This window comes from Dermacentor albipictus, chromosome 1, assembly GCF_038994185.2.
Source record: "Dermacentor albipictus isolate Rhodes 1998 colony chromosome 1, USDA_Dalb.pri_finalv2, whole genome shotgun sequence".
Lineage (NCBI taxonomy): Eukaryota > Metazoa > Arthropoda > Arachnida > Ixodida > Ixodidae > Dermacentor > Dermacentor albipictus.
Genome location: NC_091821.1, coordinates 105,038,459 through 105,110,547, shown reverse-complemented (window position 1 = coordinate 105,110,547; position 72,089 = coordinate 105,038,459). Strand labels below are relative to the sequence as shown.

At 46.5% G+C, this 72,089-nt stretch overlaps 2 protein-coding genes across 2 annotated transcripts; one reads left to right on the top strand and one right to left on the bottom strand.

Annotated features, from left to right (window-relative positions):
• Positions 1–20,315: 20,315 nt before the first annotated feature.
• LOC135914183 (uncharacterized) lies at positions 20,316–30,985 on the bottom strand. Its single transcript, XM_065446926.2, has 7 exons — positions 30,866–30,985; positions 24,898–25,116; positions 23,728–23,792; positions 22,678–22,794; positions 21,113–21,139; positions 20,920–21,013; positions 20,316–20,671 (listed from the first exon to the last, which is right to left on the bottom strand). The coding sequence occupies exons 2-6, from the start codon at positions 24,962–24,964 to the stop codon at positions 20,945–20,947; spliced, it is 345 nt and encodes a 114-aa protein (XP_065302998.2). The 5' UTR covers positions 24,965–25,116; positions 30,866–30,985; the 3' UTR covers positions 20,316–20,671; positions 20,920–20,944.
• A 248-nt stretch (positions 30,986–31,233) lies between these two features.
• LOC135914196 (uncharacterized) lies at positions 31,234–47,080 on the top strand. Its single transcript, XM_065446940.2, has 2 exons — positions 31,234–31,520; positions 45,069–47,080. Exons 1-2 carry the CDS (start codon positions 31,395–31,397, stop codon positions 46,014–46,016), a joined length of 1,074 nt encoding a protein of 357 aa, XP_065303012.1. The 5' UTR covers positions 31,234–31,394; the 3' UTR covers positions 46,017–47,080.
• Positions 47,081–72,089: the final 25,009 nt, after the last annotated feature.

Here is a 72,089-nt window from a genome sequence, read left to right as displayed (position 1 = left end):
GTTCAATAATTAAATAAGTAATTGGACAGCGGCCACATTTAGATTGGGGGCGAAATACGAAAACACCCGTGCACTTAGGTTTACGTACACCTTAAAGAACTCCAGGTTCCAAATTAATCCGGAGTCCCTCACTGCGGCGTGCCTCAAGTTCATGTAGTGGTTTTAGCGCGTAAAAACCGATAGTTTTTTAAAGTAATTGATTGGACGCAATCATGTTTTTATATTGCGGTGACAAACAGTGTGTATAATTCAAGCTGGAATACCTAAGGGAGAACAGGCCTTTATTTTAAACATCGCGTCGTTTGACATGCATAAACTACAAAAAGAGAAGTGACAGCACAGAGCTTTTGACGTACAACCAGCACAGCTGACAACAGCAGGAATGAGCGGCGAATGTAGGCGGCTGCGCTGCTGTCGCGTGGTCTGGCGTCTGATTGTCGGGCCTTTCCACACTTGCTGCTTCACGGCAATGCATTGTGCGTGCCACCCCTGAACACACTGCCCCCTTCTAGTACACTTCAGTGATGGTAGTATATCCTTCTGGCTTGAAACAGCGTCTTGCATTCGTAAATTCATCCTTTTCAAGAAACTGCTGCCTAATAAATAACGAAGTAAACATTATTAAAATTGTCAGATGGCGGGATTCGAACACAGGCCCTCACGCACGGAAACCTAATGTGGTAACCGTTACGCAACGGACGCATGCGTCTAGAACGGGCATAGAACGCGCTTATTAATTTCTCGCAAGCAAGCCAGCGCGTTGATAGGCTTGGCGCGTTTCGATTTGGCCGCCTCGACAGGCTGAACCGCTGCATCTAGTAGCGATTGTGCGTGTTCACAAAGCCTTCTGAACTTATAAAATTATAGATTGCTCTGAAATTTCAACCAATGAGGAAACACAAAGCGCAATGAACAAAGCCATAAGAACATGTGAAACCACAAGCCCGAAAGTCAGACAAATCCATGTACTCCCCATCATTCTCTTGGCGGCTGAACACATATCATTTCATGCAATAATCACTATGGGGAACTCTGGCGCTGCGATCGTTCAGCCACCATGGGAATGATGGGAAGTACATGGATTTGTCTGATCTTCATGCCTGTGGATTAAGACGTTCTTGTGGCTCCATTTATTACGCTTTATGCGTCTTCATTGGCCTAAGCTTCAAAGCAATCCATTGTGTTTCGTTAAGTGCAGAAGGCAATAAAACTATGCGAGCACGCATAATCGCTGCTAATTGCAGCGGTTCCGTTGGCCCATACATCCGTGCCTCAATGGTTTCAATATCGAGTATTCTGTGCCGTCGGACAATTTTATTAATGCTTCTGTAATGAATTAAAACGCTGTACTTTCTTGAAAATGATTTTGCAAAATCGCGAAGCCGTTTACAGCCAGAGCGACGAAGTTTAGGCAAATCCACGCACGCCCCCTCATTCCCATACTAGCTGTACCACCCTGCTTGTAGCTACAGCATAGACACTGGCGCCACAGTTCCCCAGTAATTATTACAGGAAACTCTATGACCGCGGGAAACAGCTATATTCCGTCGCCTTGTCACTTTTTCGCGGTCACCAAGTCAACCATTGAGTAGCGTTCATTTCCTTAAACCCCGTTTGAGAACGCTGCTATCACGTGCACGAAACGCGCGGGCCCGCCCTCGCTTTGCATTCTTTTTCCCGTTCTGCGCCACAACTTTGAGACGCGAAAGAAAGAATAATAACTGGGGAAAATGTGAAAAGTTCAATACTGTTGAATATGATGCTTTCAATTGCGATGCACAATTTCACATTCAAGCTTACGAAATAATGGAAGTGATTATAAATTTCGGCAATTAACTTTGACTGATTAGCCAATGAATAATAATGAAAAATTCACCAAGGCGCACAAGGCGATTGCTAACAAAATGCGTTGGTCTTATCGTCGCATCTTGTAGCCTTCTTTTTTTAAGTGCCTAACCTGCAGTAGTTGGGACGCATGGTATACTCGTCGACCTGCTACTGTCGTCACATACGCACGCGCTTGCTTGCTTTAGACAAACATGTTCGTCCATCTAGTAACGCTTTGAATAACCGCAAACGATGCTGGAGAGCCAGCTACTTGCAAAATGCTTCGGGATACATCGATTGCCACTGTGCGTGGGATCTGCATTTTGCTTAATGCGTTGCATTTGTAGTGTCAAAGTGGACAAAAGTGCACCGTGTCCGCGGTCACGCGGCAGAGCTTAGAAGGGCGCATATATATATATATATATATATATATATATATATATATATATATATATATATAGTAAAATTATATTCAGCCAACAAACAATGACACCAAGAACAGCCTAGGGGAAATTACTTGTAGTTCCCAACTGAATTAACGGAATGGTAGAGCAATGGAAATGAGAATGGACGACCAAAACAGCTGGCCGAAAGTGGGATACGCCTCGGAAATGGCTGTGGTTTCTCGAGGTTTGACTTTCTGCACATCCACAGGCGGTTATAACTAATTTCAGCTAGCTAAAAATTTAGATTAGTTCGCGCAAAATATGAGGCTAAAGGAGATATGAGGGCTAAGGGAAATATGAGGCTAAGCGAGTATTTGGACTCTGCTTGCGAAACGGGATAAATTTCTCGATTTGTACATATCTGCTGTGCAACGTGACATCCTGCAAGCCTATGGTAGACGCATTTCGTTCAAGAAAATATTTTCCTTCCACGAACGAAAAGCAATTGGAGGATTGCAGAAACGCTCAAATATTGTTGTAAAGCTCGCTGATAAAGGAGGAGCTATAGTAATAGTGAACATGACTGACTACATCAAGGAGGCTCAGAGGCAATGAATTGATGGCATATTCTACGAGCGGTTTGATGAAAACCCAGCTGACAATTTTCAATGAATTGCCTTTAACACCATCAGAGATTTGATAAGAGATGGTAAACTCGCCGACAAAGCAATGCACTCCTTAGTCCCTCTCAGTCGGGTCACAGGAAGGTTTTATTTACCACCAAAAATACACATGACTAATAACCCCCGTCACCTTATTGTGTCAGGCGTTGGTACGGTCACCAAGCCACTTTCAAGCTATGCCGATAGCCTGATAAAGGGGATTCCTTCTCTTTTCCTTCTTATCGAAAAGAGTCGCCACACTTTTTATCCGATATAATTAACCTTGACATTCCCTATGGCTCATTTCTGGTTATACTGGATGTTGCCTCCATATATATTAACATTATACACGACGACGGCGTCCGATCAGTCATCAACGCTCACAATGACTCAAAATCTGTATATATACCAACGCATTTCTCTCGCATTCACCACTAAATTGCCACTGAATTTGATCTTTTCTTTTGGTCACGTTCATAAATTGTCCTATTCTCAAGAACTTTTGCGCAGTCTGCTCATACCGAGGACCACGAGGGTAGGTGATGCTCGGCGCGGACAACACCAACCATGTACACTGTGACTTCGCTTTGGCTTCATTGTCGTGTTGCCCATCCCTATGGGAATCTGGGGGAGACTTAAGACGGCACCTCCGCACTCTGCATACGCTTACAACAGCTGTCTCGACAGCAAGAGCAGCGGACGACGGTGCGGGAATGAGCCCTTCCAGGAAGAGACCATGCCACGAACCTCTGACATATATGCATAATAGATTGCCCTTCGTCTCCCACGGGTTCAACTCGCGCTAGAGCTTGGGGTCCTCACGGCACAGTCGTAGTTAGCCTCACTTTTACTGGCGTCTGTCCTTCAAATGACAGCTCTACACATATTTGTAGCAGCGCTAGCAGGGTAGCGCTGTTCGTCGCTGTGCGGCGAAGTGACTCAACGCATGCAGAGCTGATGGGCCGAGGGCCGTTCTTGCGACAGTTTCTGCGCGTACATGTAAGGAAGATAACCCAGGGTCCTATCTTCCCTTTCTCACAGTCCCAGAGCGAGAACCTGCTATTCCATCTTTCGCTTCCTTGCAAGTAAGGTGCACGTGCATCGTACTGAAGTTGTCGTGAGTCCGAGCACAAAGGTCCCCCAGGGAGAAAACTTACGACATTTTAGCCACCCGTTTTCTTATTCCGTCTTTGACAGAGCGCAATGTGCATAATCAAATTTTCAGCACGAGTTGCGAGGATGTTTAGGCGCTGTGCCTATGCGATAGACTCACGTAATTAGCTCCGCCAAGTCTGAGTAGTTCGCTGTACACGGGGGAGCCATGTGAGAGCAGTGCATCACATGTACGTCAGTGATGCTAGATAAGATACACATGTCCCCTTCACCATCCTTACCCGCCGTGGTTGCTCAGTGGCTATGGTGTTGGGCTGCTGAGCACGAGGTCGCGGGATCGAATCCCGGCCACGGCGGCCGCATTTCGATGGGGGCGAAATGCGAAAACACCCGTGTGCTTAGATTTAGGTGCACGTTAAAGAACCCCAGGTGGTCAAAATTCCCGGAGTCCTCCACTACGGCGTGCCTCATAATCAGAAAGTGGTTTTGGCACGTAAAACCCCAAATATTATATTATTATTATTATATTCACCATCCTTCTGAGCAGAGTAGCAGGCTAGAGGACTATTATGCGTTTTCTCGATAAATTAGCATCACTCTTTCGTAGGGTAAAAGGTTTTGAAGATTACAGGACCAACAAGCCTTGCTACGTCGAGAAAACAAGAATCGTTATTGTCCTAACTTTCGTGTCTCTGGGCCGTGCGAGCGGACCGGAAAGATATTGAAGGCGCGCCTAGCTATTGTATAAGCAGAGTCCTTATAATGAAGGAGTGTTTACGATTCGCCAGTGTTTTGTGTCGCTATAGCACGTTTGAACTCGCCTGCTGCCCATCAAGGGCGAATTGCTTAGTCGTACACCTTTCCGCGCATCTGTTCTATCTGCTCCTTGCTTTTATGCTCTAATACAGAAGTTAATAAAAAAAAGTTGCACGTATTCTTTTTTTCTTGCGCGCCTATACTAACGGATTCGTAAAGCACTTTTTACTCGCGCATTACAAAAAACTTCTTCGCACGCATGCTCGTATTCATCTCGCCTCAACACGGTTTCCACGACTCCACGCAATTTCCCAAAACTATGTAATACTGGATTTTACTTCATGGATGATGTGCCCTTTAATAATTCCTCAAGTCCTAATTTTACGCGACAGGAGTACAACGACGCCTATGTATGACAGATTCGACTCACGCTTTCTTCCTTCTTTCTTTTCTTTTTACGTCTCCTTTTCTCCTTTTTCCTGTTCAAGTAGCAGCTATTTTTTATTTATTCCTCTCTCTCTCTCTTTCGCGCTATGGCATCCCATCTTATCAATGCCGGCTGTGGCACCTGCCGGCTGTGGCATAGTAGTAGTAATTGGTTGTTTATTTTCACATAAAATGAAGAAAACAAAACTATAGAAAACAATTACTGCACACCGAGCTGAAAGAAGATCCGCTGAGGGCGCAGACTCCTGTTCCGATCCCCCGGAGTCAGCGCTTGGTCTGGTGTTGCGAGGTATTGGTTAAGTATTGGGCTGTTTACTTGTTCTTAGTTTTGTTTAGTAATTTCTTCTTATAATCTGGTTTATCTCATTGTGAGTTTCTATGTCTCTTTATTCTCCCGGCCAGCGGTCTTTTCTATGGACGGCTTCTCTTCCCACTAATGATATCCCTATAGAGGCTTTCTTACGCAGTGGCATTCATAGCGTTCCAGTTGCCCTATATAGAGCCGACCTATGGGGCATTCATCCGCGTGAAACATTCAAAGGAATTCAAGAAGAGCTACGGAAAGCTACCCTGAATTTGCAGAGCATAACCAATGTCCGACGGTTTGGTAAGGGGGCATTCTATAATGTCGCCGGATCAATTCTGTGTCTCCGACCTTCTAAAGTGTGGAATGTTCGCGAATCACCCGTTGAGCCCTTTTATTCCTGCTTGCTCATCTAGCTTGCGTTAAGGGGCTAGTTCGGGGAGCCGACGCGAGTCTGTGTGCTTCCGAGGTGCTGCAGATGTTTTCCACGGCAGGTGCCAGATCCGTCTAGCGATGTTCACGAGTTTCTGAGAATGAAAAAGTTCCCACAGAGTCGGTCATAGTCACTTTTGCAGGCACAACTAGGCCGTCACAAATCAAGGCATGGCTTTTATTACACAGGATTGAAGCACTTTCTCTCCGCCCAATACAATGCATTCAGTGTGGGCAATATGGCCATATATAGCATTAAGCGACGTAGATCAGATCTTCGGTGCCGCATTTGCAGAGAAGGCCACGATGCAAAGACGTGTCCCTCTCAGAGCGAGCGATGCTGTTTGCGCGAAGGTTCCCACCATGCGGACTGTTCAAAATGTCATTCGAGAGACCAAGAGCTTCAAATTATACAAGATATAGAACGGAAGTGATGTTCGCGTTGTGAGGCTCGGGATATTGTATTAGAGAAGTCATGTGGGTACGCTGAAGTTGCTACGCATCACTCTAAAGCTATGGATGCATCTCTTGGTGATGCTGTCGCTGCTGTTGTGGAGAAAGCTATTGCAAAATCCCTTGACAGTCTTTTTTCGAACCTTTCAGAGACCATTGGGCAAGCTTTCACTGCTCAGATGTCCCAACTTTTGCAGGTTGCTGCGCGACCAAATGTTGTTTCTGGTATTACAGTTTCTCATGAGAATAGAGACAAAGGCCTATCGGAAGAAGTCTCGCCCCGCAGTCCTGACGACGCTGAACCTTCCGCATCTCATGTCGAACGCGAGGGTAGCAACAGTTGCGAGCCCAGTTCAGAAAACACTGAGAACATGGATTCAGATGCTCGAACGTGTAAACGTCGTGCTTCTCCGTACTCCCCGAGAACTACTATCTTTCATAAACTAAAGGCTAAAAAAAGTCAAAATGACAAACTATCAAAGGATGATTTCCTAAGAAGATAGTATTCTAGAGACGGCAGTTAATACTGCCGCTATGTAGTCAACATTGGGACCTTAAATGTACTGCTGTGGAACTATCGTTACATTTTTGCTGCAGCCACCACTTTATTATATCTTTGTGAGGAATGTTCTCTTGATTTGATTATTTTGCAACAAACATGGTTATCTACAGAAAAGAGTTGTAATTTAAAGCATTACTGTAGTTTTCGTCTGGATCGCCCTTCTCGTAGAGGGGGTTTAGCATTTTTCATCTCATCGAAAATTAGTCATAGAGCTAAGATTAGTCCCCAGTCATTCTCTCCAGAAAGTGCGGTTCTAGCATTGGACGTAATGCTACCTGGATGTGCCACATTTTCGATAGTCAATGCTTATTTCCCTACAGGAGTTGTGAATACAGGTTCTCTTGATGCCGCGGTTGCAGTATGCAGAAAGGATATAATCATAGCTGCTGATTTCAATTCTCACCATGTATCATGAGGTTATCGGTCCGATTCTTGTGGCAAACGATTGTTAGATTGGACTTCTACAAATGGCCTTAGTTGTGTGAATTCGAGAACCACAACTTATGTATCCGGAAAATCACGTTCAGTGCTAGACCTAATCTTTGCCAGTTCGGGTTGTGTCATTTTGTCCTAGTCTGATATCACCTCGGCCACAATAAACGACCATCTTCGAATAATTTCGGAATTTTGGAAATTAATATGGTCAGCAAGCATGTCCGCATCTGCATTAATTATAACAAATTTCAAGATTCATTGCGATCAGTTTTGAATAAACGGGCAGGACTAAGTAATGAAGTAATGACACTTCTTGAAGCTCTTCTTGAAGCCCGATCGGGCTGCAGTATGTACAAATAAAATAAAATAAAGAAATAAAATTGTCACGTGATAAGTGACACATATAAAAAATCCAGACTCAGTATGCAGTCAACTAAAGGTGGTACTTATTCCTCCTGGTGGAATCCTGACTGTGAACGCGAATATAGAAGAAGAAAAGCAGCGTGGAAAAAGCTTCTGTGTAAGCAATTCCACGTAATTGGAATGACTATAAATTTGTTGCAGCTACATTCAGGCAGACAGTTGACAAAGCGAAAGAAAATTATAACGCCAAACATTACAGTTATCTGTCACAGTCTAGTAATAAAAAAGCCCGATTTAGGTTTCTATGGTCTAAAAAGGTAGTTTCAGCACCTACAAACGTAGAAACTATTAGTTTAACTTCCACAGAATTGATACAGTCACTAAAGCAGATTTCAAAAGGCTTAGAGAGTCGATTTACGTCACTCCTACCTTATCATACGCCGGCACCTGAACAAGCCGATGAATTCACAGCAGTCGCATTAGAAGAAATAATGAAAGTGGTAAAGTTGCTGCCAGCTTCAGCTCCATGTCTTGGTGACAAACTACAGCAATAATAAAAATAATATTCGAATTGTCTCCCCAGGATGTGCTTCAATTTATAAATTTTTTCATTAAGAATGCATGGATTCATCCATATTGTAATGTTGCCAAAGTAATTCCGCTGCTTAAAAAGAATGGTGATGGATATACAATAGATAAAATTAGACCTATTTGTTTGACTTCAAATGTATGGTCAATATATGTTTGACTTCAAATGTATGTATGGTCATATATAAAGGTGGATAGGCGACAACCAAATATTAGGTGACTCTCAAATAGGGTTCAGGCCTGGGTGCCTAATTTGGTGTGCTCGTGCTGACTTGGAGAGTCGAATTGAACTCGCTCGCCACAACAACCAGTACGCGGCTTTAGCGGCATTAAATATTGCGAAGGCGTATGACAGTGTCGAGCACACCGTCTTGATCAACAGACTGGAAAGTGTGAATATCACACAGTATATGGGTTCATAATTTCCTAAGCGGACTTACATTTTATTGCTATGAAAACTGTGTTTCTTCTTAATGTTACGAATAGACAAGGGGTGTTCCTCAAGGCGCAGTACTTTACCCCATTTTATTTAATATTTTACTATTTCATATTTTACTAATATTTTAATATTCCGACACACCACGATGTGCAGGTGTACGTCTACGATGATGATATCGAATTTTTTTTCTGTGTCAGATAGTATACATAGCCTTTATAAAGCATTGCAGTCGTTTTGAGTCAGATTGAAATGCGGCTTAAAGAACACGAATGTTGCTAAATATCAACAAAAGTCCAATCATTGCTTTCCCCTCAGCCTTTCCTATCCGGTAGCACTGACGTATGATCAGGAGGCAATTTCACAGGTACAGTCATTAAAATACCTGGGAATGAGTTATACAGAAAAGCTTGATTGGCGGACCCACACACAATACATCGCATCTAAAGGAGCACGTGCTGTTGGTTTATTGCTAAGAGTCAGCTGCAGTCGTTTTGGAATGTGCACCTGCTGATGATTTATTGTATGTATGTACACCCCATTTTACAGTTTGGTTGCGTATTATATTCTGGAGGTCCTGCTTATATACTACGCCATCTCGTTCTTTTAGAACGCGAATCATTACGTTTATGTCTTGGCCTTCCAAAATTTGTAGCGAATATTATGCTTTATCATGAAACTCACCTGCCTTCTCTTCAGACTTCATTTCGAATACTGACAGTCCAAACATTACTGAATATCTATGCTTCTTCCCAGAGACACTCCTCCTATGTGTTCATTCGAGAGCCAACTGCATTCTTTGCGAATCAACGGTCTCGATTGCATCGTCCCCAGGTAATTTTTGTGCAGAAGCTATTAGAACCGTTACAAGTAACAATCCGTGATGTGGTTTTTCCCAAATTTATCTACTGCGACAGCAAGCGCCTAATTTGATGATATATTTCCTAATTGCGCTAAGCTTCTGCCTATTAGGTACCTAAAAGGTTTGTTAGATGACCACTTTAATAACCTCCATATAGATACAGTAATAGCCACAGATGCTTTTGTCAGTGAAGACAGGAGTGGGCATTTTTTTCGCCATCATTAAATTGGTCATTCTTTCTTCAACTGCCCGACTTTACATTAATATTTCAGACAGAGTTGTTGGCTATCATTCTACCTCTACGAAAACTTCTCTCATCTATTTATTCAGCCGTAATCATAAACGACGTTTGTTCTACTATATCAGCGCCAAATTTATCTATCATTCTGAGGGAATCTTATTCATCTATCCCCAACATTTACGCCTCATCCATTTGGTATGGGTAGCAGGACACATGGGACTCACTTTGAACGAGTCAGCAGACGCACTAGCGGCGGCATCTCTTAAAGGCCCGGTACGGAGGATCCTAAAACCTTCAGCATACACCCCGGTTGCAAGATATAAAAAATACTGTATTCAAGAAGAACATCCCAAATCATATATATTCAATAACACCGATTTTGAGCATCTTAGATTCCCTTGCCACAGCAGGTGGGGTTCAACAAGAAAACTTGAGGTTTCATTCACGAGAATGCGTTGCCGAATGCCATTGCTTAATTTTCATTCCCACAGGTCTGATTTGGCACCTTCGCCTTAATTTTTTTTATTGCAACGAACCTGAAACTGTAGAATATTTTTTTGAAGAGTGTCGTAGGTTCGACGTGCACGGGAAACGACTTCTAGAAGGTTCCTTTGGCCAACTTGGATTGGGGTCATGATGCTTCCTATGATACTGTCTCTTGGGGCGTCGGCACCAGGACGCTGCAATAGGAACGTATGTGATACCACATTTAATTTTGTTAGTGAAGCAAGAATGCTGCCATGTCAATTTTATCGTCTTGCTTTCCTCAATATGAACACAAAGACATTAACTTGAAATTTTAAAATAATATAGCTTGAAAATTGATATTAAATATTAGTATTCATTTAATATCCTACTTAAATTACAAAATCATATTGAAGTATTCTTCCTTTTTTACCTACTGCCACCCGATTCATGGCGGATCTCCCAAAGTGGTTTGAGCCATATCCGTAGGCACCAAGCCAAGCCATACCGCCATGGCGAAGCGCCTACAGGGGCGCCACTGAAAGCCGCGTAGTGGCGGCCGTTGAACTGCAGGTGGGCCTCGTGCAGTAGACGCCTGCTTCCATCGCAGGCATGACTGAAGTGCGTGCGTGCGATTTGCCGCTTGTGCGCGTCCCAGATAGTTACTTTTGCGGTGTCAGTGTGCGCAAGGAAATCGCACTGTACGATACTGGACACGTGTCCGACTTCACGGTTGTGTGGGGCGACATTGTCTCCTTACGCGCCAAGTGTTTGCCGCAGATGAGCGCAAACAAGCTTGCCTACGAAGTGGAGCTCATCGCCAGTAAGCCGCTTTCAATATAACTCCCCGGCCGCTAATGGCTTCATTTGGTGGCCCGACGTTCTTTATGCACACACTTGCTTCGTTTACATGCCGCGTTTTTTTATAGTAGGTTGAGGGAGCGCCGTCACGCCTGCGAATATTTCGCACAGGTGCGGCCATGTGAGAAGCCAGCGGCGGTAAACCTTTCAAACCAGCACGATGACCTTGAGAAAAATAGCACATATAGGACTACGGCAATAATTAAGAGTTGATTGTTTTTACGCTTGCGTCTTAGCACTGCGTGCACAACATGGATTTCCCATGCTCCATCGTTAAACAAGCAGAGCGCAGAGCGTCGTAGGAGAATTCATCGCTGAACGTATCCAGAAATATCGTTCGGGAGGGGGGGGGGGCGTCAGGTTGGAGCTTGGCTTCCTCTCAGAATTTGGCGAGGGATCAAATACATGAATAATAGCTCCATTGCCATTGCCAAAGATGCTGCAAACGAATTCTTGAACACTACGCACTGTCAAAACAAGTAAAATATGTATCTTTTCATAAAAGAATATATTCTTGTACCAAACAGCCAACGCTTGCGTCGCTGCCCTGTCGCTTCTTAAGCGGCAGCGCACCTATGGCTGTTTGTGTGTGGAAAGCTTGGGCGCAGTGCAATCACGACACGCAAGCGGGCATGTCACGTTGAGTTTTTGTATTTCGCGGATATCCGCAGTGAGCTCAAAAACACGAATACTTAATAGATGGAAAGACAGAAAGTGTTTTCTCGGACGTTTCGCAGACCGCTCTGCAACTTTCTGATAGGAATTTAATTAATCGGAAGGTAATTAACCTTGATTAATTATCTAATTAAATAAAATAAAAAATAATGTGACACAAGGCGTACAAAATTGAGCAACATGCATTTGGTCGCGTCGTCTTAGAGTGCATCGACATATTTTTTAACTCTGGCTAAAGTTAGCTAAAACACCCTTTATAATGCGTCAAACAAGGCAAACAAACATGTTGCGTAATCACAGATTCACAGAATCCTGTGCAGGGTGATATGGGCTGGATAAGTTTTGAAGTGAGGGAAGCTCGCAGTAAAATTGATTATGAAGAACGACTGAGGAATATGGAAGAAACTGAATGGGCTGGGAGAGTGTTGTGGTATCTGTACAGGAAAAAAACATTGATTCACAGTGGAGGAAAAGAACTAGGAAGCTCACCAGCAAGTATGCGGCCTGTAGGGTGCGCAACAGAGCAACAAAGAACGTCAAGCGGAAAGTCAGAGAGGCTGAATTAATCTCATGGGTGGCGGCAATGGAAAAGAAACCTGCCATGAGTAACTACCTAAGAGGAAAAAACGAAATAAGGAAAGAAACAATTTATGATAACTCAAAGGGAAGCTCATTACTTTTCGAAGCGAGATCGAGATGCCTTAGAACACACACCTATAAAGCGAGATATAAGACGGAAGAAGAAGCATGTGCTTGCTGCCGTAAAGCTAGGGAAACTATGGAGCATGTTTATTAGAATGTGAAGACGTCTACACAGCGGTAGATTTAGGCACCACTGCCCTCCGTGAAGCCCTTGGGTTCAGCGAGAGCAGTGGAAAAGAAACATGTCCGCAAGAGAGATTAGTAAGAGGCGATTGGAAGATTGGTGGAAGAAAAGTAGGGAGACGACAAAAAACGGAGACGTACGAAACAAAGTTCAGAATAGGGGGTCCGAAAATTTGGTTCTGGAAATTCATCGTTTTTTTGTTTATTTATTTATTTATTTATTTATTTATTTATTTTTTAAACCTAGGTAGGACATTAGGCAGTATAACAGCAAGAGTTTGGTGGCGCAACCCACCGCCCTGTTTCAAAGGGGATGCTCAACATCCATCCATCCATCCATCCATCCATCCATCCATCCATCCATCCATCCATCCATCCATCCATCCATCCATCCATCCATCCATCCATCCATCCATCCATCCATCCATCCATCCATCCATCCATCCATCCATCCATCCATCCATCCATCCATCCAGCCATCCAGCCATCCAGCCATCCAGCCATCCAGCGTGGCGTATAGCTACATGTAGTGACACCTAAACGGTGGTCAGCAGTAGGGGTGACGTTTGGAGCGGGGAAAGGGACACAGAGAAAGGACCGGAAGGGAGGATAAGGTAAGAGAAAGGAACCTATTTACACAGTGTACAATGAAGTCAAAAGTAAATAAATAAATAAATAAATAAATAAAGTTTGTGCATCACACAAAGATAACTGCTAGCTGTTCTCCTACCTCCTTTGTAAGAATGGACGCCCGTAGGGAGTTTCGTAAGCTTGCTTATTCATTATAAGAGAAGTGAAGTCAGCCCTCCCTGAACCAAGCTCTCGCTGTGGCCCTGACTTCTCCCACATTCCTTCAACGCGAGACAAATCACTTGTGTAAGGTACGAGTTACATTCGAAAAGGATACGCTCTTGTCATAATGGCTTATAGTTCTGCGCCCGTTGCCTGCGGTTGCGACCACGCTTTAGGTTAATGTCCATTTCGCGCACAGGTGGTTATAATTGCTGCCCGTAGCGCTATTCCGATTGGACGACTGGCCATTGTCTACAAATATCGGGTGCACGATGTATTTAACACAACGACGACTTTAGGAAAAGCAAGTATATTTCTTACAAAGTTAGATATCTGCGAAAAAGATATAAACTTTGTTTCACAGCTGTTTTCAATTTTCTGTCATTAGCGTGGAGCTTTGTGCAGCGTCTGTGAAGTATGCTTGCTATTTTATATCAATTTCTGTACGATTCTGCCTCATTTTTACTCCGATATCCCTCCTCCCGTGCTTACCGATGATAAGGTGTCGCCCATCGACTAGACAGTAACGGCGCGACCAGCGAAATTATCCTCTTCCTTTCGTTTTTCTAACAACCACAAATATTGTAACACTATTAGCGTACTTTATCGTTGTCATATGTTCATAACCATCATTATCCCTCATATTCTGCTTCTTCAACCCGCCGTGGTTGCTCAGTGGCTATGGTTTTAGGCTGCTGAGCACGAGGTCGCGGGATCGAATCCCGGCCACGGCGGCCGCATTTCGATGGGGGCGAAAACGCCCGTGTACTTAGATTTATGTGCACGTTAAAGAACCCCAGGTGGTCGAAATTTCCGGAGTCCTCCACTACGGCGTGCCTCATAATCAGAAAGTGGTTTTGGCACGTAAAACCCCATAATTTATTTTTTTTCCTGCTTCTTCGCGCAAGAGCCTTGGAATAGGGGATGTTGCCTTTGAAATTAAAGCACTGGGTAGCTCGGTCGACCTCCGTCTTATAGGTGGTGGAGGTGCGTCAAGATTACGATATCCTCCTGTGTTCCCATCCTCCTTGGAGATACCTTCCGGCCGCCGCCTGCACCCGATCACCCCTGCAATGATGTAAACTTTGGACTCCGGCTATTTCGGTGTCTCTATCCCTCCAACACAGACGACTTCGTCTGCATTGTCCTCTTGAATTGTCACGAGCACTCAACACGATCCCTCTGTGTTTACGGCACACCACAGCGACGACGTAGACGACTGGCTCGACAACTACAACCGTGTGAATTCATTCAATCGGTGGACCGACTTCCAGAAATTGTCTGGAACGTTGTGTTCGACTAACCTTGTGTTTAATCTTATCGGCGTTGCGAAAACGTGGTATTTTAAACACGAAACCGACATCGCAGATTGGTCAGCGTTTATCACCAACTTGCGAGAAATTTTCGCTTCTAATCATCTGGCCTTTCAGATGTCGTCATACAGAAGCTGGACACGTGCCTCCAACTTCTGCACGAGTCCTACACCTCAACATCGTGGAGGTTTTGGTTCTATGCCGCCGTGCAAGCACTGGCATGACGGAAGACAAATGCCTTCGACATTCACTAAAAGGATCCATCGTGTTGAACGACTCAGTCACACAAAATCCGGGTACTGTACAAGACATTACATCTATGCGCCATTACCTAGAAGACCTGCAGTCTCTTCATCTTCACGAGGATAGCAGCGATCCTCGCGTTCCCCCTCATTCTGATTTAGGTGCGCTTATCCGCACTGTCATTCCCGAAGAACCTCAAGGGTAATAATTGGGTCGTTCTCCTGCTGCCTGCGTCCCACCGCGAACCTTCGACTTGCGCGACGTCATGAAGCAAGAGTTGGCAGCGAGGACCACACCCACGACGCCTCTTGCTTCGGTAGCGCGCCCGACACCCACGTACTCGGATGTCGTTTCGCTTCCGCCCTCCACCGTCACCTGTGTGGCTGTTGACCTTATACCTGCTACTGGCCATTTAGGCTACCACAAAACCTACGACTGCATCAAGACCCGCTGCTTCTGACCCGGCCTTTTTACAACGGTTGCGAAATGTGTCGCCTGTTGTGCGTCATGTCAGCACCGTAAACGCTCGACATCCGCTCTTGTCGGTTTATTACAACATCACCCTTGCCCGGACACACCTTTTGATTTCGTTGGAATTGATTTATAATATACTTGCCCTCGACGGCCTCCGCTCGCCGTTGGATTGTCATTGGTCGACCACTTAACGAGATACGCTGAGACTGCGCTCTTGGAGTCTGCGTCCATTCTGAAGCTGCTGGCTTTTTCTTGCGCTCCATCGTCTTGCGCCACACAGTTCTTCGCGTTATCTTGAGTGGCCGTGGCAAGGCATTCGTTTCCCAACTTTGCAAGGAAATCCTTCGGGTCACTGATTAAAATTAAATTATGGGGTTTTACGTGCCAAAACCACTTTCTGATTATGAGCCACGCCGTAGTGGAGGACTCCGGAAATTTCGACCACCTGGGGTTCTTTAACGTGCACCTAAATCTAAGTACACCGGTGTTTTCGCATTTCGCCCCCATCGAAATGCGGCCGCCGTGGCCGGGATTCGATCCCGCGACCTCGTGCTCAGCAGCCCAACACCATAGCCACTGAGCAACCACGCCGGGTGGGTCACTGATACCGTGCACAAGAATACTACGTATAATCCACAGACCAACGGCCTTACTGCGTGCTTCCAAAGAACGCTGCCTGACATGACTTCGGTGTGCACACTTAACTAGGATAACATTCTTCCTTTTGGGAAATTCGCATATAATACTGCTATTCAACGAACTAGCGGCTACAGCCCTTTTTCTTCGTGTAGGGAAAATCAGTTTCCTCCATCTTCCATACAGCATGCTATATAGCTCCTGCTTCGCCTGTCGCCTCCCTTCCAGAACAGTTTGAATCACCAGGCGAAACACGGAACCTACCAAAGCTGACAGGAAACGTCGCTGCGACAACAAACACTGCGACATCGTTTTCCACCCTGAAGACCAAGTCCTTCTTTGGACTCAAGCCCGAACCACCGGCCTCTGTGAGAAGTTCCTTCAGCGTTGCAGTGGTCCATATACTATGGTGCAACAAACTTCCGCGGTTAACTATATATCTTTTCCCTAGGGTTCAATCCGTCACTGACAGCCGTAGCCGTAGCACAGAAATTGTTCACGTTGCTCCTATGAAGCCCGTCGCTCCCCGCTCAAAAGTTCTCTAACTTGCGGCCAAGTTGGCCGCTACTACGACGGCGGGAAGTTAGTGTAAGCACTATTAACATACTTAATCGTTTTCATGCGTACATGTTCATCATCATCCCCGGTCTACTTCTTTGCGCAAGGGCTGGCGCACTGTCTTTGTCGCGGTGCCTTTGCAACGTCATAATTCTACCGTTGTCATCAGACTCATGTCATACCGTCGTTGTCGTGCCATCGTCGCCGTATACAATCGCCATGCATTCGTTGTCATAGCGTCATCCTGAGGCCGTTCCGTCGTCGTCACTCTAGCTTTGTTATCCGGCTCTTGTCACACCTTCGAGAGGCGTCACGCCATCGTACAATCCTCGTGATAAAGTCGTATTTGAGCCATCTTCATCATACACTCGTCGTCATCCCATTGTCTTCATAACAGTCGTCGTCGTGCACTTGTTGTCATAGCTTCGTCGTCATGTCGTCCTTGTCACGCCATCGTCGTCACACAGTCGTCATCGTCATATAGTCGTCATGTCGGCATATCGCCTTCGTCGTTCCATCGACGCCATTCATTCATCGCCATTACATCGTAATCACGCTCTCGCCGTTCAATCGTGATTATCTCGCCATTGTTATGCCATGGCCGTTATTGCGTCGTCGTCAGACAGTCGTTGTCAAGCATCCGTTATCATACCGTCATCGTCATTCGAGGTTCGTCATCCGGCGGTCGTTATATCATCGTTGCCATCCCATTGTCCTCATGCCGTCGTCACACAGTCGTCGTTAATCGTCACAACATCGGCTAATTTCAAAATTGTCATCTCATTGTCGTCATGCCGTCGTCATAAGGACTTTGTGGTTCAACTTAAGTAATTTTTTCATCGTCATTCCATTGTTATCATGCCGTCGTTTTCACACCTCATTTGTCGTCCCATCGACGTACTTTCTTCTTCGTCATCTTCATACGGTTGTCGTCATGCCGCAATGCTTATGGGTAACCTTGGCAGAGAAGTGTGATACCAAAGTGAGCTGATACCGGAGACAGTGTATGCCGCATATAGCCGAAGCAACGGAAGACTCAGAATGACCACTGCAAATTTTAAATAAACGTGACAAGCAATACGATGTGTTACTACATTGCTTGAATGCGAATTGCATTACCGTCGTCAGTCGTCGTGCGATGGGCTGTTCTGTAATTTTTTGTGTTTTTCTTTTTTACAGCGAAGCTGTTAGCCTCTAGTTGGTCAGGATTTTTCGTGGGCTCGTGCTCGCCCAAAAACAGTACCGCCAATTAGGGGCCGTGGCCACTCTTACAGACCTGAAACGGCAGCCGGAAAAGGGCTTTGTTTTTGAGTTCCCGCGTAACAGAATTATGTTTTCTCGTATATTCGAATTACAGTGCGAAGCTATAATTTCTGCAGCTTGTGTGTAAGTCGTACCTTGCAAATTTTCTGCCGAAATATACTTTGAAAAATCCAATTAGTTTTCTTTTCTCTCCATATCTATTCTTACCCTTTCCCCTTCCCAAGTGTAGGGTAGCCAACCAGGCACGTCGTTACTTAACCTCCTTGCCTTCACTCTTCTCTCTTTCATTTAGTTCAATAAGGCACTTGCGCTTCGCGCAGGGGCCCAGAAGAATGAGGATGTATGTTGTAATTCCGCACACGGGCGTGCGCGCGTTATGTAGATGTGCACACAATGTATCCGTCCTTGATTGATGCGTGGGCACTCTGCTCGCTGCATCTGTCGCACAGCGTTTGCTGCAACCATAATCGACATTATGGCAAACGTTGTCCAAAAACAGTACCGCCATCTAGCGACTGCGGCCGCTCAGACAGGCCTCAAACGGCATCTGGAAAAGGACTTTGTCTCTGAGTTTTCGCGTAACAGAAATATGTGTTCTCGTTTATTCGAATTACAGTCCGAAGCTATCATGTCTGCAGCTTGTGTGTAAGTCGTACCTCAAGAATGTTCTGACACAATTTACTTTGAAAACTTCAATTAGTTCAATAAGGTCCTTGCGCACGGCGGAGGACCTAGAAGAATGAGGATGTATGCTGCACTTCCACAAACGTGGGTGCGCGCTTGACACGTCGCTTGTGGTGGTGGTGCTGCTTGTCTAACGTCAGCAACAGCTTCGCTGTACATCCGCTTTTACAGGGATGGATGGAGGCGGATTTTTTGTTGAAATTTTCATTATGTTTGAGTATAAGCGGTGAAAACACTTATGGCAGTCTTGAGGGAGAGATGCCTATGCAAGTGAGGACTGTTCCGAATAATTTTGCTGCAGGAGAGCCGCGGTTGCTGTGCAGAAGCACCACGGGGCAGCTAACTTCTGCTGAATAATTTCCAGTCATTCAATAAGAACGTCTCGCTTTTAGGTAGCCTAAAGACGAATTTGCGTTATCCCAATTTAGGAAAAACAATTCATTTTTTACCAATCACACCATATTTGCATTCCTTTAAAACAATATGCGGTGCTGCAGTATCACAATTTTCTCGTTCAGTTTTCGTTTTCAATTGTTTCATTTTCATGGTGCTCCTGACAACTTAAAGCGACCGTTTCTCATTTACACGGTCCTCAGTTGATTGGACTTGCAGTTGCGAACGGCACTGCATGCATGTGTGAAATAACGTAAATAAACCTCATTCTTTAAAATCAGATGAAGCCCACACAAACTTTATATTTCACCTTGTTTAGAAATTAGTATATGTTTGATTTAATAGTTAAAGGTAATTTTTTTGTCGAATATTCGTATTCAATTCTATGCGGAAATTTCGGAATTCTATTCGGATTTTCTTTTTTTTGCCATTCAAGGCGACAGCGAGATGCGCAGAGCTTCGAAGATCACGATTACCAGTCAGTAATTTGCTTTTCGTTTAAAGATAAACTTAGTAGCTAACATCGTAAGTAAGCACGCACATGGGAATTTATTGGCATGGCGTCTGCGGACAATCTGGAGCTTCGAAGAATATTGAAACATCTACATGTCTCATTGTGATCATTACCCCTTGAGTCTCCACTAAGTGTGGTGAGAGAACCCGCCGCAGTAGCCCAGTGGTTATGACATTGCGCTACTGAGGTCGCAGGTTCGATCTCAGCCGCTGCGGAAGCATTCCGATGGTGGCCGAATGCAAGAACGCTCTCATACCGTGCATTGGGTGCACGTTAACGAACCCCAGGAGGTCAAAATTAATCCGTAGGCCCCCACTACGGCATGCCTCATAATCAGATCGTGGTTTTGGCACGATCTGATCATGAGGCAGGGGTGAGAGGTCGGTTGATGACATTGAGGCGTCTGACGTATTGGCACTGAGAACACTTGCACAATGTGTGCTTCTTGTGGCAAGTCTTTTCATAGAGGTACGGGATTTCTTCCTCTTTTTTCGAAAGTTCTGTAAGTTAAAACTGCCAGAAAAAACTCAAAAGGCGGAAAGTACAAATGTATTCATCGTTTTCTAAACTGATAGTTTTCAAGATGCAAGAAAAGTTGTAATGAGCAGCCAAGTGAAATAAGGTGAGTCTCATACAATGACTTTTATTGCTCATAAATAGCCCATGAGCCAAATTTTATTGGAAATCGTAGTGACGCCGCGGTTAGTTTGTCTTCTCTTCGCGTTCTTTCACTTTCAGTCTTCAGCGTGACGTTGACAGCGTGCACGGAAAAGTGCATAACACTTGAGCAATATGACCAAAGTGTGCGAAAATGGTGCCATTCCAGTCATTTACTCGTGAAAAATCTTCATTACTTACAGAAGCCAACAGAGAATGATCTACAAACGTTATCAATACGTATAGCTGATCGCATTCAGTGATGTGCTCTGTGTTGCATCGCCATTCCAGACCTACTCCAGACAGCGATAACCTGTCCGCAATGATGTTTGCAGGTTATGAGCGAAATTTGTGGAATAAATAAAACGGAATGTCTGTGAGGTGCACTGATGATCAGCAATCCTTTCGTCGGCTTCCTTATGGTGATACGTTGTCCTTCCAGCTGGAGACTCTGCAACAAAGAGTTTACTTCAAAAGAGTCTGCCGCTTCACTAGACATCTGGTTCTCGGTAGAGAAGAGGAAAGCAACTGGGCCCTGGCTCACAAGGTCTCTCATTCACCAGAACGGTTCCCACGGCAATGGTCGCCGGCTAATTGTGATAGCGAATGAGAGAACCGAATGCACCACGCAATAATAGAAAGTTCCCACAGAATAAAAGCGTTGTGGATAACGGCCCCTATTCATACAAACCGACGAACCTTTGGTGCTGTTTTCCTCAATCGATCAGACTTGGTAGACAGTTCGCCCGCACGAAGCCAAGTGTTCGTTCACCTTGCCTGCCCTCTGTGCACTCTGCAAGAATTATTTCAAATTCGTGAGATGACATACCTTTCTTCTTTCCTTTTATTGTTCGTCATATAAAGGGGGGAAAATCGATGAAAGAATACTTACCCTAAATTTCTGCACCAGAAAAGCAGCCTAAAAACGAAAGAGAGAGAGAGAGAAAAAAGATAGGCAGAAATGCCATTAGTAAAACGCAGTTTCAGTTAGTGTTGCCTCAATTTTTCGTGCTTTTTATGTCGTAGAACTGAGTGCGGTGCCATGGGGGAGGGGTGTGAAATGGGGGGGGGGGGGTCGCATCAGGATAGTAGAAGGGAAGTGAAGCACTAAGCTGAGGAGGAAAAGGATAAGCGATAGCTCTAAAAGAATTCGGGGGACCAACTGCAATGCATGCTCAATGACCTGGAGAGGCAAAGCAGAAGGGTGGGTCTAAAAATTAATCTGCACAAAACTAAAGTAATGTTTAACATTCTCGGAAGAGAACAGCAGTTTACGATAGGTAGCGAGGCACAGAAGTGATAAGGGAATGCATCTACTTAGGACAGGTAGTGACTGCGGATACGGGTCATGAGACTGAAATAATCAGAAGAATAAGAATGGGCTGGGTTGCGTTTGGCAGGCATTCTCAGATCATGAACAGCAGGTTGCCATTATCCCTCAAGAGAAAAGTGTATAACAGCTGTGTCTTACCAGTACTCACGTACGGGGCAGAAACCTGGAGGCTTACGAAAAGGGTTCTACTTAAACTGAGGACGACGCAACGAGCTATGGAAATAATTATGATGGGTGTAACGTTAAGGGATAAGAAAAGAGCAGATTGGGTGAGGGAACAAACACGAGTTAATGACATCTTAGTTGAAATCAAGAAAAAGAAATGGGCATGGGCAGGACATGTAATGAGGGAAGATAACCGATGGTCATTAAGGGTTACGGACTGGATTCCAAGGGAAGGGAAGTGTAGCAGGGGGTGGAAGAAAGTTAGCTGGGCAGATGAGATTAAGAAGTTTGCAGGGACAACATGGCCACAATTAGTGCATGACCGGGATAGTTGGAGAAGTATGGGAGAGGCCTTTGCCCTGCAGTGGGCGTAACCAGGTGAGCTCCTCCGCACAATCTCCGGAATCGGCCCACATTTTTCTGTGAGCGCTACGCACGCGGACACGAAAAATCCCGACCAACTAGGGGCTAACGACTATACTCTGTAAAAGGAAAGGAGATTGAGGAGCGCGTGCGAGGTGGTCTTGCAGAAACGATGAAAGAAATTGTGAATGCCTGTAGGCTACATGGCCTGGCTATTTGTGGCAGTGCGCGGTGGGGCCTCGCGGATAACAAAGGCCTGAAGCGAACAGCGCAGCAGACATCATTCGAAGTGGAAAATGTCTTGCGCGCTTGCGCATACTGCTGCTAATGTAGCCGCTTCTCGTCGTTATTAGACGCTGACGTGCCGCGCGGTCGATTCCGTTGATGCTCGCGCGATATCATTAAAAAATTGCGATGGTGTACTTGTGAACTCCTCTGTCGCGCTTTCGTACGTCTTTAAAGCTGTTTACTTTCTTGCTACTTTTGGCAAGCCGTCCAAGTTAGAGGCTAATAAATGGCTCAGCCAAAGTTATTCTGCAATGCTGTGTAAACTGATAACATGAAAGCATTCTGCATTGGCATAGCAACCTACTAACCATTTGCTGGCGCCGCCTCGCAGGCATTGACAGCTGGTCGCAGAGCCATTGGTAGTTGAGTTGCTTCTGGGATCTTCGGAAAAAAGCGTTTTTGAGGTCGATCATGACGTTTTGCTCCTGCAAATTAATGAAAATAAACATCCACGCACGACGCTAGCACAGTGTTTCATCTTAGTTTCTGGTCGCATCGAGAAATGACGCAATATGAATTGGTGATACTCAGTGGCGATTGTTGTAACTTCGTGTTTGTACTGCGGCGCTACGCTATCGAAGCATGCGTGGCGACAAAAAAAGAAAGAGCATTTATTTTCCGAATATAGTGACAGATGCCTATATGATATATATATAATACGCAGTTCGATATTTATATATGTATATACGCCTTTACTGCTATGAAGTGTTTTACAGCTAATTTTATTCTGTATTTAAAACTTTAAAATAGAAGCACTTTTCATGTGTACATTAGTTTCCCCGACCTATCCATTTGAGCGAATACATCCTGTTGCGACATAATTCGAGAACAATCACGGCAACGTGGAGGCTCAATTTAAGAAAGATGTTTATCACAGAAGCCAGTACGCAAAGCTAAAACGAGCACTGGGGATTTGAAGTATGTTTCTTTTTTCGAATTTGTTGTAGAACGTTAATTCCGCATTTGTTAATATTCGTAACAAAGAGAACAAGAGAAAAGTGGAAGAAAGGACAACATGGACGCTGCAGTTATTCGAACCCACAACTTTAGCATGCCATGCCGCACCGAACATGCGTAGGTTGTGAGTTCGGATCTCGTTAATGACGTGTCGACTTTTGATGCACTTTTGTACAGCTCTCTTTATTTTGAATATTTGAAAACGCAAAATTAATTCTCCACTTTAAATTAACAAAAGAAAACACTAATTTTTCAGTGTCTCTATACTGACTTCAGTGGTTGTTAAGTATACAGTGACCATGATGACGTCAGGCACCTTAGTAAAAATATGTTAAGAGGCAGCGGATGAGAGGTAGGATTTTTGACGGCAGGACTGAGAACTATAAAGCAACATGCATTACCGTTGCGGTCAGCTTCCTTGCGAAGCAAGACCAAAATCTGGCACGGTCTGGGTCTTCATCATTTCCTGTAAAATGCAGTTTTCAAACACATCATGCGCTGCACAGCATATCACTGCATATCATTGCACGAATTAAAAGCGCGATACTAGTGGTAATTTTCTTCTTCCTGCAGATATTTTATACGTCGTTGAAGGGAACATTGCAAAAGACGGGACACGCGGGTGGCAAGATCATACACACACAGCACTAGCTGTGTGTGTGTGCTTGTTGCCGCGCCAAGTAGCTCGGTTTCAGACCTAAGCGCAGCAAATTTTATACATTCTTGTGGCTGGTCCTATTCCATATGCACAATTTCGCCTCACGGTGGCTATCGGCGCGGCCAATTTCCCCGCATATGCTGTAGGCAAACTCATGTGGATGACTCGCATACATCGCGCATAAAATGTGACTACGCTCTCTCGTGGATGCGACTGGGAGACGTCTCCAAGACAAGGCGTTGAGCGCAGCGACGTTGGCTTTCATTATTGTAATTCTTTAAGGCAGGAAAGTAGTTGACACAAGCTAGCAGGGGGAACAAAAAATAAAAGAAAAGTAGAAGGCAGCGGATTGCAGTTGCCAAGCGAAATGTACGCACTAAACAAGTCTGTGCTATTTTTTTTTTCTTTCTCGTTCACACAGCAGCAGCCCAAAGGGCAGGCGGCAGAGGTATGGGTGAAGGGACAAACCTTTGGCCAGCACTTAAGAGCGTTTCAGCATAATGCTACCGTTCTGACTCAACCGCTGACGCCCCGCATCCAGCTGGGTGCCAGTCAGGGGCGGTAAGTGTAAAACGGTAACACCATATGCTGAAACGCTCTATTTATATTGACTGGTCGGAGCTCGTGACTCCATTGGTCTCAATATGCCATTGTGTGACTCTAATCTGAAGGTACCCTTAGGCAAACTGGACAAAAAACGGCGCCGCAAATGGTAGAGTAAGCGTTAACAACTCGCCCACGGTGCAGTTTTAGTCCGCGTATAACACTTTGCTGGTCAGCGCAGCGTGTGATGGAACGCAACGCGGGGAATTCGCCGAGACTGCCAGTCGTTCAGAGAACGTGCTGACCACAGAGTGTGAATCCTGCGTGTAGTTCGCGTGCCCCGCGAGGTTTGTTCGACGGCAACACTCACCGCAGGGCCCTGCGTTCGTCGCCGCAATGAGTGCCAGGACCACGAGGAGCGCGCCGCACGATGACATGCTGAAAGACTGGCGCGGCGGAAGCCGTTCGGGGCCTTTATATGGGAGGTCCCGAATGGGGTCACATCTCTGCTCGCTCCCATCGCTGGAACGGCTGTCAAAACAAGGCGTCCGCAACTGCTGCCCCCTCCTCCTTGCAGCCTGTTGCTGCGCTGCAGGACAGTGTCCGTGACTATCAGCATGGATGCTTTCGCAAAACCTGTGCATGCGGCCAAAACAGCATTCTTTCTGATGCGAATCATCAATGCTGCCCGAAGTAGGTATTGTGTAAAAGGGGATTGGACGTCCAATTAACTGCTTCACATCTTAGGAGACATACGCGGCTGCGTCTGTTTTCCTTTCTTTCGTGTGCGTATTTAGGGTTTTCAAATTTCTATTTGCTAGAAATGTGCTAGCTGCTGCGACCCAGTACGCCTTCAATTTTCATATTCCTGATGTTTTCTTCGAAGGACCACTAATTTTTAAGAAGGTGACAGACTATAAAACAATTGTGGGCTTTAACCCCTTACCGCATGGCGCATGATATATGCATGCTCAAAATATAGATAATCGATTGTTTAAAACTGAAGACAACTTGGTCCTCGTGGAGTGTGTTCTTAGTATGTCACATTGTCACAATGTAGAGCCCTCGCATGCAAACCTCCACGGTGCAAGGATGAGCTGTCTCATTCTTGCAAATCCAACCTTCGTATGTGGCCACTGCCGGAGGAAGGGGCTTCTTTCTGGTCTCTTCCAGTCCTTCACACTGTCATATGAGATGCTTATGGTACGAGCCTTATCTGCGGAGCAATTGCTGTAATGCGTGTTTTGTGGTGTTGGGGAACCTTTCTTTCTTTTGCGCAGTGAACTGTACTACCATTTTGCTACCACGTCTTGATTGATTGAGATGCCAGTTCACGCGCTTGTGACAGTGAATTGGGCTTCACGAGGTGTCTTTAGCGTATAACATTATCAAGTAAAATTAGTCAAGAAGAAACAGGCCAACCTAGACGTAGTAAGGCTAAAAGCAGACCAATTCAGGCTGGTGCTTGCAAACAAATATGCAGTTTTAGAACAGAGAGCTGAAGATGAGATCCAGATAATAAATGAAAGCGTAGCTAAGCTGGTTTCAGAAGCAGCAATTGAAGTGGGAGGTAAGGCATCAAGGCAACCAGTACAGGTATGCTATCCCAAGTAACAAAGGACCTAACAAAGAAACGACAAAGCATGAAAGTGTTCCACTCAAGAAATCACGAGGGTTGCAATGTGGGCTTGTTGGTAATGCATCTTCAAGGGGAGTACGGTCGCGCGATTAAAAGACGAGACAAAAGAAGACACAGCGCTGTGTGTGTCTCTATGTGTCTTCTTTTGTCCCGTCTTTTAATCGCGCTACCGTACTCCCCTTCAAGAGATCAGATAGAATTCGCTGAACTGTCAAAACTCATCAAGAAGAAGAAAGTACGTAAGTGCTATTCGAAATTATAACGTGAAAAGTTTAAGGAAGCAGTAAAAAATGGCCGCAGGATAAAATTAGTGAGAAGAAAACGGCATGGTACAAGTCAAGATGTATGCGCTAAAAGATAAGAAGGATAACGTAATCACCAATTTTGATAGTGTAGTAAAAGCAGCAGAAGAATTCTATACTAACCTGCACTGACGGCCCATGGCAGCCACACTACCTTCATTCGAAGTAGTGATGAATAGGATACACACTAGGGGGGGGGGGGGTGATGAAGCTATAGAAGGGCCTTGCAATACATGAACCGGGGGAAAGCGGCATGAGAAGATGGAATAACAGTCGATTTAGTCGAAGATGGAGGAGATATTGTGCTTGAAAAGCTTGGTGCCCTCTATACGCGACGCCTCACGACTTCAAGTCAGCTGGAAGAATGCCAACATTATACTAATCCAAAGAAGGGAGGCTTTAAAGAATTGAAGAATTGTAGGCGCATTAGTTTGCTTTCAGTATCGTATAAAATATTCACCAAGATAATATCCTATAGATTCAGGGCAACACATTTCGGCTGGCTTCAGGAAGGTATATTCTACAATAGATCACATTCAGGTCATCTATCAGGTAATCATGAAATTTGCGGAGTACATGCAATCTATGCAATATATGGCTTTCATAGATTATGAAAAAGCATTTGATTCAGTAGAGGTACTAGCTTTCATAGATGCATTACGTAATCAAGCAGTGCAGGAAGCGTCTGCGTAAATATGTACAAAGATTCCACAACTACATTTGTTCACCCTAAGAGAAGTAAAAAAAAATGCCTATAAAGAAAGGGGTCAAGCAAGGCGACACAATTACTGCAATGCTATTCACTGCATGCTTGGAAGTATTCAAACTATTAGACAGGGAAAGCTTAGGAGTGAGAATCAACAGCGAATATCTCAGCAACCTTCGGTTTGCAGATGATATTCTCCTGTTCAGCAACACTGGGAACGATTAATTAAGGAAAAATGAGACATCCACCCAATCGTAGCAATTGCTACAAAGGAAACCCATACGGCTTCTTCGAAAGGAAAGCCTCGCAGTTGAAGAAAAATTGGGAACGAAGAAAATACTGGGAACAAATTACAACATATGATTGAGGACCTTAACCAAGAAAGTGTGAGAATGGAGTTGAAGATTGATATTCAGAAGACAAAGGTATTGTTGAATAGACTGGAAAGGGAACAAGAATTCAGGATCACTAGTCAGCACGTAGAGTATACGCAGGAGTATGTTTATGTAGGTCAATTACTCACACGAGACTCCGATCACGGAAAGGAAATTTACAGAATAGAAATGGGTTGGAGTGCATACGGTAGGCATTACGAAATCCTGAGTGGGAGCTTACCACTGTCATTGAAAACTGTAGAGTCATTGCATTTTGCCGGTGCTAACATATGGGGTAGAATCTTGGAAGTTAACAAAGAAGCTCGAGAACAAGTTAAGGACCGCGCAAAGATCAATGAAACGAAGAATGTTAAACATAACTTTAAGAGACATGAAGAGAGAGGTGTGTGTCATAGAGCAAACAGGGATAGCCGATATTCTAGTTGACATTAAGAGGAAAAATTGCGCTGGGAAGGCCATCTAATGCGTAGGTGGACCATTAGAATTACAGAATGAGTGCCAAGGGAAGGGAAGCGCATTCGAGGATGGCAGAAAACTAGGTGAGGTGATGAAATTAAGAAATTTGCAGGCGCAAGTTGGAATCAGCTAGCGCAAGAGAGGGGTAATCGCAGGTAGAGGCCTTCATCCTGGCAGTGGACATTAAAATAGGCTGATGACGATGATGGTGGTGGTGGTGATTATGATGATCAAGGGGGCAGAGGGGTCTGTACTCGAAGGTTGTTTTCATTTTCTTCTTGCTTCCTCTGGGCTGTGGCGCAGTGCGGGGGATCGCCACGAGCGGCGGGAAGAAGCCAGGTCGTGGACGGTCCCGTGTCGTTTGCGTTAACCTGACCTGATGGAACCCATTTAACCCAACCTCTTACATCCTTTCGGTCTGTGATCATGCAACACCCGTTCTTGAACGCATGCCCCGTGTTTCTCAGCTTGGGAAGAGTGAGAATGGCGCAAAAGGCTGGGAAGTTGTTAGAGTTCATCGTGATCTTCTTGACGTGCTTTTTAACTATTTTGGGGCCTTTGAGGACTCACTCGATAGCGAGGTTGATGGCTCGTAGCACTACTTCGGAATAGAAGGCGTATCCTCCAGATGGTAGGTCTGTTTTCGATGACGGTCATCTTGGGTTTGTGCCATAACGGCGGCAATTTGAGTGCGCGAATCCCAGGACGCAATGCGGTAAACTAGGAATTTCGCAGTGAAGTTGCCGTAAACGCAGCGGCATCTTTTACTTTTTTTTTTTTGCTAGCGGTGAATGAATTTTGAGCGAGCACTCAGTGAATTGTCAATACCAGCGCTCATAAAAGTGAGTCGACTGTCCCCCCTACCCTCCCTTTTGATCTTGTTCATCTACGTCCTTGCTAAAGTAGACACTAATTCAATGCATGGTTACTTACAGCGGTGTCTTAGTGTAGAAGCGATTTGTTCTCTCTCTCGCTATAAAACAAGGTACTGGTGGTCACTTGAGCAGAAATCCACTGTCACGAACCGATTTTTATGAAGCAGCTGTATTGACACTTGGCGATAGTTTTCATGCCGCTTTCGTTTTGTGCGAGCCTGTTCCGAATATAACAGTGTGGTTAACCGGCGCCAAATGGACGAAAAAAAAACAGCAACGAGAACAAACACAAAACAGAAACAAAACAAATATAAATAGCGCTTTGTATGCGCATGAGGGCGTATCATACTCGTGATACACGGAACGTCTACCGTCCAGAAGCACTGAGGTTCTAATCAGATGGAAGCATTAACTGGTCAAAGTCAAAATAAGGAAGAGAAGTTTAGAGTATCGGCGAAAAAAAAGGCAAGAGACTGATAGAGCCGGAATCGTTGCGCGCATAGATAACTGCACAATACAGGGTGTCTCAGCTAACGTTATCGAAGCTCTTGAAAAATAAAATATAGAATATACGAGGACGCAACCAACGGTATTCTGTCAGCAGCGACGTACCGAAGCACCAGGATTTTTTTTCCGTAACTGAAATATCGAGAATTAGATGAGATTGATAAACGAACTTGTTATTAACTGAAATGAGGGCGCCGAATTTTTATAGAAAAGTAATAATTGTGTTTTAAAACAACCGATTCAGTTGTTTTGAGTGTGCTATGTCTCGCGTAATTATTGATCCCGCATTATATAGAAAACGTTTCGAAATATGAAAATAGCCGCATGAATGCGCGCTCGCGCGCCGCAACATCAGCGGTCCCAGGCGTTACTCGGAAGAATGAACTCTATATTGCCTCGCTCGGGGGTGGGGGCACGTGAAAGTGGCGATGAGGCATAGGTATTGGCGTTGGTCACCGCGAACTGCAAGCTGCCTTCTCCGCGTTACGTGCAAAGTCCATGCAGTGCGCAGCGGCATTGAGGAGTGGGACAAGTGCATTGAGGACAGAGTTAATTCTTCCGAGTAGGATCGCTTCATATTTCACGCGTGATCTTTAAAACGCGGACAAATATTTACCCGAGCCAAAGCACACTGACAGCAACTGAATCGGGTGTTTTAAAACACAATTATTACTTTTCTATCAAAATCCGCCTTCTCAACTCAGTAATTAAAATATTCGTTAATTAATCGCATGCAATTACCTATGGTGCAAATATGAAAACAATCCTCCTGGTGGAGTAGGTCACTGGGGACAGGATACCATTGGTTGCATGCTCGTATATTCTATATATTATTTTTAAGAGCTTGGCTAACATTAGCTGGGACACCCTGTATGGAGACATAAGTTTTAATGAGGAGAGAGAAGATCAAGGAGAGATAGGAAATACGCTAGACTACAATGCCTGCATATAATACCCGATTAACTCAAGCAGGCTAGGTGAACACCACCCTGTCACCACCCCGTTTCAGCGCGGATGCCAATAAAACTTATCATCATCATAATCATCATCATGATGAGAATGTCACGATTGAATTGATCGATCTCATTTGGAAAGATTGAAAGAAAATTCCGTGGTCGGCTCACTCAACCTGAGATCGAGTTAATTCCAATTAAAATTACTTGTTGCAGGGCAACTGGTGCGGTTTACGGTGCATTATCTCTAACGGCGCGAAAACAGGTACCATGCAGAGAAAACGACACACACAAGGCGCTTCTGTGTGTCGTGTTCTCTGTGTGGTGCATGTTTTTGTGCCGTTAAATATAATTTACAGCAGTGACAATTAATTCACTGATTCGGCTGCGGCACTATGCAATTCGCAATGCCCGGAAAAGTTCAAAAAGGGATAAAGCTGAATAACCACCGACACTGCCCTTGTGACACTGACATAGTATGGCACATTTGTAGCGCAAGACTGACCAGCAGTCCTCGGACAGGGTCGCCTGTGCACCACGAGAGACGGGTTGGCCCCACGGGGAGTGTCCGAGCTTTCGAGAAAGAGTCCCGCTGTTCTGAACCACAAGTGACGCTCAGGGCACGTGGCACCAAACTGAGATATGGCGCATGCACCATGTGCGCATGTGCGTTTGTCCATAGTGTGTCGTGAACATCAAGAACACTATCAACTTTGAAAGCGAGTGTCACTGTCAACTGGCCTAAAACAAACTTTACTGATAAATAGAAACAGAACTGCTTTCTTTCGCCACGAGTAGAGTGGACGCGTGCAAAAGCCTTTTCTTTCTTGTATGCCCCCTCCACCCTCTCCCTTTTTTTTCTGCGCAGTGAAAAGCGCAGTTGACCTCAGCTTACCAGGAAGGATGTAGAAAGCGTAGAAACGTATTGGGTTTGAGCTAGCGTGTGGTCCAGTCAAAGCTCGGGGGCCGGGATCGGCAATAATGGTCCCGGAGCTGCATAATTGAAGGATTCGGCGGCCTAGAAGGACTCAGCAATGATCAACATTCAGTTAGCGCAGTTCCTTAAAGCCTTCTTGACAGGACGTAAGAAGACTGAGCAAGAATGTATCGAAAGCCCATCGCCGGCACGGTTGGCCATCTTTGACAGGAAAGCAGCAAAGGTAAGTCGGCTGTTATTTATTTATTTGCTGGTAAGACACAGGAGTGGTGCCTCATCTGAATAACTACTGATCATCGTCGGCAATAAAACTTGCATTAACGTGAGTTTGTAACGTGAAAACCGAATTGCCGACTGCTCTGAGAGGAGGCGAAACACTGCAGTACTCAGCTGTGATGGCGGTGGCTTCGGTCGCTAACCTGGTCTGCCTTGGTGGCAAAACAGGAGCAGCAAGCGCTCTTTATTCACGGCCAGTTCGCGCCGGAGAGCCAGTTCGACCTTTGTACTTAAATGTGCTGCATAGTTGCGGCTTTGAGCCCTTGCTAATCGTGCTAGGAAGGCGTTGCGCGCGCTTTGTTTACGCAAAACGTACTGCTGTGAAATTATTTCGCAAGCTTTTAACGGACCTTAACTTGTACGTACGTTTCTTGCAATCCATTTCTTCAAAAAAGAAGTTTGTTCCAATTTTCGTTCTGCTGATTCTCAAGGAAACTAACAACACATCAATAATCTTCAAATTTTAGCAACAAAGTTTACGGTACGAGGTTTAAATCTTTCAAAGTATTTCTAGGAATTGTCTCCGAATGTAGCAATATTGGCTGCAGCCGTTTCTTGTGTGTGTGCGTGCGCGCGCTTTTTTTTTTCAAATATGTTCGGCATGTTAGGAAAAATATGAGCAAAGATTCAAGACTGTGTAAGTGCACTGATCAGTGCGTCCGATTTCCAAGGAGCAGATGATCATTTACGCGATCGTGCTCTCGTGCGTAACAGAGATGAAGCATTAGATAAGACATGTTGCGGACGACTGCGTCCGGCAACCGTGTGCCTAGCGCTTTCGTCGGCGAATTCGAGCTTGCCTGCACACGTTGTTGCTCTCGTGACTGCTTGGTCACTTTCAGAGTATTGACATAGCATGGTTTTGGCCCAGCTTGAGTCGATAAACGAGCGATACGAAACCTCAGTGAAGTCCGCCTGCAGCGATAAATCACCGATAACGTTCAGTGACGTTTGCATTTGCTTTCTGCATAGATAAATCGTATAAAACAATGAGCGATAGGTTCACTCCTGAGAAAAAAAAGAAACCGACAGTCACACACGTTAAGTTCTTAGTGACGTGCAGCTACTAAATGTTAGGGTAATAAAAACCAGGTCAACAAGCTAGTTAGATAAATAACAATGATTATTTCCGAAGCAACTAGCCTGTACTAAGTGCCTTCTTCGGTGGCATCGATTTTAGCAGAGCCCCAACGGCGCTTTTTAAGTCCTCCTTCCACGCCCTTGGCGGCTGCTGAAAGGCGCGTTGAACCAATGAAAGCCTTGCAGGTAAAGGCATATGGGATGATTTGCGCTGATACATACGGCCGGAATCGAGAACCGTTTCGTACGTTATTGCAATACGTCATTACAGCTATAACCGTCAGCGAAATGCCACGTGTTTTTCACCATGGCAGTGTCTATGCTCCCCCTAGCCGCGAAAATTTCTGAAACTAATTTCTCCCGGCACTCGCCTCATATCGGCTCTCGGAAGGTTAGGTTAGGTTAAGGCACACCTGCAGGCTCTCGGGCACACCTGCAGGCACTTTTTCCCGGCAGTTTGTCTGGTGACTTCCGAGCGTCAGTAAGAGGTGAGTGCCCGAAGAAATTCGTTTCAGAAACTCTCCCGGCTGCCGGGAGAATAGACGCTGGCTTTTGCTATAGCCTTCATCATCTCAAATACACTAGTTGAAGCAATGAGCAGTAATACCGGTTTCAAACAAATGCGATGACGTATTTGCCACTCATTGTCTACACTTACTTATTGAAGAAGCCAATGCAACCATCTTGACTATGCATAATGAAAAAGGCGGTATGACATAACCATGATTGCTTACGATTGCCATCAAACTGAACAGACCGAATGCTCGACCGGGTATAGTTGTGCCTAATGAGCATAACGAATCGATTATGGGTCTCACGCGCTTCTAAATACTTAATATACAGTTTATCATAGCTGAATAAACATTTGCTACCCTGTTTAATCTTCAAGTTCATCTTGTAATAATAGGGCACTGCGTCACAAACACGGGCAACAGAAATAAAAGTGGATTGGATGCGCGCAGTCTGCGCGCGTCCTGTCCACTTTTACTTATAATGTCCGTGTGTTTATTAGCGGCGAGAATTAGGAGTGGCGCCCTCTCGCGTGTGACGTCACGGCCAGGACGCCGCTCGCTCCGTCTCGCTCGGCGGCCGCGCGCGCTCGTTCCCTTCGTGTATGCTTGGGGCATGGGTGGCTCGAGCCGCACATATTGAAGGGTATGTCGGCTTCCTTCTGCTGCCATGCCTGTACCACAGTTCCTTCTCCTAAAGCGCGAGAGTCGATAAAATTTGCGGCTTGGATATCGCAAGCTATGTAGCGTTGAACGGGGCTACTGGTTTTACAATGCATATATGCGCCGTGTCTGTCCATAAATTTTGCGTAAGAAGAATGTCTGCGAATTCAATACGCGAAGTTGTGTACGATGCTTGTCTAAACACTTAACATTCCCTTAGAAATTAGCTATGAGAGACATTGCATTTTACATGAAAGAAACATCTTCGTAATTGGCGTCAGCATGTTATCCGTGTTAGAAAGACATTGCCCAGCGAAGCTGTCATCATGATTCTTATTACTCTGGTGAGATGTTCTAGCCAAATATGGCCATTTAATAATGCATAAAAGAAGCAGTTAGGCACCCATTTTTTATGAAAAGGTTTGCTGCTAGTTTCACTCCTCTCTGAAACAGGCCTTCAAAAAACGAAACGCTCATGGCTGCTAACAGGACGGCGCGTCATGTAGAGTATTTGCATAGTTAATTCGCAAATACCATAGTAGCAATCGCCCGAGAGAAAAGTTTCGTTGTTAAGATTGAGAGCCAACCAATTGCTAGCGATGAAATGTTTCATAGTGGCCCTCAGTAGCGTTTATCGACAATATGGCACACCCATCACGCAACGGTAGCACGCAACGGTAGCAACCGACTGTCGGTATGGCGAGGCACGCTTTGTTCGTGAAACCCATTAATTCACTACAATTTCGAATTGAAACCATAAAGCATTTTTTTACAGCTCCAATTGGAATGGCTAAAATATTCTCGAGCTACTACAGCGCAGCTTAGATTGCCTATAGAAAAGAAAAATTCAAGCACTTTTTGTCTCACCATGTCTCGATCCAGCGTTGTTTAATTATGCAAACGGAAAACAATTCGCTTCGTCGGTACATAAAAGAGAACCTCGCCCAACTGCAGGCAAAATAAAGTTTGCTCTAATCCAATCGCAAACATTCGTAAAGAAAACACCGCAAGACTTACGTATATATTCACTTGATTTTTGATCCTCCACAGGGGAATCATATCTTCAATATGTCCTATACTACTAATGACTGACGCTTCGACTTCTTTCTGGCTGCAGCCATATGGCCCAAAAGGCAAATTTCTCTAAAAAATTTGGGCCGAGCAGCCTGTGTCAGTTCGCCAAACAAATTCGTCATGTATATTCCTCAAGCAACAAGCACCAGTAAATTTCTCAATTGAGTTGAACGTGTAGCGCAGAAAAGCGAATATATATTGGTACATTCCATTTGTATTCTGTAAATATACGTAAGCCTTCATTAGCTTTACTTCATATTACCGCCGCTTAAAATAAACACGTGAAGAAGCACCTAATTTTAAGAAGCAGTCAAAGAAGCAAGTTGTGCTTGCAGAACCTAACTGCAGTATTAGTTAAGTCATCGTGTTAATGCCGAGCGTTTCTGTGAAAAAACGCAAAAATTTGATATTACACCATGAACTACTCGTCGTGAGCAAACCAGTTTTAGCGGATTATAACTGTTGTAGAAATCATATATAGCCAGCGTCTGTGACATACTTGCTGCACTGCGGCAGGTATGGTATCATAACTGGATTCTTATTTTCTATATTCTTGCGGTTGTCGATTGAAAAACCCGCAATGGGCTGGTCTGCGCTCCTTCGGCTGGCACGGTAGTGTTGCTTTCGAGAGCTGCATTGTCGTCTAAGAAATAAGCTCTTTGAATAAATTTTCGCAAATGAAGACGTCGTAAAAATATATTTCAGACGACCGCCATAAGTATACAAGCAGAGAGAACGAGGGCGAGTAAAACGAAAACACCGCAGAAAGCGCCCGGACACCGCCCGAACTGTAGCAGACGACAGGCGCGAGTCCTTGCCCTGACGTCGCGCGAGCGGCGCTCGCAGCGCCCCTGTAGTTCGTTCTCGGGGCTAATAGCGCAGTAACCCCAGTATGTCAAGGTGAACTTCCACCAACTAGCCGAACTTTCCGCTCTTGCTAGGACGAGTAGGAAGAACGACACACAGCGAGGTTGGTGTGTGTCGTTCTTCCTATCCGTCCTAGTTTGTGTGTGCTGGTATATATTTAAGTGAACCGCCTTGAATGATGCTATGGATTTGCAGATTAGATGTACGAGGGCTCGAAAAAAAGGAATGCCTTATGGAATTGTTTTTCCCCCTCCGGCATAAGAAGCGAAAAAAAAATCATATCTGTTATAATGGGACGAATTCAGCTAAATTACTTGAAACTGCCATTGGTTTCACTTTCTGAGTGTATAAAAGCTTATGCCAATTCAGATTTCACCTTTTTTTATTCTAACGCATATTCAGTACCTTCGAAGTTCGTTGCCTTGAGCAACAAACTCGACGTAGCTGTCGCCTGTTGTGAGGCACAGGCTGCGATCTTTTAAGGATGCAAAAGATCGCAAAAGATGGCGTAAGAAATATAGAAAGGGTAGTCCTAGTAAAGATGTCAGTCACCGTGATCCAGAAAAAACTGGCATCTAACGAAGTCTGCCACCCTGTCTTGTCTCATGGATGTTCCGGCAACCCTGCAGGAAAGAATACGGCTGCGATTCCACGTAGTGCAAAAAGTGTGTGACAGTGAAAGACTGGCAAATCCATGCAGCGTTCATTAGATATGCATTTAATTGTACGAACCATCAACTGCAGTTCTTTGTTTGGCTATGCTATGTTTTCTTCTTTTTTTTTCACGCCTGCAAAATTCTTGTAAAGTTTCCGTCTATTGCACGTGCCTGTGTAGTGTTATTTTATTACATTTAGTGCGCGCCACGCACACCTCTCTTCGCATCAGCGAATTCTGAACTCCCAATAATTTTCTGTCTAGCGTAAACTACGGCAAACATTTATTCTCTGGCTTTCTTTCTTGTGCCAGGTTGTGGGGCAGCGTTTCGTCCACTTTGCCCAGTTTCACCACCAGGAACTTCCAAATACAACGAAAAAAATCGAAACGTTTGCTCGCAAATGTAAATTAAGTTGCGTGCCAAAACCATGATGCGGTGATCAGGCACACCGTAGTGGGGGACTCCGAAAATTTCGACCACCTGGGTTCTTTAACGTGCACTAAATGTAAATATGCGGGTGTCTTCGCATTTCGCCGTCATCGAAATGCGGCCGCTGAGGCCGGGATTCGATCCCGCGACCTCGTGCTTATTAAATAAGCCCAACAGCATAGCCACAAGTTACAATGGCGCGCTTGTCCGCAAATGTAGAAAGCTGACAAAGTCGCCAATTTTTTGTTGCAACATTCCTAGCAGCAGTGACCGAGCTCACATAGTAACGCGTCGAGTATCATATATACAAACGCGCCGTGGAAACTTGTGGCTATATTGGGCTGCTCAGCACGAGGTCGCGGGATCACATCCCGGCCTCAGCGGCCGCATTTCGATGGCGGCGAAACTCGTCGGGTATCATATATGTATATGTATGTGTATATGTACATATGTATGTGTGTATATAGGTATTTATGTATGTATATTGTCGCGGTGCAATGAAGCTAGGAGACGAGGACACGTATAACAAAAACAGCTTGTTGTTGTTGTTGTCCTGAGTGGCCATGGCACATACCAACCACTGGGGGATTGGCCAAGAATCGGGTGGTCCAATTAGGTGCATAAAAATAATAATAGGGGAGTTAACAATTTGAGCGTTGGAGTTTAAAAGTAAACGTTTTGTGTTTGGAGAAAAAAAAAGAAATAATCAGATGAAAACATGGTATAATAATAATAGTAATAATGATAATGATAATAATAATAGATAAGCAATAAAAGAAAGCTATGGTTGGGAGGGAGAACGATCAGTCTAACATGGAAATCGATTGGTTTCAATGGGGTAATTTTGGATTGCCAAGCAAACATTTCTGTGGCTGAACCCAATAATGGAGGCTCCAAAAGATAGGATCACAGGCACTGATAAAGTTAGACCAATAGAGCGAAGCGGGATTTCGAGTTGTCGTTTTCTTATAATAGAAAAACGTCTGCAAGACAACAAGAAATGGTCTATTGTCTGCGCTTCGCCACAGAATGAGCATAATGGTGAGGGGACCAGACCAGACCTGGGGAGTTAGAAGTTCAATGCAGGTATACGGCAGCGCAGCTTCGTCCTCGTGATGGACACTTCAATTTTCCGTATTCGGCAAAAATCCCTGTGCCAAGGGTATTGGCGGCGAGGAGTTGCGGAGTCGCCATCTATCGGAAGCGCCTCGCTGGCGTAGTATGAGGGATCACGCGGCGCGCTCCTCATAGGTTTTGCTGTCAGCGCTCACTGAAAACACCACGCGCGAGCTCTCCCGGACATTTCTGTAAGTACTTTCGAAACGAGAGAAGTTTTTTACTGTCTAAATAATAATCTTGGGCAAACTGAAAGCACACAATCGTTTACAGACGCTATCTCTTTACCGAATACGTATAGTGAACGCCATGCACTGAGCGCGGTCGCCGCGATAGTCTCCCAAACCGGCTTCTTGCGTGAAAGGTAGGTAAACGCTGAGAGCAAGCTATGTGAAATATGTTCTTATAGTGTTTGTATAACTATAGATGGAGTGTAATAGAACAAAGCCTCAATGCAGCGATCGCACAGGTTCGCAGCGACCAACTGCGCGTCTGCATGCTTGTCCGCGCACTGTTTCGCTTTCGCCGCGCGCGCGTTTTCGCACCCTGCCATGAGCTTTAGGCCGCAGAATATGAGCATTTGACAGTATACAAGCAACCATTGTTGCGTGGGCGCTATCAGAGCTGTTCAAAAATAATTTAAATGTAGAGACTTCGACGCCCACGGGGACTGATGTGTCGTCGCGACGAATCAATCTTTTTTTTTCTTGTAAATTCTTAGACGTTTCAATATTATTTCTCGAGTTGCGTCGCACTGTATGTTTATCGGTGTTCTCAGCGTGCGATTTCCTGCTGCTTCTTTTTTGGTAATCCAGTGCATTAATCCATAACACAAACATGACCATATGTCATGCTTTTTTATTGTGCTTCTTACCACTCCCTTTACACACCAGTGAACTCGCCAGTATCTATAGCATCGACAAGTTCATAGACCAAACCGTCATGACATTAGTCGGGCAGCAGACTCGGGCGAGCGTCTCAGTGCGCGTTTTCCAAACATCGCAGACCCGGCGCCGTAGCAGAAATCTTCCTCGCGTCTGTGCTTGCTGCATACCCGAGTTTTAGCCGATGACTGTTTGTCGATTTTATGTTTCGCGAGCCAAGCTTCACGCAGCTTCTTGTCCTGCAGCTACGTGTGAATAAGGCTGACACCGGCCTCCGTTACGTGCGTTCGGCCCTGCGGCACCGAGCAGTAGCCTACCATGTTGCGCGCCTTCAAAGGCAGCCACTACCTATCGTAGTGCTTTCAAGCGTTGTAAAGGAGACACTCGAAGCGGGAAAATTTCGCCACTAAATGAGGACTGCAGCGTACGAGGGAATTTAAACTCGTTTTCAATTCGCTTCGGCGCTCCCGAAGCAGCCAACGCGGCCGCTAGGTCCACTTGATCCCTCCTAGCACGTCACGCCGACGTTGGCGCCAGCTTTTCCAGTGGTGGAGCTCGAGGCCAATAGATGTCCGTAATCCAAAGAGTTAGTAATTGCGGGGCCTGATACTGTCTGTATAATGACACTCCTATTTTAGTAGTCGAGCCTAGAGAGGACTTCATCGTCTTCTAATTTCCGCTAGGCCGATGCACGAGACGAAGCCTACTAAAGCTCCCATCGTTGTCTTTGTCGTCGACATAAAAGATAGCCGTCTTTCACTTGGAAGATCCGCGTGTGTGTGTGTGTGTGTGTGTGTGTGTGTGTGTGTGTGTGTGTGCGTGTATATATATATATATATATATATATATATATATAAAATCACACACGCGGATCTTCCAAGTGAAAGACGGCTATTTCTTTCGTGGGAAAAGGTTCAGCTCTTCAGCATAATCTGCTCCCTCTTTTCTCCCGTTTATCTTATTTTTTAGCCTGCAGTGCAAGCTTGTTTCTTTTATCACAAGATTTATCATAATCTGTTCTTTCCCATAGATTACAAAAGCCCTAAAATGGTTAAGTACATGGAAGGCTGTCACTACTTTAAAATCTACGTTGACTTTGTGCAGCCGCGCCATAGGACGAGATGCAAGAGAAACATAACAGGGCTAGCGCTGTGCTCTCAGTGTTAGTCCTGCTGAGGTTTCTTTTTGTTTTTGAGATTGTTTTGTCTTTCTTGTCATCATTCCATCGCACTGCTTCAATATTATTTCAAGATGAGCCAACTCGCCCGAATCAAGTTATTGCTACTACATTGACTGATAGTACATTCGTATTCGAAACAGAAAACGCAGAAAGGAAACCAGAGTATATCAAGGGATGAATCCCCAGATTCAGAAATGCATCTTAACTTCAAGCCCACGCTTGACTTGATCTAAATGAAGCCTGTCGTGAATGCACCGACAGAAACGCAAGAAGCGTTCCTGGAACGTTCATGCCAGGTGTCATTTACGTAGCCAAGCGTGGACTTCGCATTAAGATGCATTTCTGATTACGGGGGTAAGTATATCTACAGAAACCGATTCACTCGGCCTCCATATATGATTGCATACACGTGGCGATTTGGCCAGGGCTAGTTATTATTCTGGTACTTGTGCTGCTATACAGTTTCCTTGGCGGACATCTTCATTAAAGGAGCAATGGAATATAGCGTACTTTCCTAGAGCAGGTACCCAGAAAAAGTCAAAGCTGGTAGGTATGGCACAGTTCGAGCTGATGCTCGTAGAGCAACAGACCACCTTTCATGGCGGCCAGGCGGAAGAATGCCGTGTGTAAATTAACAACAAGAGAGAACCAGACAACGCTCGCTCTGACCAAGCTACATTTTATTGCAGCAGGACAGCCAACATGAGCTACTAATGGCTGTCGTCGTGATGTATTGCCTGTCAGCTAGATTCCTCTTGTCCTTCGTTCTTGATTTTTCAACGATGACCCTGCATATAATTATCCCGGGTGTTCATGTTAAGTAGACATTGCGGGACACTAGCTCGCAGAATCAATCATAATCTTTAGCTCGAGGAGAGAAACGGGAAAAGGTAACGGAACAGCTCCAAAACTACAGTATGAACATGTTTCATATATAACCTCAATATAACCTCATCATATATATATATATATATATATATATATATATATATATATATATATATATATATATAATGGTTATGTTTGCGTTCATAGGCGTCAGAATCTTCGACTGTTATACAGGCTGTTTAATTTTATGCACAGTGACATTAAGTAATTTAAAGTGGTCATAAAACAGTGAACGCGGCTGTACAATCATTATAATCGTACTAATTAACCTTAGTATCATGCATCGACTGTTACAGTTAGAAAAACTTCCATCTTAACTACTAATGCCCCCCCCCCTCCCCCTCTGGATCCGCCAGTGCTCTCAACTGTGGGGTCTCACATGTGCCTTTGGAACAAAAGAACGACAACGCAGTAGTGAAAACATCAAAAGGGAATTTATCGCAGCTTTCATACACTAATGCCTGCTAGCCGAATTGTTATCCGGAGAACATGCTGATGGACGCGCGACAAATAGAGGAAGTCCGACTCACCGCGACCGGATAGCCAGCGAATATGTTCGCCCCCAGGCTGGACACCAACGCCGAATCGTTCGCGCAAATGGTGGCGGGTTCGAACGATCGTATTCGTTCATTGCGGTGTCGTGCTCTTAAGCCTTTCTGGCGACGGTCCTGCGAAGCGTGGATAGGCGCATGCGCGAAAGATCCGCGCCGCTCGTCGACCCCAAGCGCAAGAGGAACAGCCTATTACCTTTTTGCGCCCGAGCAACCCCGTCATTAGGTGGCGTTAGCAGCTGTTGCGTACCCCAGGGTAGCGTACCGTACTGCTGCCGAGAAGTAGCGGCGCCTCCCTAACGAAGCTCGACCGACATTACTTATTGGGTAGCGTGGCGTTGTCGGCGGGCTGCAGGCATCCGGTAGACCATGGCGACCAAGCAAGGGCGAGACTATTTGCTAGTGCGAAACTTGCACGGTTTATTCAAAGGTAGATGAAAGAAAATGAGAAGAGCATGAAGTATATAAAGGTACATTTCGGAGCCCCTTAAATAGGCTCTCTACAAGTGTGGGCGGGATCTTGCTTCCGTTGATGACACGTGACAGGCACAGAGAGAGGGCCCCTCCTCCTGCATTACCGAGCAAGGAAAGGAGAAGTCAACCCTCATTTCGACAAATCCTGGTAGAAGGTCCTTTGTGCGCAAGGTGCCTGACGTTAACCATCGCAGGAGAAGTCAACCCTCATTTCGACGAATCCTGGTAGAAGGCCCTTTGTGCGCAAGGTGCCTGACGTTAACCATCGCAGGAGAAGTCAACCCTCGTTTCGACGAATCCTGGTAGAAGGTCCTTTGTGCGCAAGGTGCCTGACGTTAACCATCGCAGGAGAAGTCAACCCTCGTTTCGACGAATCCTGGTAGAAGGCCCTTTGTGCGCAAGGTGCCTGACGTTAACCATCGCAGGAGAAGTCAACCCTCGTTTCGACGAATCCTGGTAGAAGGTCCTTTGTGCGCAAGGTGCCTGACGTTAACCATCGCAGGAGAAGTCAACCCTCGTTTCGACGAATCCTGGTAGAAGGCCCTTTGTGCGCAAGGTGCCTGACGTTAACCATCGCAGGAGAAGTCAACCCTCGTTTCGACGTATCCTGGTAGAAGGTCCTTTGTGCGCAAGGTGCCTGACGTTAACCATCGCAGGAGAAGTCAACCCTCGTTTCGACGAATCCTGGTAGAAGGTCCTTTGTGCGCAAGGTGCCTGACGTTAACCATCGCAGGAGAAGTCAACCCTCGTTTCGACGAATCCTGGTAGAAGGTCCTTTGTGCGCAAGGTGCCTGACGTTAACCATCGCAGGAGAAGTCAACCCTCGTTTCGACGAATCCTGGTAGAAGGTCCTTTGTGCGCAAGGTGCCTGACGTTAACCATCGCAGGAGAAGTCAACCCTCGTTTCGACGAATCCTGGTAGAAGGCCCTTTGTGCGCAAGGTGCCTGACGTTAACCATCGCAGGAGAAGTCAACCCTCGTTTCGACGAATCCTGGTAGAAGGTCCTTTGTGCGCAAGGTGCCTGACGTTAACCATCGCAGGAGAAGTCAACCCTCGTTTCGACGAATCCTGGTAGAAGGTCCTTTGTGCGTAAGGTGCCTGACGTTAACCATCGCAGGAGAAGTCAACCCTCGTTTCGACGAATCCTGGTAGAAGGTCCTTTGTGCGTAAGGTGCCTGACGTTAACCATCGCAGGAGAAGTCAACCCTCGTTTCGACGAATCCTGGTAGAAGGCCCTTTGTGCGCAAGGTGCCTGACGTTAACCATCGCAGGAGAAGTAAACCCTGATTTCGACGAATCCTGGTAGAAGGTCGGGCGAAATTCCTGTCGCCACGTGGTGTCAGACGCCAACCCTAACACAGCGCAACAGTCGCGCCATCTCTCATGATAATCTGCAACCACACCACCCGCCCCGATGCTTTGCTGAGCGGAGAAGCCCGATTACAGGAGACACCAGAGCCATGCGGGAAAAACATCAGGGGACGCGTGAGAGTCGAGCGTCCCCACACAGCCTGTTCAGTGCCAACGCTCACTCATCTCTATTGCGGTAAATGTTTAAGGTGGCCATAAAACCTCATGTCATAGAAGAACACGGATGTTTCAGCGGATGCCACCTCACATTGGTACGTACCTCGGGAAACGAGGCAGTTAATCCTCTTCCGACTTGAGCAGACCACCTTGACTTTTCACTGACGATACCATGCAAATTCGACGGCACCCGGCTGTTTATACGCTGCTCCATTCAGAGATCACACCAGAATGAACGCCTCACCAAGGCAATATAAGCTGCACCAGTCTCTGGCCGTACTTTAACGCGGCGATCAAGTTTGCTTCTGTTCAAGTTACCTATGGGATTACCTACCTAGATTCTCAACTACAGGACTAGACTCTTCTGTAGTGCGTGTGTGCGTGTGCGTGCGTGTGCGTGCGTGTGTGTGTGTCCCTTTTTCTTTATCCTCTTTAGACAGATGGGGGCATGGTGTCTTCTTCAGGAGACGATTGTTAATCTACTTCTTTGTGGTGTTTATATACTTGCATCACTAATAATAATAATCTTGTAAATGAGAAACGATGGAAGTGTGATCGTGTTTATCACTATTGTTGAAAGCTGTGCAAGTTGGTTAGTAGCATTGTGAAACATGGTTGCAGCAAAAAGGAAGACGAAAGGCAAACACTAAATGCACGTGCCAATACTGTGGTTTTCGTGTTTATGTTTCGTATTCCTTAGCCCTGTAACCGTGTTTCATAAAAATAATCTTATGTGGCGCACCAATTACTTTGACGGCAATAAAGAAAAGGAGCAGCATGTCATCAGATGCACATAGTATAGAATGTCGGGCTCGTTGGATGAGCTCGGCATGGCACATCGTTTTAGAAGAATGTGAACATGGTGAGATTTGCCAAATAATAAATTAACAAAAGGCTACCTAAGGCGGGGCATGCTCACTGAGCGGATGCAAACTATGGCGCAGGAATGATCTGAATAAAAGAAAATAACATTCTGTCTGAGAAGATAACTATTTATCTATGCATGACAATCGATATTTTTCGCATGCTGCGCACATACGGAAAGAACATTTTTGCAGATCTTTAAGTCAACGGTATACGATTACATGCATACTTGCTATATACATCGCTAGATAAGAAGACATGGTTCACGATCTAATTGAGGGACGTCGTAAGGGGGGGACTCCGCTTTAATTTAGACTCCTTAAATTTCTGTAACGTGCACCTAGTGCGCGGTATACGCGCGTTTTTGCTTTCCGCCCCCACCGAAATGCGGCAACCGCATTCAAAGCTACCGCGGGGGGGTCGCTTTGAACCTCTGCCCGAAGTTTCATTCGTAGGAAAGCTTTAATACCTTGCGTGCCTTTAGGCACGTTGCAGTCATCCTTCAGCTAATTTCCCTCGGAGATAAAAGCAGGTACGGAAATATTCGCTGATAAAAACCAGGGTACCACTCAAGTACACATACATTGTCTGCATTGGTAATTTATCGTTCTTAATGATATTTTGCCACCAACCGAGTGCAGTGCAGTTAAAAAGGTGACGTGCAATGTGGCTTACGCAACCACTGAGGGCTGACTGTAATGAACATGGCGTGTTTCCCCTTTTGTTTCGCAGGGATACTACAGCTTCGCCTGGCATACCTCATCCGGCGAAAAATGTGTCTCTGGGACTGGAGCGATCGTGCCGCGGCGGATACCAAAGTTTGTAAAGCGCCACCACGTCGGAGTCGGTCTTTCTTGCCTGAGCAAAATTTCGATTTCAAACTCTGCCAGCTGTTCCGAGTGGACGGTGGTGGTATCCGCGGACGTCCGAAAGCTCAGTCGCGTCTGCCCGCGCCTCCGTGAGATTTCCCTGGATGGCTTTAGCTTTGGCGCCGCACATCGGAAGCGACGCGTCAAGCTCCGCGACTTCCCCAAGCGCATGGTCTCCCTCTCTTTGCGCAGCTGTGTTCTCGATATGAAGACGTTCTTCGCGGCGGGACCCATCGAAAACTGCGAGCTGACTGCGCTTGATCTAGGTCGGTGCTTCTTCCTCAACGAGGAGAAGTCTAGCAGCAAGAGGCGAGTGGCTTGGCCATTGTTCCCTTTGCTCGAGAGACTGTGCTTGGAAGGCTGCCCGTTCCTCTTTTCCGAAGCTCTTCTAAGCGATGTCCTGCTTGGATGTCCATCGCTGCAAGTGCTGGACTTAGAAGGCACGTCTCTGCAGAGTACAATCGACGTCGCGCTCATTGGGCGATGCCTACCGAAGCTCAGAGAACTTTTCATTGGTTGGACTGACGTGAACGACTCCTCATTTCTCGCACTGGAGCGAGGATATTTCGAGGAGCTGATTACTTTGTGTCTCGTGGGAACTCACGTCACGAACTTGGGTGTGCTGGCGGTCTGCGGTGTTTGTCCGCGGCTGCGCACAATCCGAGTGAATATAGGGCGCTGGGCTGTCAAGAAGCTTGAGAAAATGGATGCCTGTCGCTTCGTCAGCATTGAGATAGCATGCTTCAGGAGTGACAATGTGCACGCGTTCCTGCGTCACGAAGGGTGCGAACACTTTCGCGAGCACGTGTAAACGGTCGTGCGGGTAACACGGGACGCATGCACTTACTTGACAAACGCAGGAATATACAAACTGCATGCACATATTCTATTGGCGTGCTAACTGCGTCAAAAAAAGCATGGATAACTTGCGTCTTTTGTTGTCGTTAACGCATACTTACTTCAGATATAGTGCAACTGCGCTCAACAGACACGCGTGTTGTAGACTTGACACAGAATTTGAGCTGTCTGTGCTTATTTTACGCAGTGACAGTTATCTAAATACCAATAAATTAGCTTAGCTCATACGCGCTACACTAATGTGCAGGAATTCTGAATTTATATATTCTCCAAAACGATAATTTGGGCTTCGAGATGGGGGGGGGGGCACAATGCTTTGCCATGTTATTTCAACGAGTATTTTACGTTAGAACAAACGGGTTTTCACTTTCGTTGTTGCTGAACTCAGTTCATTCAATCGAAGAAAAAAAATTGTGGCTAGGTTTATGATATACGGTGCTAACAGCGACGGCAGAATAAACTGATGTGCTTTTGACTCTTTCCCCCTCTTTTTCGCCTGTCGCTTGGAGACATTGTAACGTATAAAGAGTGATCGCCTGTGGATTTCCCCCTGACGTGGCCGATTCGGGGCGAGTGGGAAAATGCGGGCAGGCCTGCATATTTACAAGCAACCGATGGTCGCCACATTGGAACTACTGTGACAAATACGAACTTCCGCGCTGGACAATGCCTCTGCAACGGAAGACCAATTCTCATTTCCGCCGAAGCAGCTGCGGTGACTGAATAAACCATTCTAGGCCTCTCATTCAAGCCGCAACCGCATAATACGTGCGATTCACGGTGTGAACGACACGCCAACACGCGAGGTCGGCGAGCGAGGTGCGATGAAAAGAAAAAAAAAGAGATATCACGTTGCTCTTCTGTCCTAGAACAGCAATTCGCAGCTGCTAAATGTAAACCATTGCGGTAAATATCTGAAATAACATTGTTGGATTGTCCCGTGATCAATGTTTTTTTTTTACCAAATGAGAAACATGATTTGCGTACAAGCAGCTGATTAAAGTTCGTCCTCTTCGAGTTTTTCGTTCTCAACCTGCATTTGTTTTCTTACAGCGAACACCATGCTTAACGCCCTCCACAATGTAATTAAAAGTCCACGATTCAAAGAATAAAAACTAAGCTACAGCTTTGCGCGAATCCTAGCCGTCAGTGTTGAGCGAAGTAATGAGCCCTGACAAGCATTATAGTTTGCTACAATTTTTTTTGTAGGAAACTCCACCGGCAAGTTCGTTTCTCTGGTTGCACGCGCTCCCTGTAACGCTGTTGATGCAAGTAGAGTATTTCACATCTCTTACTCGCGTGCCAGTGTTGCTTAACATCATTCCCCGCTAGTTCTCTAAGCCACAGTTTCCAGAGCGAAGCTTTTTCTGCCAGCCCTATTGGGTTCGGCGTGGTTCCGACTATCTACTGGCTGCTGCCCTCAGCTGACTCGGTCGGTATTTCGACGGATGTATTTGTGCACATACCGAGCGCTCATGCAGCGAACCTGTGCTATATGGTTAGGGCTCCATGCGTTTCTCGTGTTTGTGCGTCAACAATAAAGGTTAGCATGGGCCAGTCATGGAGATACGGGCCCACCCGCGACGGAGGTGAAGCAGTCTTCAAGCAATCCACCCCTAATGATAATGATGATAATACTACTACTAATAATAATACTAATAATGAATAAATAAATCAAGATGCATTGTTTCAAGTCGCTGCAGGAATACTGGCATCGTTTGCCAACAGCATATGGACACTCCAGCAGGAGGCGTTGCCATATACAAAGGATAAAATGTATGTACAATCGTACACCCTTCTCTCGCAAGAGGACAATGCCTCCGACTGCGGGGAAGTCTGTGCCGTACAAATTAGACGGAATTGCGATATACACTGTATATATTCAGGCACACCCACGTGTGATATTGAGTAGGTCAAAACCGCGCACTTTGAGTTGGTTAGCCATGATGAAACTATCCCTGTGATCATCATTGGAGACTTCAATGTGCACATTTTAAAACCCGACAACAAAGTCACTCAATTTGTGCTAGAAGAGTTTGGTTTGGAGTTACACACCGATCCTAAGCACTCGCCAACGATCGTGTATAGATTTCACTTTGGCCAAGAATCGAAGGTCGTAACCGAACCACTCAATGTATGTCACAGCAACCGTAACGCTATCATTACTATCAAATGATGAAAATTCCTACATGTACTTTTGTCTAACCTTGTGTGATGTGCTATGGCTTTCCTGGTCATCCACCTTCACAATGAAATGGTTCCTCAATTTTTGTTCGAATACTGCCAAATATGTAAAGCACTGGAGCACCCAAGATAGAAACGCGATTTGTTAGAAACCGAATTATCTATAACGGCGTACATCTGAAAACTTGTTATAATTTTCAAGCTCATCCAATTGATGCACCAATTATATTTAATTTGCGCAATTACGTGGCTGCTGACAATGTTTAGTTTGTAGCTACAAACGAGGTGATTCCATATCAGTTTTCAAATCGCGTAAAGTGTTTTTGGAGGCCCGTGCAGCATGATACTTTCTCACTTTTTCTCTGGCAAACAGACAGCTTTAGGAGCGCAGAAAACCACGTGTACCACGCCTCCTTCAGACCCATATCTCTGCTTAGCTGCGTAGGGAAGCTATTCGAAAAAATGATCTACAAACGACTAAATTGGTTCCTGGAAACAGCAAAAGTTTACCCGGAGGAAATGAATGGCTTCCGGCAAAATAGATCCGCAATTGATGTCATTGCCTTGGCCTCATCAATTGAAGAGGAATTGGTCTCTGGCAACATACCTACTGCATTATTTTTAGACATTAAGGCAGCATATGATTCGGTCTATCATACAGCAATACTTGACGCTTTGGAAACCCTTGGTCTTGGAGGACGGCTCTACGCATGGATTGCAGACTATCTTCAAGGACGCCAACTTTTCATGTGTACCCCGGATGGCCCCACGGCGCTTTATGCCGTCGTGAAGGGAGTGCCACAAGGAGCTGTGTTAAGCTCGGTATTTAATTTAGTCCTCATCCATCTGAAAAGAAACCTGCCCCCTGGCGTCAAAATCACACTGTATGCGGACGACATCTGCATTTGGAGTGCGGCGCGTTCCCGCAGTACCACCCAACAACGCCTCCAGAGAGAGCTAGCAAATATATCGGCCTACCTAAATCCAAGGGGTCTGAAATTGTCCCCCGACAAAAGCGTTGCCATGGCTTTCACGCGGAGGTGTATGGAAAAAATACCCACTAGTGTTGGGTGGTCGCGCCCTTCCATACGTCAAGACGCAAAGGTTTCTTGGAGTGACGATCGACAGGAACCTCACATGGTCGCCCCAAGTGAAAAAACTGAGTGAGAAGATTTCCTCGGCGTCGCACGCATTCCGATTTCTAGCCGGGTCACAGTGGGGCAGCACCTGTCGATCAATGGTGCTCCTCCATAAGGCCTACGTCGATGGAACACTCCGATATTACCTCCCGATCCTGCACAAAATATCTCCCACAAGCAAGAGAAAACTCGAGGCAGCACGAAACAACTGCCTTCGCGTATGTCTTGGCCTTCCGAAGGGGTCGTCCCGCTCAGGGACTGTAGCAGAAGCTGGATGCCTGCCTCTGGAAGTGCTGTGTTCGCAGGAGACACTTCGGATACACCTCCGCCACGTCATTCATACGAAGACTCACTTTTTAAAGGATATTTCCAGAACCCGTGCTACATCTAGCTTTGGGCAGGCCGTCGGAAGCATATCTATTTCGATTCCTGCTCAAGCGTCACAAATTATGCCGCGAAACATTTCACCATGGACACTGTCCCCACTGGAAATCGTGCCATACATACCTGGAATCAGTGCGAAAAGGAAAATGCCTCAAGCAGCGACTTATCAGATAGCTTTAGAATATATGCACAAAGAATACGCAGCCGCAACGCACATTTTCACAGATGGCTCTACAACTCCACATCGTTCATCATGCGGACTTTTTGTTCCCTCTACAGGACAACGATTCTCGTTTCGTCTTGAGCGAGCGACATCATCTACCTCAGCGGATCTATATGGCATTAAGGAGGCCCTTGTGTATGTACTTCGACAGCAGCCGCCAAAGACATGGGTGATATTCACAGACTCAAAAGCATCCCTACAAAGTATATGGAACAGGCACAAGCGTTGCAATAATCAACCAGCAGCATTTGACATTGCTTATCTTCACCACAGGGCTAAGATTGCTGGGCATTGCATAAAGTTCCAGTGGATACCTGGCCATGCCGGCATTTCGGGAAATGAAAGAGCGGACGAAGCTGCCAGAAATGGACTCCAATACCGCAAGTTCAGAAGAACATATTTTACAAAAGCCGACGCTTCAACCATGGCAAAAAAATATGCCTATCAAGAAAAAAACCGCATCTTGAATCTGCCGCTTCACCAAGATAACTTCCTACGTTACATTGACCCAGAAATGAGACCGAAAATTCCACGACCACTTCCTCGACACTTAGAGACATTGTACCATCGTCTTCGACTGAACGTGGCATATACGAACAATTATCTGTACCGCATAGGACTTACCACTAACCCATACTGTGATAACTGTCGCAACTTAGAGACGATTGAGCACATATTACTAGAATGCCCCGCGTACCGCGACGAGAGACAATTTTTTAAGCACCAACTGGACATGATTCGACACGAACCGTTAACATTACCGAGCATCTTAGGTCCAATGCCCGGCCCTTCAAAACAGCGACGGGTTTTGGATTTATTGTTCAAATACCTGACAGAAATTGGTCAAATAGGAAAACTTTAAAAATTGCATCCTTCCTATACAAAAGCCTAAATTAACCCGCCATGTCACGTGTAAAGATTAGTATCAGGTCCCCTCGGACATTTCATATTTATTTTTATCCTTTTTTTTTCTCCCACTCTCTTCTGGAATCTTTTAATCCCATTCCCCATCCCTATACAGAGTAGCATGCCAGCGGTTATATACGCGCCGGCAAAATTCTCTGTTCTTCTAATAAAGAGCCCTCTCTCTCTCTCTCACGTGTACAAAAAGTCTGCTGTTTACTATGTCGTATCACTATATCTAACCTATACCTATAAATTTATCATACGAGAAAGCTCAGTGCCCTTCCACTCTGTGAAGAAGTGTGACCAGCGAAGCTGTCTATGTAGGCCCCTTAATGGCGAACTGCACCTGCGCCGCGGGTCGGCGCGGCATTGCACCATCTTCGGGATCTGCCCACGTATGGGGAGCGCTTAACGCCAGCGTCACATCCACCGCGGGTCGGCCTGGCATTGCCCTATCTTTGGGATCGGCCGACGTATGGGGCACGCTTAACGCTTGCGTCACCTCTGCCGCTGGTTGGCCCGGCATTGCACAATCCACGGCATCGGCCCACGTATGGGGAGCAGGGGCGTAGCCGGGGGGGGGGGGGGGGGGGCTTATGGGGCTTCAGCCTCCCCCGAAATTTTTTCGTGCTGTCATGCGCCGCCTACCAAAACAACCCCCGGCGCCGGAAATTACGCTCGATTTTGACTAGAATGTCCTTTGCACGCTCGAAAAGACACTTTAGCACAAACATTGCGAAATCGGGCTGGATTTCGCGGCAACGCCCATGCACCGGGAGTCAGATATCGTAACGACAAGGAGCTCCAAATGAGCGCAAAGTTTCAAAGGCGTTTGGATGGCGAGCGGGCTCGTCACTGCATTTCGCGGAGGCCGCGGAATTACATTTGGAAAGTCGTGCTTTAGATTTTCAATTCAGGAACTATGTGGGCTTGATGTTGTTAAAACATTTGACGCCCAAGGCGCACTGATTTTTCTAAAGTCGTACATCGGACCATACAAAGAGACCAGTCAAATCAACACACTGTCAGACAAGTTGACAAAGCACGCAGCGAGGGCCGATGAGACGAAGCGTTGTGATGGTTCATTTGTGCGGTCATGTCACAGAAACGAATATCAACTTATTTTTTACCTGCGCCAAAGCATCCATGTCAAGACACTAAAGCCAGAAAAGGTAACTGCGTTATTATTTATTGTTCTACTTGGACTACTATTCGCGAGGACAAATTGTGCCTCTTCCTTTTCTTTATTGTTCTCGGTGCCCACGGGCTGCCGAACCAGCCAGAATGCATGCGTTTTTCTCGTGCTGCATCGACCACCGCGCGGCACACTTCGATGCGCATTCGATTTTCTCTGGCCGAGTGAACTTTCGCCTGCAGGGTTTTGGATGCTTTCTAGCTAGCACACGAGAAAAAGAAACATTGCATGGTCGTTCGCCGCCATCACTACAGGGACTCGACGGATTGCAACGCGTTCACTTGAGCGCAACGTCTCCGGAAAATTTTGTCTCCCCGGTGTAGAATACTGAGCTGTATGCCTATGGTTCTCTGTGGACCAAGTGTCTCAATTGTAGCCAACATACTTTCCTTTGCGTTATTTCATCTTCAGCGCCCATCGCCCAACAACAACAACAACAAGAACAACAAAAGACATTGTTGCGGCGCAGCGAATTGTCGCATGGTGAAAGTTCGATTTTATTACTTTTTTTATCGGTAAGTAATGGGCCACGGGACGCTTCAGTTGCCGGATACTCTTACTATATTATTGCGATAGAAGTTATATGGACACTCCAGGCGCATTTTTGCCGTCGCTGTCGCCCTCATGTTCCGTATAAAGCCGAGGGGTGGTAAGATCTTGACCGCGTGCCGCATGCTGTATGTGCAAGTGGAAGCGTAAGGGGGGGGGGGGGGGGGGCATGGGTATGCCTACGATGGATGCACAGTCTTGTGTGCGCAAGGGAGAAAAGCGGGGAGGAAGCGCGCCACCTTTCATCGCACGCAATACATCGGGGAGTGGAGGGAGTGGGGGCTGTGATCTGTGAATCTGTGGTTGGGCAGCATGTTTATTTGCCTTGTCTGACGTATCATATATAGCGACTTTTTCTTAGATACGTAGATTTATTGGAGACTTATACGTATATTTAAATATCTTGCTGCAAGGTTTTGTGTATATGTGTAATGCAATTGGTTTCCAGTGACACTTTTTTTGCCCTTTATCAAGCTGTATCTTTGCATTTGTACATTCTATTGTATCTTCGCATTTCTAATGTACGAAGGCGAGTCAAATTAAAGTGAGCCAACAAACCATGCGCAATAATGGTTCTGTTCATTATCTGCGAGGCATGCACGCGGCACAGAGGCATCTGTTATATATAAAAGTGACACGCAGGTGTGTGGATCAAGATTCTTTAATGCTCTCATACACTGGGTTGAACATGGTTGTGTGGCATAATGGACACTCCAAAAGTTGAGCAGCGTGGTGTTGTGAGGTTTTTGACACATGAAAATGTTTCCCAAAAAGAAATAAGTCGCCGTATGGCTGCCGTGTACGGTGAACATTGCATTTCATTGGCCACTGTGAAGTGTTGGAGCAAACGACTCAAAGAAGGACGTGAAAGTTACAAAGAAGATCCAAGACCAGGCCAAAGCCACCGTGCAATCACCCCCAACACAATTCCAAAGGCTGGCTGGACAAGAACGGAGGATAAGCATCGATGAATTGGCAGGGCGTGTGAACACCAGTCACGGTTCGGGTTTCACCATAATTCACGAGCATCTCGGTTATTGGCTCTTGTGTGCGCAACGCATGCCCAAGATTTTGAACCGCCGCCAGAAGACGGAGGGTTTCGGCGCTGCCTTGACTCATCTAATCCAGTACCACAATAAGGGTGACGGGTACGAATCATGGTGCCACTACTACGAGCCTTAAACACGACGGCAAAGCTTACAGTGGAAACACTTGAATTCACCACCCCCAAGAAAAGCAAAGGCTGTCAGTTCTGCCGGAAACGTGTTGTTGACTTTTTTTCTATCGTCAGGCGCCATTATTGATCGAATTTGCTAAACCTAGAGAGACTATCAATCGTTTCCAATAGTGTGAAACGTCGGATCGGCTGCGTGTCGCAATCAAGAACAAAGGACGTGAAAAACTTGGGAATGGAGTCATCTTGCTGCACGACGATGCCCTTTCCCACGTCGCTGATGTGGTTAATACAAAACTGGCAAAGTTCAAGCGGGAAACGCTGCAACATCCGCCATACAGCCCAGACCTGTCCCCTTGCGACTTCCACATTTTGGAGCATTTGAAGAAACGCCTCAAGGGAACCAGATTCGTGTCGGACGATGACCTGAAAGAGTCAGTTACAGACTTTTTGAAGTAGCAACTCAAGGAGTTTTATGAGACGGGAATCATGCGACTCGTCAGTATGTGGGACAAATGTATAAATGCTCATCGAGACTACTTTTAAATGCAGTGCCCCGTTTGTCATATATTTGCATTGGCTCACTTTTATTTGACTCGCCCTTGTGTATTTTGCAGAACTCCTGCTTTTTATATGTGCTTTCTATTGCGACTATAATTTCGGAGCAATTACTCACAATACACGAACGGTGACAGCTGCTCCTGGGCGATACATACTAACAAAGGACAGCGTCATTGAAATTTTTCTCTGGTCGTTGCATATGTACAAAGATGTAGAAAGGTTCTTCAATGACAGAGAGAGAGAGAGAGAGAGAGGCAGGCAGATGAGAGAAAGGCAGGGAGACTGACAAAGTTTTAATAAAATATCTGTCCTCAACTCGTTCACTTCATGGCCTTTACATTTTTCATATCGGCGGCATGCACTTTGCTGGTTTCAACTGATATATAAAGTTCGTGTGACATTTCCTTTACTTGTTAAATATACAGAAAACATGGAAGCATTGATATCACTTACTTTGGGCACAACTTTTGAGACATATGAGTGTATTCTTTATTTAAAAATATGTATTTTACTTGTCTTGGCCGTTCGTAGCGTTCAATAATTTGTTTGCAGCATCTTTGGCAATGGCAACGCAGTTATTAATAATGTTTATAATGTATTTTATCCCTCGAAAAATACTATAAGGAGGAGGCCGAGCTACAAAGTAAGCCCCCACCGAACGAAATTTCTGGCTACGCCACTGATGGGGAGTGCTTAACGCCTGCTTCACCGCCGCAGGTGGGCCCGGCATTGCACTATCTTCGAGATCGGTCCACGTATGGGGAATGCTTATCGCCTGCGTCACCTCCGCCGTGGGTAGACCTGGCATTTCACAATATTCGGGATCAGCTCACGTGTGGGGAGCGCTTAACGCCTGCGTAACATCCGCCGTGGGTCGGCCCGGCATTGCATTATCTTCGGGATCGGCCCACGTATGGGGAGTGTTTAATGCCTGTGTCACCTCCGCCGCGGGTCGGCCCGGCATTTCACCATCTTCGGGATCGGCCCACGTATGGGGAGTGCTTAACGCCTACTTCAGCTCCGCCATGGGTCGGCCCGATATTGTACCATCTTCGGGATCGGCTCACGCATGGCGAGGGCTTAACGCCTGCTTCACTTCCACCAGGGATCGGGCCGGTATTGTACCATCTTCTGGATCGGCCCAAGTATGGGGAGTGCTTAACGCCTGCTTCACTTCCGCCGCGGGTCGGCCCGGTATTGTACCACCTTCGCGATGGGCCCACGTATGGGGAGGTCTTAATGCCTGCGTCACCTCCGCCATGGGTCGGCCCGGCATTGTACCATCTTCGGGATCGGCCCACGTATGGGGAGTGCTTAAGGCCTGCGTCACCTCCGCCGCGGCTCGGCCCGGCATTGCACAATCTTCGGGATCTGCCCACGTATCGGTAGTGCTTAACGCCTGCGTCATCTTCGCCTGGCATTGCAGAATATCGGGATTATTTCTTCTGCATCAGTAAATTACCTTTCTATGACATCAAAAACACCACTCTCACCATGATAAGACGCTTGGTAAACTAGAAAAAGCGCGAGAACGAAAGAGGGGTGGCGACGCCTCCTTGAAGTTGTGGGGATTTGTGGAATTCGACGCGCCATTGCGCGGGCGCATTTCACCCATGTCTGTAATCCTTAGCCACCTCGTCCTTGCTCCGGACCAGTTTTAGCGCTGGCGCTCCACTCGCGCGGTGGTTCGCAGTGAGGGCGGAGCTAGTGACGTCACGCAGCGGCCCCTGGTGGCTACTGCCGTGACGGTACCAGCTCTCTTGCCCCTTCGGACAGCACCCGGTACGTACGATGCTCTCTCTCATCCGCCGACACCTTTGTGACGGATTGAGCTCACGCACAGTGCCTTTGCCCGTGCGGGGAGCGCGTACCTCGTGTTGTTTCCTATCCCGACGCTAAGCCGAAGAACGGGTGCCTAGTGCTCGCGCGAGGTCGTACCACGCCGAGCCGCACTCATCGGAGGCCCAAGCCGAAGGAGATTGCCCGAGCTCTCGCGAGTTGGCCCATTGGTTATCGCGAGAGCAAGTAGCATAGCCGCCGGGACTTTTCCTAGCGGCGCGTCCCAGCTTGAGCCTGTGCTCTCGCAGCGACGTGCTACAGGCGCCCCTAGCTGTATTTTTCGCCCTTGGTGCGGGACCCCTTTGGTTCCCCGCCGTCCCGGGACCGGGCGTTTGTGCAGTGTTGGGTGCCGTTGGAGACAATAAACGGCTTCCTTCATTTTAGGGCAATACTGTGTTTTTGCGTGCGTCGCTCGGTAGCCCCTTGTGGCCTGAGCTCGCGCGCAGCGGCGCTAGAGGCTGACGGCTGACGCGGCCCTGTGGCTCGCTAAGCTCGAACCCGCGGTGGTCGGTACCCCTGTGAGACTCAAAGACCCCACAAAGTCCCCGCACCTGGTTGCTGTGACGTCAGGGATCTTGATGGCACCTTCTAGGGCCTACTTAATTATATAACGGTACAGATTTACTACATTGTGTTCTAAAGGAGCGAAATATTAAACACGGCAAGTTTAGAGAACCTGTAGTCAGCCTACGCGACCCTAATGCGAAAACATACTCTGGAGTCCCCGACATCACACTGACGTACCGCCGTCGGGGTTTCGGCGCGAAATTCAAATACTGATACTTCGACCTTCATTTTTCTCATCTAATAATGAAACTATTATTTTGAAATAACTGCCTGCAGGGTTCTCAAACAATGCTTTATTAGTCTCAACTGATTTATTGTTTCGCTTTAGTGTCCCTTTAACAACTTCGCTGTAAAACCTCTCGAACCATGTCCGCGCTATCCGCAAAAAGCTATAGGGATGGCGAGCACGTCACTTTGCATTAATGGTTCTCTTTCATGCATATGCTTTGACCATGCCTTTTGATACCGTGCGTTACAAGGATGAATCTACTACCAAACTTGTCAAAGCATCCGGGCGCGCGTTGACTAACCGAGAGTCACTAACGGAGAGGCTAGGGAACAACTAATTAGGGAACTAGTCTCTCAAGCTCAGCTGAAGCCTGAACAAATGACGGAGTTGCAGGAAATCCTACAGGAGTTTCGGAAATTATTTGTCGATAGGCCAGGCAGGACATCGTTTCTTACACATAACATCGAGCTCATTTCTTCGGAGCCGGTACTTTGAAAGACTTACCGAGTGTCACTGCGCTAACGTGAGATTATGGATGCAGAGGTGGAAAGAATGTTGACTCTAGGTGTGATCTAACGTTGCGAGAGCGATTACACTTCGCCTTTGATATTAGTTGAGGTGCCAGGCAAAGATCCGCGTCGTTGCACAGATTAGCGCAGGCTAAACGCGGTCACTAAAGATCAGATTTATCCCATACCAAACATCAAAGAGCGAGCGCATCCAGAACGTTAGTAGTAGCGCCCGATTCGTTTCTACCCTGGATCGTGTTCGAGACTATACCGGCAGGGGCGGCTCACAGAGCGGGCTAGCAGCTATTCCGCCTTTATGTCTCCGTTGGGAACGTTCCGCCCTAAGGTCCGAAGCTTCGGTTTTTAAAATGCACCGTACTGTTTTTCAAGCCTTATGGACAAAGCGTTGCGACGGCAGGAATACTTCGCCTTGCCTTACATAGATGTCGCGATATATTCTGAATCCTGGTCGGAGCATACGCAAAATCTGAGGGCAGTTTTGGCCCACTTGCTTGAATCAGGCTGAACCATCAAGACACCAAAATGCCAAATGGCGCAAGGAGAAGTGATCTATCTTGGTCACGTAATCGGATAGGGCCGTCGCCGTCCCTCTGAGCTAAAGGTGGCTGCGATACGAGATTTCCCACAGCTGCGCACAAAGACCGACAACCAATCTTCCTTAGGAGTAACCGGGTACTATCAGCAAGTACATTCCTAGGTATTCTTATAACTAGCTAGCGCTCTAACTGATGCTCTTCCAAAAACAGAAACACAGAGTGTACTTTGGGACGAAAAAAAGGAATCCTCTTTCAACGTCCTGAAGAGCGCGCTGACAAGTCAGCCCGTGCTAAGATCGCCGGACTACACGAGGGGATTTGTGGTTCAATGCGGTGCGAGCGAGCGAGCGTACTATGCCAAAAGGGAAAGAGCGAGGAGGAACACCCCGTCCTTTACGCAACACGGAAACTCACTAGTAGAGAACAGGTGTACAGCGATACTGAGAAAGAATCCGCATGTCTTGTATGGGCTGTTCAAAAATTGTCTTGCTATCTTGCGAGTTCGAGGTTCATCATCGAAACGGATCGTTGTCCTCTCAAATGGTTACAGGCAACGTCTTCCAATAATGGCCGTCTCCTGCGCAGGAGTGTCGTTTTACAGCAATATTCTTTTGAGATATACGCTATAAAATGGCAATGCTGATGGCTTGAGTCGAAGCCAATATATCGAGAATCAGCCTCAAACGTTTGCCAAAACTCATTTTTATTTTTCATGACGTAGGATTGGAAGCGTCTTATTTTGGTTCATGCAGTTGGGTCGAGTCATGTCTTGTGAAGCGTATAACCAGTTCATGAATGTACTTCGAGTTCTGTATAACTGTCACTTTTGAGTCGGAAATAAGCCTGGCAGAGCTCAGCGAGAATTTGTCTCACGCTTGTTGACTGAGCGGCTGAGTCTCGGCGTAGCTCTGACGACACGTGCTATGAACGAGAAACTGTTGCAGACCCTTCTTGGGCATCTAGACTCGGACCGAGACGTTGAGTGACGTTGGAAATCGCCACAGTGTTTCGTGCTCTATAGAGCTGTGCGACAACCCATGAAGACTACAAGCACCGACCTGCGTCATCCCTCTGGCCAGCGGATGTCGTCCCCTGCCCATCGGGATCTCCTTCGGCGGCGGGGCAGTCTGATACGGTTCACTGTCTGCGGCGATGAATGGAACGGATTCCAAGCGCCTGAGACTTGTTGAAGTGCCTAATCATCACGCTCGTCAACATGAAAAGACTTGTCCGTCGGGTGTGTGCGACGGGATTAATCAAATCCACTCTCTTTTGTCTTACGTTCACCCCCTCTAGGCCAGGGAGTGGTTTCTCTCTGAATTCCTCTGTGTGGGCTGACCAGTGTGCTGACATGGCCATCTACCTGGGAGTAAGTGAGAATGAGGTTGCCCGGATAGTGTAGGGTATAGGGCCACCGATACGCCACGTGGAGGTCTTCTCTGCCCTTGCGTGAAGGAGCACGCACGCCGAACGTTTCTGTACTTCTTGTCTTAGAGCGCGCCGCTCACCCGTAACGATGTATTAAACTTCTGTTATTGTTTTTGCATCACCTCGTCTTCCCTGCCGAACCCTCTCTGATGGTAAACCTAGTTCAAGCTCCAAGCAGACGCTATTGAAAGTCGCCGAAACCTCGTCCCCGGGACAACGGGTACCAGCTCATAAGAGCGGCGAGAATACAGCGCACACGAAGCTATCAGCACTTGGCGGACTCTGTCCCCATCGCAGATCGCTTTCAAGATAGGACCGGCGCGGCCAAATTTCAACTAGCGGGTGGTACGCCCCTCCCATCTCTCGTTCGCACCGCCTTGGTTCGCACCGCCTTAGAAACGAGCTGTTTCTAAGGCGTGCGTCTCTTGCTCAGGCGCACATTTCGTTGCCGCGCCGAACGCTGCTTTGCTCGACGCTCACCGCGTCCAATGCGGGGCGCGTAGTCGCTGCCCTGTAGCCCATTGTCCTACACCCCTTGGCGGGTCGACGGGAACGCTGTCGCGTTCCACTCTTGAAGGCGAAGCAGTAATGCATGAGTTGTTTCTTCGTCTAGCCGAACCAAATATAGCCAAGCAACAGCAGTTCACCAGGCTAAACAGTGGTTCAACAACTAAAATAAAGGCTAGTATGCTTCGCATCCTGGGCTTAACCTTACCTAAGCCACAGCCATTTTTTTGTAATCCAGTGCATTCATTCATAACACAAACATGACCATATGCCATGCTTTTTTTAATGTGCTTCTTACCGCTCCCTTTCCACTCCAGTGAACTTGCCAGTATCTATAGCATCGACAAGTTCATAGACCAAACCGTCATGACATTAGTAGGGCAGCGGACTCGGATGAGCGTCTTAGTGCACGTTTTACAAACATCGCAGACCCGGCGCCGTAGCAGAAATCTTCCTCGCGTCTGTGCTTGCTGCATACCCGAGTTTTAGCCGATGACTGTTTGTCGGTTTTATGTTTCGCGAGCCAAGCTTCACGCAGCTTCTTGTCCTGCAGCTACGTGTGAATAAGGCTGACATCGGGTACCGTTGCGTACGTCCGGCACTGCGGCACCGAGCAGTAGTATATATACCGTGCTGCACACCTTCAAAGGCAGCTACTACCTATTGTAGTGCTTTCAAGCGTTGTAAAGGAGACACTCGGAACGAGAAAATCTCGCCACTAAATGAGGACCGCAGCGTACGAGGAAATTTAAACTCTCGTTTTCAGCTCGCTTCAGTGCTCCCGAAGCAGCCGACGCGGCCGCTATGTCCACATGATTCCTAATAGCACGTCACGCCGACAGTGGCGCCAGCTTTTCCAGTGGTGGAGCCAATATACTGAGTAATCATGAAATTCATCTGGATTACATGTAAAAACCGTCATACACTCACGAGTGATCAATGAACGAGCTCGCTTCGTTTGCCAGTTGTTTACTTCGTTCGGCGCACCGCCGTAATCCATGTCTGTCGTCTCCTTTTTCACCATTTTCTTGTGAATCGGCAGAATTTCACTGGTGGCATCAACCCTTGTGTGTTTACATTGCTGTCGTGACAGTTAACAACGCAATAATGATTTCCGGTCATCCGAAGAGGCACCGTCGCAGACAAGAGACGTTTCAAGCGCAGCGCGAGCTGAACGCGGGCGCGACCGTGAAGGAAAGCGGCGGAAACATACACCCGTTGGAGGTGAAATCGTTCCGCCAGGGGAGAAACGAGCGCTGGCGTCTAAGATGAAACTTGGGGTGCTATTCTCGACATTCATGGCGGCTGCACGGCCGCCATTATCCGCCATGTTTACTCTCTGATTGGCTGTCGAGAGGTCACGTGTATTGAAATTTGTGCCGGGAAGCGGAAGTATTGCCAAATGCAATTTTGCGTTTTCATCAAGATAACGAAACGTGACGTGGAGCTGCAAATTTTATAGACTAATACATTTTTTTGGTCTTTGGCAGCTATATTGCGATGTTAGCGCTTCAAAAAGAATGTGAGCGGTAGCATGCACAACCAGTGCAATGCATGTGCAGTTGCGCGAATATGTGGTGGCGATTCAAGATATGTGCCATGCCAGCTTGCTGATTGGCTGAAGGAATATCTCGTGAGGTGCGTCACATGAAGGGCTGTTTCGTAAGCGTCATTCTGACGGTGCGTGACGTTGCACTGGGCCGCCATTGCTGAGATTTCCCGCCATAATTTTTGCTGCGACGAGCCGCGCGAATTATGCTAATGAGCAGCCATATGCAATGGCAGCCGAGAGGAATGCGTATCGCCACATTTTCCCCGTCGTTTGGCGCCACGAAAATCTTTTGTTCATTACGCGTGCTCGTAGTATTTGCATCGCTCTTGGGTGGTGTTGGCATTTGTGTTTGGGGCCACCGTTTTTTAAAAGAACGCGTTTATACAAAATAATATTGGTTGAATATAGCAAATTTTCGGCAACGTTGTCCACTTTTCACTGCTGCATTTGTATTGTAATCAAGATTAATGCCTTTTCGCACAATCAAAAGTTATGACAACGGCCTGTTTCAAATTTATAAAAAGAAATGTACGCAAGGAGGCGCCTTGAAGTTTCCTTCAAGAGCTTGGTGGCGCAACCCACCGCCCCGATCCAAAGGAGACGCTCATAACATCCATCCATCCGCGGTACAAGTAACCAGCGAAATGAACAAGAGATGGCAGCGCCGGCGCTTGCGTCGCTCTAGTCGATATCTCTGGCGCGCGCAACGCTATCGGTGATATTCGGCCGTTTCTCAGCCAGCCGAGTCGGGCTGAGTCACTTGCGTTTCACGAAATAGCGATAACGTGACCTAGAACGTGTGCGCATCACCACTGGTAGGTCGCGTATGTTGTCTCAAGAAAGAAAACAAGCGCGTTGGCGCCAGTATGCAATGACTCATTCCGTTTTCCAGGGACACGCATCCTAGCCATTGAAGCAGACGACGACTTGTACGCAGCAGACGACGGAAGCAAGAAGCGTTTTTGACGGAATAATCATACGCTTTGAGATAGCTGCTTTATTTTTACTGCGGAGGAAAACTGTTTTGCTTTACCGATAACGCTATATTCAGTGCCTTCATTTCAGTTTCTTAGGCAAAACGTCAAGTTGGCGTCACGTTACTTAAGCAAAACTGGGCCACCAGCACCATTTTGTTTGCGTCGCGCCTACGTCACGCACCGAAGAAAATGGCGGAATGTCCAGAATAGCGCCCTTGGCGTGCGGAATAGAGCCCCTCCCCCATTTTCTCCCTTCCCCGGTGCGTTGGGCGCGACGGGAGACGGCGCGCTTCCTCCCCACTTTCCTCCCTCGCGCGCGAGATTGAGCCATCATTGTCTGCCCGTATACCCCCCCCCCCCCACGCTTTCACTCGCACATACAGCATACGTCACGCGGCGGCGATGTTATCGCCCTTGGACTCTATTCGGAACGTCACGGCTACGGCATAATGCGCCGGGAGTGTCCATATAATTGCTATTGCGATAAAACTTGGCTTCCTGCAACGCGCCCTTCGTGTGGCTCAAGAAACTAAACTGCTAACATACATCACTTTATTCCTGCCCAATAGTTAAATATGCGTCTATAAGTAATTTGGAACTCTTTACACAAACATAATAACAAGACTGAGTCGATACAGAAGTTCCACCTTTTTATCTTGAATAGCGGGTTGCTTTTTTTTAGTGTCCTTTAAGTTGGAACATCGGAATGCGGTGCATGGGGATGATCTTCAAATTGCCACTCGCCAGTTTTTGTCCACACTTCACGTATGATGGTTAGCTCACTCCTGCAACATCTCCAGCGGGGAAGCAGTGTGTGTTAACTGTAGCGAAGAAGAAGGCGTATGTTTCTGGCGCATCGTCAACGCCTCGTTCGAGAACAGCTCGCGAGCTCGGCGCCTGACGCTTGGGAGAGAGATAAAACTTTATTGTATCCTTGATGGGATACAGGGGTGGGGGGGGGGGGGGGTCGGGAGACTAACCCCTAGTCCCCCACTTCCTCAGACGGCGGCCAATCCTTGCTTTTTGGCGGCGTCTTCGGCCATCCGGACGGCCCAGAGCTGCTCCTCTGGGTCCCAAGCTGAGCAGAAAAGTCTCCTACTGCTCGGCCGTAGTTATGACGCGTGTAGTGTTGGTGTGGTAAGTGTTGGTAGGTGATGCTTTGGGGCATTGCCAGATCATGTGATCGAGGTCAGCGCGGGCCTCGCACGCTTTGCAGAGTGGGGAATATGCATCGGGGTAAATGCGGTTGTATAGCGCGGGGTTCGGGAAAGTTAGCGTCTAAAGTAGTCGCCAAGTGGTGGATTGAGATTTATTCAGTGTTTTGTGTGCAGGGGGGTATGGCGTAACCGCTCTCTGCGGTAGTGGAGGAGGATTTCTCTGAACGTGACCATTCGGTCCCGCGCGTGACCACGATGCAGAACAGAGGGCTGGTCAGGATCGGAAGACTCAGGAGAAGGATGATGCGCCCGGTGTGCGAGAGCTTGGACGGCATCGTGGGCGGCTTCGTTTCCAGCCAGACCCGAGTTACCCAGATGATCTGAACGCGGCGTTGCCCTGAGGGAGGAGTGCCAGAGAATATCTTCTGCGTTTGGGGTGCTATCAGTCCTCTCGCGTAGTTGCGAATGGCCGTTTTTGAATCGCTGATGATGCAGTGTGCATTGGTAGCCGCGTAGGACAAAGCGATGGCCGTCTCTTCTCCTTCTTCATGTTGCGTCGTGAGTATTGATGCGGCTGCCGCGAGGCGGTAATTGCACCGAAATTATAATTGCAATGAGCAATTGCACTGAAATTACAGTCTCAACAGAGAGAATATATAGGAAGCAGAAGTTATGCAAAATATACGAGGTGCGAGGCAAGTGAAAGTGAGCCAACGTGAATATATGACAAACGGGTTACTTTATTTAAAAGTCGTCTCCATGAGCCTAGACATTTGTCCCACTGACTAACGAGTCGCGTGATTCCCGTCTCATAAAACTCCTTGGGTTGATGCTTCAAAAAGTCTGTAACTGACTCTTTCACGTCATCCTCCAACACGAATCTAGTTCCCTTGAGCTGTTTCTTCAATTGCCCCAAAATGAGGAAGTCGTGAGGCAACAGGTCTGGGCTGTATGGCAGATGTTGCAGCGTTTCCCACTTGAAATTTGCCAGTTTTATATTAACCACATCAGCCACAGGGCAGGGGCATTGCCGTGAAGCGAGATGACCCCATTCGTCAATTTTCCACGTCGTTTGTTCTTTATTGCGACACGCAGCCGATCCGGCGTTTCACAATATCGGAAACGATTGATAGTTTATCCAGGTTTAGCAAATTCTATCAGTAATGGCGCCTGATGATAGAAAAAAAATCAACAACACCTTTCCGGCGGAAATGACGGTCTTTGCTTTCTTTGGAAGTGGTGAATTCGAATGTTTCCCCTGTAAGCTTTGCCGTCCTGTTTCCGGCTCGTAGTAGTGGCACCATGATCCGTCCCAGGTGACAAATGCATGCAAGAAGTCGTCACCCTCATTGTGATACCGGATCAGATGGGTCAAAGCAGCGCCGAACCTCTCCGTCTTCAGGCGGTGGTTCAAAATCTTGGGCATCCATATTGCGCACACAAGAGCCGATAACCGAGATGTTAATAAATTATGGTGTGAACCGAACCGCGACTGGTGTTCGTCGATACTTATCCTCCGTTCTTGTCTAATCAGCTCACCAACCTTCGCAATTACGTTGGGGGTAATTGCATGGTGGCTTTGCCGCGGTCTTGGATCGTCTTTGCAACTTTCACGTCCTTCTTTGAACCGTTTCCTCCAACGTTTCACAGTGGCCAATGAAATGCAATGTTTAACGCACACGGAAGCCACACGGCGACTAATTTCTTTTTTGGAAACACCTTCAGCTGTCAAAAACCTCACGACACCACGCTGTTCAAATTTTCATGCGTCCATTATGTCTAGCAACCATGTTCAACCCAATGTATGAGAGCATTAAATAACATTTATCCTCACACCTGCATGTCACTTTTGTAAATGAGAGATGCCTGTGTGCTACGCGCATGCCTCGCAGATAATGAACATAACTATTAATGCGCGGGGTTGGTCGGCTCACTTTCATTTCACTCGCCCTCGTACATTAGAAATGCGAAGATACAATGGAATATACAAATGCGAAGCTACAACTTGATAAAGGGCAAAAAAGTGTCACTGGAAACAAAGTGTACTGCACGTATACAAAAAAACGCGCAATAAGATACTTAAATGTACGCATAAGTCTCCAACAAATCTACGTATCTAAGAAAAAGTCACTGCTTATAATGCGCCAAACAAGGCAAATAAACATGTTGCGCAATCACAGATTCACAGATCCCAGAATCCTAATGCCCCCACGAAGCGTATGCTGAATGTTGGTGGCGATATTGATAGAAAAAAAGCAGTCGAACTTGTACGTGTAGCTCTCATTCTCAGTGACTAACACGCCCCTCCGGCATCATGATTGAGCTTGCAGAAAAATGTGGAGCCTTTAAGTCAGCTTTAAGACGCGCTGGATCACAAGACGCGACATGTATTTACGTTGTGATGACGATGATAACATATTGCCCCCACCCCTTTGAAATGAGGACGACGACAAATAGACACCTAACCTGCTTGAGTTAATCAGGTACCCCTCCCCCCTCCCTCCACTTCCTCCAATGTATCGCGCGCGACGTAAGGCGGCGCGCTTCCTCCCCACTTTTCTTTCTTGCGTAGACAAGACTGAGCCACCATCGTCGGCTCGCCCATGCCCCTCACCCTCTACACTTTCACTCGCACATACAGCATGCGACGCGCGGTCATGACGTTAGCACTGTTAGCACCCTTGGACTTCATACGGAACATGAGGGCGACGGCGACGACAGGAATGCGTCTAGACTGTCCACATAACTGCTATCGCAATAATATATTAAGAGTATCCGGCAACTGAAGCGTCCCGTGGCCCATTACTTTCCGCAAAAGAAGAAGTAACAAAATCGAACTTTCCCCATGCGACAATTCGCTGCGCCGCAACGATGTCTTTTTTTTCTTTTGTGGGGCGGGAGCACCGAACTGAAGAAACGCAAAGGAAAGCATGTTGGCCACAATCGAATGCCTACTTTGGGCACCTAATGTGGCTACCGAAGGAATATCGAAGAAAACGTGAGACGCTTGGTCCACAGAGAAGCAAACGCATACTGCTCGGTAACCATACACCGGCGAGACAAGAGTTTCCGGAGAGGTTGCGCTCAGGCGAATGCGTTGCAATGCGTCAAGTCCCCACAGCATGGAGGAAGGAAACTGAGGAGATGCCCTACCCCCTCCGCGCGCTAGGAGAAAAATGTGGAGGAAATGACCTAGCAGGTTCTCCTTTTTTGCAGTTTTTTTATTTATTTGCTATATACATATATATATATATATATATATATATATATATATATATATATATATATATATATATATATATATATATATTCAAGGAGCAAATACCCCCAGATTTTCTCTCTCGCGCCCGCTCTTACTCGCACCTGCGCACAAACGACAGGCGGTCCCTCAAATGAACGTCTCGTGGTTGCGCACAGCGCGGCGCGGTTTCGCGAGAAATGTAAACAGGAGATGAGAGCTGGCCGGATAGGCGGAGCAATGCCATGAGCAACGTCAACTTCCGGCTTCACTTTAGCTTCACAAAGAGTGACGTCAGGGCCTCTCCTGAGTTTCCTTCCTCCATGCCCCACAGCAATGGCGGTGAGCGACCATTGTTTCTTTTTCTCGTCTGCTAGCCAGAACGCGTCCAAAACTCTGCCAGGCAAAAATCCACTGGACCAGAGAAAAAAATTGGAGGACGCTTAAGCTTCGCCTTCAAGAGTGGAACGCGACAGCGTTCCCATCGACCCGCCAAGGGGTGTAAGACAAAGCGCTACGGCGCAGGGATCACTTACGAGGCGCCCCGCATCGGACTTTGCGCCCACCTATCACACGGAGAGCGTCGAGCAACGCAGCGTTCGGCGCGGCAACGAAACGTGCGCCTGAGCAAACGGAACGAACCAAAGAACTCGGTGTCTCGGAGGGGGAAACGATCTACGCCAGCCAAACGTCGTGATCGGCACGGGCAGAGAGGTAGACAGATAGTAATCTAAAGAAAGGAACGGCGCTGGATTCTGCAACCCGCGTGGGAGCACGACGAAGCGTCGTCAGGGGAGAGGGAGTCGGGGCCGCAACGCGCCTGGCACCGGTCCGCGCACGTGCAGCAAGGCCCAATGCGCGCATGGCGCGCCACCTGTCGGGGAAGCGCCGTACATTGAGAGGAGGGGGTCTTCTGTGTTTGCCGCAAGATGGCTCTGCGTGTGTGGTAAGCGCAGAAGAAATGTAGCGGAAACGTACTTCGCTACTCGTGTAAATGCGACTTCTGTAAGTTACATGCTCATAATTACCGATATACACCGCAGTATAACTTTCTACGGCACGTTTTTAAGGCAACACCGCGTTCACTAGAAGCGCGTTTGTACCGCTTTCAAGCATCGTGAGTGGTAGCGTCTCCGTCTCACACTCCGGAGACCCTGGTTCGATTCCCACCCAGCCCATCTTGGAAGTTGCTTTTTATTTATGAAGTGCCTGCCGTGATTTATCGCTCACGGTCAACGCCATGGACGCCGACATCGACGACATCGGCTTTTGTGCGACACGAGCTCCTTAACGCTATCGCGTTAAAACGAAGGTGAACCGAAGCGCGCCGCGCGGTGGTCGGGGCAACACGAGAAAACCGCATGCGCTATGGCTGGCTCTGGCAACCCGCGGCAAGGACAAGAAAATTGAAGAGGCTCAATGTGTCCTCCGGAATAAAAGTCAAAGTAGAACAATAAATAAAGAACGTAGTTACCTTTTGCTGGCGTTAGTGTCTTGACATGGATGCTTTGGCGCAGGTGAGTGAGTGAGTGACGAAACTTTGTTGTGAACGCCTGCAGAACGGTTAGCCTTCCCCTGTTATCGAGACGTTACCGTGACGCGGCCATGACGTCTTCGCGGCGTGTGGCACCTCTACTTCGGTCGCGGCCGCACTATTCCCTTTGGTCGACCGCGCCTGCCCCTCTTTTGGGGTGGCAGCCTCCCTCCGGTTTCGCTCGGTGGTTGCCTTTCGAGGGCCGCCGAGATCTGCTGGACGGTTTGGGTTTGGACATCTTGGTCATAGCATCTCGTTGCGGCGTCGAGCCGCGGCGGTATCGTTGTTATTGATGATGGCACAAATGAACCACCACAACGCTTCGTCTCATCGGACTTCGCTGCGTGCTTTGTCAACTTGTCTGATAGTGTGTTGATTTGGCTTGTCTCGTTGTATGTTCCGATGTACGACTTACGAAAAGGCAATGAACCTTTGGCGTCAAATGTTTAAAACAACATTAAACCCACAAAGTTCCGGAATGGAAAATCTAAAGCACGACTTTGGAAATGTCAATGCACCTTTTGCATCAAAAGTTTGAGAACTTTATGCCCATAAAGTTTCGGAATTGAAATCCATGCGCTCCGTAGATTCCGCGGCCTTCGCGAGATGCCGCGACGAGCCTCCTCGCCATCAAATCGCCCTTGAAACTTTGTGCTCGGATGGGGTTTCTTGCGTCGTGTGACTCCCGATGCATGGGCGTTGCCGCGAAATCCAGCCCGAGTTCGCAATGTTCGCACTGAAATGTCTTTTGGAGCGTGAAGAAACATTCTACACAAAATTCAGAGTGATTTCCGGTGCCGGGTTTGTTTTGGTCGACGGTGCATAAGCCCCCCCCCCCCCCTGGCTACGCCCTTGACACACACACACACACACACACACACACACACACACACACACACACACACACACACATATATATATATATATATATATATATATATATATATATATATATATATATATATATATATCTGAACGAGAAGGCAAATGAAAGTAAAAATGAAAGGTGGGTCTTCACACCACGCGTGCGATGCGCTCACCGATTGACTTTCATTTCCATTTATTTATCATTTTTTAAAAATCAATTGGTAGGTAGAAGCAATTTCCCCTATGTTGTCCTTAGTGTCTTTGTTTGTTGGCTTCTTACGCCACACACACACACACACACACACACACTTCTATATATATATCTTTGATTAAAGCGACTGTTATTCCATCTTCTCCTGCCGCTTTTCCCCGTTTCATGTCTTGCGAGGCCCTTCTGACCTCATCTGTAGTTATAGGAGGAGTTTCTCTATCCTGTTCATTATCGTTTCGGATGGAGTTCTCCTGAGTCCTCAGGGTACTGCACAGGTCACTATAGAATTTTTCCGCTGCATTTATTATACCTTCGAGCTTGCTGATGATATTACCCTGCTTATCTTTTAGTGCATACATCTTGGTTTGTCCTATGCCAAGTTTCCTTCTCATTGATCTCAGGCTGCGTCCATTTTTTACGGCTTCCTCAGTCTTTCTCACGTTATAATTTGAAATATCCTTTGTTTTCTCCTTGTTGATAAGTTTTGTCAGTTCCACGAATTCTATCTTATCTCTTGAGTTGGACGATTTCATTCTTTGCCGTTTCTTTATTAGGTCCTTTGTTATTGGGAGAGCTTGCCTACTGGTTGCTTGGTGCCTTGCCGCCCACTTCTGTTGTTGCCTCTGAAGCCAGCCTCGCTATGGTTTCATTCATAATCTCTACATCATCATCATCATCATCGTCGTCGTCATCATCATCATCATCATCATCATCATTCTTTTCTAAGGCTACAAATTTGTTTGCAAGTACCAGCCTAAATTTGTCTGCTTTTACCCTTACTGCCTCTACGTTGACCTGTTTCTTTTGGCCAATGTTAGTATTTCGCTCTTCAAGTTGAGGGGAATCCTAGCCCTCACTAACCTATGATCAATGCACTTTACCCTACCTATCACTTCTACATCCTGCACTGTGCTGGGATCGGCAGACGATTTAAAAATAGGGGTGTGCGAATATTGAAATTTTCGAATACGAATCGAATACGAATAAGGCGAAAAACTGTCTTCGAATATCGAATCGAATATCGAATATATGGGTAGTATTAAAAAATTACAAAACGAGGTAACAATAGCTTCATTACCCTTTTAAAAATAATATTGCATTTTACGAGGCTGCTTCAGGTTAAAGAGGCACTCATTATAGGTAATGCACTCAGGTAATGTCAGGTAAACGCTTGTTACACATTATCGCGAAGGAAAAGTGACTGCTCAACATGCTCAGAAAGTAAGGGCTCTCTATGCACTGTGACAACATTTGTCCAGGTAACATTTTCTAGGTGCATATTTTATTGCGCATACTTACAAAGCCCGAAAGTGCATCATATATTGTTATGAAAGAGCCCTGGAATAAAGCTTGGTAAAAAAAAAATTAAACTGATCATGTCTCACGGGCCTGACGCAGATAGACTGGAACAGAGCGTACAAATTCATAGTAAGGTTCGTTACAGCACTTAAGATCACTGTGCTGTAACGCCGTGTCGTCGTTTTGTACCTTCTTTTGTCCCTGTTTAGTGTTGCGCTGTAACGAACATTACTATGAATCCCAACAAACTGGCCCAACTTGCCATCTTGATGCAGAGCATATAGATAATGAGCGGATCATGTGAAGCTCTCAGTGAATAAACGTTTTCAGGAGAATGTGGAGCAAGCATATAATTCGTTAATTGCTAAATTATTCACAGTCTGTCCGAATATTCGCCGTTTCGACCATTATTCGACCGTCCTCGAATATTCGGGAATTTACGAATATGCATTTCTCGAATCGAATACGCTTCGAATATGGAAAATATTCGATTCGTATTCGAAATTTCGAATATTCGCACACCCCTTTTAAAAACAATTTCATTCCTTGTTTCACCATTAGGGCTTTTGCAGGTCCACTTTCTGTTGCTACGCGTCCTGAAAAAGGTGTTCATTATTCTCAGCTTATTCCTTTCTGCGATTTCTACCAGCACCCCTCCTCTAGCGTTTCTATGATCGACGCCGTAGTTGCCAATGCCCTGTTCACCCGCCTGCTTTCCCCCCACTTTTGCATTGAAGTCACCCATTACTACTGTATACCTAGTTCGCACTTTTCTCATCGCTAATTCAACATCTTCATAAAACTGATTTACTTCCTCCCGTTGTGGCTGGATGTTGGAGCGTAGGCGTGTACTACCTTTAATCTATACCTCTTATTAAGTTTAATTACGACTTTTGCTACCCTCTCAATAATGCTGTAGAATTCGTCAATGTTGCCCGCTCTGTCCTTATGGATTAAGAATCCTACTCCGTATTGCTTCTTATCAGGGAGACCTCTATAGCAGAGGACATGGCTGTTATTCAGCAACGTATAAGCCTCACCAGTTCTCCTAATCTCACTAAGGCCGATGATATCCCAAACAATGTCTGATAGTTCCTCGAAGAGTACTGCTAAGCTAGCCTCACTCGACAGAGTTAGGCAATTAAAGGTTAATGACAGGGTCAGTTTCCATTGGCGGCCTGTCCGGACCCAGAGATTCTTTGCACCCCTTGCTGCGTTACAGGTATGACCGCCGCCTTAT

Coding starts and splice junctions, on each gene's coding strand:
- LOC135914196 (XM_065446940.2), top strand. CDS start 31,395: ATGATCAACATTCAGTTAGCGCAGTTCCTTAAAGCCTTCTTGACAGGA. Junction 31,521..45,068: donor TTGACAGGAAAGCAGCAAAG/GTAAGTCGGCTG, acceptor TTTGTTTCGCAG/GGATACTACAGCTTCGCCTG.
- LOC135914183 (XM_065446926.2), bottom strand. CDS start 24,964: ATGTCATCGTGCGGCGCGCTCCTCGTGGTCCTGGCACTCATTGCGGCG. Junction 22,795..23,727: donor CAAGGAAGCTGACCGCAACG/GTAATGCATGTT, acceptor ATTAATTTGCAG/GAGCAAAACGTCATGATCGA. Junction 21,014..21,112: donor TTCTGGTGCAGAAATTTAGG/GTAAGTATTCTT, acceptor TAATTCTTGCAG/AGTGCACAGAGGGCAGGCAA.